The sequence below is a fragment of the Choristoneura fumiferana genome, chromosome Z, assembly GCF_025370935.1.
Source record: "Choristoneura fumiferana chromosome Z, NRCan_CFum_1, whole genome shotgun sequence".
Taxonomy (NCBI): domain Eukaryota; kingdom Metazoa; phylum Arthropoda; class Insecta; order Lepidoptera; family Tortricidae; genus Choristoneura; species Choristoneura fumiferana.
The window spans coordinates 40,345,074-40,417,162 of NC_133472.1; the positions used below are offsets into that span (position 1 = coordinate 40,345,074).

Consider the following 72,089-nt stretch of genomic DNA (forward strand, 5'->3'; position numbering starts at 1 on the left):
TTCGCTATTTGAAGGGATCGCTAATGCGGATCGCAATTATTTCCAAATATCCCTGTCCATGATATAATCATAATAACCTAACCTTAACAACAAAAAGTTGGAAACCCCCGACTTTGTCAGTTCAAAGTTTAATATCTCAAAAACGGCTGAACCGATTTTGATGAAACATGTCTAAAAAGCATTGCTAGAAAACCTGCTTTCAAATAAAAAAATCGCATTCAAATCGGTCCACCCGTTTAAGAGCTACGATGCAACAGACAGATACACAGACAGACAGGCACACATAGCGGTCAAACTTATAACACCCCTCTTTTTTTGTCGGGGGTTAATTAAAATACCACAAACGGGACTTATCACGCTAAACACACGAGTAATATTTACCTCGACATTTAGACCACATTACACCCTACACTTCAGTCTACGCGTGACCACGGACACTGTAATGTGGTCGAAACGTCGAGGTAAATATTACTTGTGTGCTTAGCGTGATAAGTCCCGTTTGTGGTATTTTTATTTATTAGATTTGCCCCCTGTGTCACCAGCCACTGATTAAATTCGTTTGACGGATAAATATGATGCTGTCTCCGTCTATTCGAACTAAACAAAAAGAGATGATTACGTCCCAGTAGTCCCATGGGACAAGTGGCACTAATATTTTTATCCCAAAAGTCCTATTACCGATATCTTATCTCACACTGTAGTTCAAAAAGTTCGATTATGTCTATGTCTCAATGTGTAGTACTCTTACAACACTTGAAAGCCTATTTCCCAAGACTGCTTCTAATTATCAATAAAATACTTATAATTTTTATAGGTCGTAGTAAAATTTTCGACTAAAGTACAGTTGGTACAAAATTTCGTGACCCGACAAAAAATTAGAATATAACTTGAAGAAGTGCCCCAATCGCGTAGCTCAAAGTTCAAAGTTTTATTTGCTCGAATTATGGTACAAATGATGTTACAAAAAATAAGTGTAGATCAACACAATTCAAAATACATTGGCATAGCTTAGTGTAGACTTTCTCTAGCTGGTAGTCGAACTTTTTGAAGTACACTGTGTGATAACGGTAATAGGACTTTTGGGTTAAAAATATTAGTGCCACTTGTCCCATGGGACTAGCGGGATAGACGGCGTTTATCTAATAGGTAGCGTAAAATGTCATTACCTCATTACGAAACGGTGGTAGCCTAGGAATCAAATCGGTTGACTGTACTCGTGAGTGGAGTAAACGATTAAGGGGCTGTTTCACCATCCATTGATTAGTCTTAACTGACGGTTAAATGTGATGCCGTCTCCGTCTATTCGAACAAAACAAATAGAGACGGCATGACATTTAACCGTCAGTTAACACTTATCAATGGATGGTGAAACAGCCCCTAAATCTCCATTAGCCGTCAAAAATCATCGCCATCCATCGGCGACCAACGACCAGGCCCTGCAGGGCTACTCCGAAACTCGAAACTCGAAGTTCGTGTCGTGCGGTCCCTCTCGCTCTCGTATCAAACAGTGTAAGTGTCAGAGGGACCGCACGACACGAACTTCGAGTTTCGAGTTTCGGAGTAGCCCAGCTGTACTAAGAAGTGCAAAATTCGAACTTCGTATCTTGCCGTCCCACTGACGCTAATTATTTAATACGAGAGTGAAAGGGACAGTACGATACAAACTTCGATTTTGGAATTTCGAAGTAGCCCCGCAGTGACTAAGCGCGTTAACCCTGGTCCATTATGCACTTTATTACTAATATTATCCATCGGACAGCCCTGTCCTCCGCTGATCTTGGCCACAGCTCTTGACCCATTAAACACGGCAGATCGTGTCGCTTACTGTATTTTTAGAATTTAGACAGTGGGTTTCTGGTTGGATTGCGGAGTTCTATCCGCTCGCTCGCGGGGAGCAGACGCGTGCCCGGCAATGACGTCTCGCGGCATACGTCGGAAGAAGTCGTCCCTGTCCGAGGTGAAAGTGGCAGTGGTGGGAGCCCCCTCCGTCGGGAAAAGCGGTACGGGATGAGTTAGCTGGCGCATTTTTTGCTTGTCCACAGGCCGCAGGTCTAACTAGAATTAAGTGTCTTTTTTTCTATAAACAAGAGCTGGAGAAGTGAGTTTTAGGGTTCTGTTGTCTGTAATTTGTTAGGGTGTTGTTAAGTACACTTTTTGCGAATTGTAAATGTTTAATTACTTCTAAGGAATTTGCCAATGCACGCCACAGTATTGAAGAAGAAAGTTTACAGGCTTAAGTTTACTTTTTAAAAAGTACTTCGTTACTAAAATATAGATAAGGAAGTGTCTTATTAACACAGATATTATATAAAAACTAATGTCCTTTAGATTGTTGTAATTATGTTTCATAATAAGTACTAGTACACTTGAGTTCATAAACTTGTGAGCAAAAATTTGATCAAAAATATCTGAACACGACTCTATTGCTCGTTTGTTCCCTACATGTAGTCACACCCTTAACTGCCACACTGTGATTCGTTGGGAATATTTTGCTAAAGCTATTTTTGCTAGAAAAACTTTATTGTATAATCTGTGTATGTACAAAGATGGTGAAAATGTTAACAGTTACCCTTCCGGGCATACAATGTTTATACTTCGTAAAGTCGAATTCACAATTTACTAAGTAGCATAAAATTCATTTAAATTATAAAAGCCTTTTCTTTTAGCCATTTTTTAGTGTCATTTAAAAGTGCTATCATCTATACTTTTTAATCATTGGGAAGATATTAAATACATGAATAGCTGATATTAAAGCACTTTTTTTAAATATTGAGTTGTTGATCTTGGGAAGTTTAAGATCATATTTATATTGAGATCGAACATTAAACTTACATGATCTCTTTGGAAAGAATTCTGGCTGATTTCTAACAAATAAACATAATTTTAGGATGTATATGCATGACAGAGTTAGGAAGTGTTTTTCCCGAAAGACGTTTCGAAGAGACTCTTCGGTACGCATGCGACATGTCACACTGTTTAGATGGGACAGTTTTTTAATGTTTGTTCCCAACGAGTCACACCCTTAACTGTCACACTGACTCGTTGGGAATATTTTTACTAAAATAAATCCCAACCAGTCACACTTAAAAAAATACCTAACATCGAAGGCTTGTCACAAAACAATAATGCCAATAAACGTGTCTGTCAACTTGAAAGTTCGACTTGATAGGAACTTGTTTAAAAATTTATCAATTAAAATGAATCAATTTGTCGGACTGTAGGTACATGCACAAAGCTTTGCCACGTGTTTTTACTGACGTCATGTAAAAAAATCAGCAGGGCTACTACGAAACTCGAAACTTGAAGTTCGTGGCCTGCGGTCCCTTTGACACTTATACTATTTAATACGAGAGCGAGAGAGACGGTACGATACGAACTTCGAGTTTCGAGTTTCGTAGTAGCCCTGCTGGATCGTCCGTATATTCGTAGGTTCGAACAGCACAGCGTTAATGTTTTGAAAGTTTATCATTTGGCATGCTTGTTTCCACGCACAATCTGCGTACATATTTCGGTTATTTTTTCAGACCATCTGTCAAACGTACTACAGCGAAATTCAAAAATTCACGATGTGAACCAGCTGTTGGTGTGCTGAATAAAACTGCTGCTTATTTTTAAATTAAAACACCCTGAAGACAGTCCGTGTCCGTTTTTGGTTTCGTAAAATGCAATCGGTATTGATGTTAGATACATTTTTTGGTCAGTTTAAGAAAATTTGATAAGTAAATAAAACATAAAAAGTTACAAAACCCGGTTCAAATCTACCCGTAAATAATTTTCGAACGTCGTGCTTATACTTTCTACGCAGCTTTATAAGATTTAGTTAGTCGTCGTATTTTACAGGAGATAAATGTGATGCCGTCTCGGTCTTTTCGAACAAAACAAACAGAGACGGCATCACATTTATCCGTCAGTTAAAACTAAACAATGGGTGGTGAAACAGTCCCTTAGTGTCAATAAATGGATTCAAAGTCTTAATTGGCTTTTTTGGTCCCAGCCTATATACGTCCCACTGCTGGGCACAGGCCTCCTCTCAGAACAAGAGGGCTTGGGCCATAGTTCCCACGCGGGCCCAGTGCGGATTGGGAACTTCTCACGCACCATTGAATTGCTTCGCAGGTTTGTACAGGTTTCCTCGCGATGTTCCCTCACGCAAAGCTCATGGTAAATTTCAAATGTAATTCCGCACATGAATTACGAAAACTCAGAGGTGCGAGCCAGGGTTTGAACCCACGACCCTCTGCTTGAGAGGCGATAGGTGAAACCACTAGGCCACCACGGCTTCCCGGAGTATCTATATAACATGAAGATAATAATCTTAACCTATAAGACTGGAACTTAGGTCATGCCATAAGGCATTGTTTTTGCAATATGTGTACAGTCGAGTGCATAATTTATGCGTTTGTTGCCTAGTATCCATCCATAGTACAAGCTTTGCTTAGTTTGGGACTAGTTTAAATGGTGTCAAGTGTCCCATGATATTTATTTTGATATTATATTTATTTAGTTTAGATCTGCAAGAAAAAATTAAGCAAGTTGCATTTAGACATTGCTAGGCCGTGAAGGGAACTTCGATTTTCCCTGAGTAGATCCCTGTTTTTTTTTCATATAGCTGGCAAACGAGCACCTGATGGTAAGCGATCACCGCCACCCATGGACACCTACAGCATTATTAGGACTGCAGGTGCGTTGCCGGCCTAAAGGGGAGGGGGATAGAAGAGTGCAGTAAAAGAGGGGAGGGCAGTTGGGCCTCCGGAATAATATATTTAGGGTGTCACTGTTTTTTAACACTCGCTTCGCTTGGTCTTGTTTATGTACCTGCATCCCGGACATCCCGATTCAGTATTAATTAAATTTTCGAAACCCAATTAAGTACGCTTCTAAGCGCCTTAAAGCGTTTAGGACACAAGGGCAATACATAAGCATTTAGACATCAATGTTTTTTTTATTAATAAAGTGAATGAAGATGTTGGGGCTTTGGATTCAAATTTAAAAGGTCTTAGAATGGTCATTTTTTCAGCTGACTTTCCAATTGCTGCTCTTTTTAGAAAAGTCGTGATGTCTTCTTGTAATGCAATGCTAATATCGTTTTGATTGTATACTAGTTTTTGTCCGCGATTTGTTTATCGATATACCGCAGAAACTACGCAATTTTCCGACATATAAAAATATCTTATGTCCTTCGTGGACAGCTTCCGGTTCGACGGACCAATGTACGGTGAACGGTTTTATGTGGATTTTGAGGCACTGGAGTCCGTGAAGCAGTTGTAAATTAATTGAAAGAACAGAGAGTGATTGCAGCCGTGTATTCTTAGTAGCACGCACCGAAAAAGGGGCGAATATTGCCAACAATAAAAAATATTAAAAAATTATCAATTTTTATCTGTGTTGCTACAGTTACATCGATAGAATCGATTTAGTACGCAACACTTTCCGAGGCTCTCAAACTACTCCATGTCAAATTGTATTTGAATCGGTTCAATGGTAGGGTGAAGAGGTAATATCAGTCAGAGAGTTACCTACTACTTTCGCAGTAGTATAGAATTTTAGTAAGAAAGAAAGTTCGGATTCCTGTTTTTCTTCAAAATTGAGTGCTTCATATCTCTGTTCTTTTACGAGTAAGACTATGGTTGCGGAAAGCGTGCAATTTCTAAGAAAAAGTAGGAAATAATAGTACATTGTGTCTTAAGGGCGGTAAATAAGGAATTACGAACGAGAGTCTATTAGAAGCCCGAAGTCGAAGACTGAGGGCTTTAATGAGTCGATGTTCGTAATTCTAGTACCGCCCGTGCGACATACAATGTTTTTCATCACATTTGCGAGTAAAATTTTATATTTCTAAAAGAAAAAATATAATTGTTCCAAATATTGGCGATACCTTAGGCTGCGCTATTGGCAGCGTCGCCCTCCCCCTCCCCCTCCCGCGCAGCATGCACCGCAACGTGCGTGTGCATGTGGTGGTCCATGTAGTCCTGCAGCAGCGCGCGCAGCGCCATCAGTACGGGCATTGACTCATTTACCGACCACGGGCTTCATGACAAGAAAATTAGTACGGGCAATGATTAATTTACCGACCACGGGCTTCATGACAAGCACATTAAGGTCGAGGGTTTTATTTGGGGGGTTGCAACCAAAGTAGCCTGCATGTTACGACACTGTTTACGAGCAAGTGTGATGAATAATATGAAACGTATTGGTACGGACAAGGGCCACCGTGAGCCACCGTGGAACCATTTCACAGTAAACGTCATAATGACATCGCATTAATTAACAAGGAAAATCGTAATGACTTTTCCTTTGAAAAGGTTCCATTGTGTCTCATGAATTTTAGTCCTTAACCGTACTATATGGCAAATTGTTTTTATTGGACAAGAGCCAGAAGGTAGGTTTGGGAGTTTAGTCTGCGCTGGCTCTAGTAGTAGAGCGAGATGTCTACACCGCTTGCGCGCTTCTCAAAAGCACCAGTTTAAAATAACAGTTAATAAACACATGACATTGTCATTTCAAAGCACAACCTCGGCTAAACCAATTTTTGTAAACGTAGCTAAGAACCACCGCAAGGCAAGCTTTCACGCAAAAAAATCTGCGAAATCGATCCATCCGTTTGAGCGCTACTATTGTGTAACTTAAAACATTCTGCATCACATGGTGTAAATGATACAAAAGCATTTTTTTTAGATAGCGTCTTTCGGCTTAGGAGGGCAAGGCAGTACTGACAGGTCTGTTCACTCACGAAGGCGCGCCCCTAATGTGCATCAATGTGCACGAGTAAACCTCGTACTTACACGTTGTCTTAGTCTCAGTGTGCGTGACTGACGGTACGCTTGCGACTGAGGACCTGTTCGAGCTACACACACATAGACTGACTTGTCGTACGGATACGTTTACAACCACAATTATAAAATGTGGAGGGGCGCGCCTTCGTGAGTGATCTGTACGATGCCACAGACAGACATTGGCGTCAAACACCCTTTGCACCCCTCTTTTTGCGTTGGGGGTTAAAAATCGCGCCTCTTGCCATCTGATGCCTAGAGCGAGCGCTCATCTTGCGAGGAAATTCGAAAATCGAAGTTCGTATCGTACCGTCCCTCTCACTCTCGTATTAAATAACATTCGCGTCAGCGGGACGGTAAGATACGAAGTTCGAATTTTGCACTCCGTAGTTTAGGGCACGGTGGATGCAGGCCGCTGCCAACCGAAGCGACTGGGGTCTATGGGGGAGGCCTATGTCCAACAGTGGACGTCTTACGGCTGAGATGATGATGATGATGAGTAGGTACAGGGCCAGTGCAGCAGGGCTACTACGAAACTCGAAACTCGAAGTTCGTATCGTACCGTCCCTCTCGCTCTCGTATTAAATAGTATAAGTGTCAGAGGGACCGCATGACATAGTTTCGTAGTAGCCCTGCTGATTTTAGATTTGAAGAAATGCACTTTTTAAGGATCGCACCTCAAGAAAGTGTTTTACATTCCTAACTCGAAGCTTTATGCTCATACGTCATCATTAGCAGTCAAACTAGCAGGAAACCATATTAGCCTCGCAGTTGTACCAGAAAGACTAAACTGTAGGCGATATTTTATTGGAGAGCAATAAAATATCTGTGTTTATTATCACACGGGCGGGATTTTAAACGATACGTCGTCTTGATTAAATTATACGACTGAAAAACAGATGTCCTTCATTTCTAATAATACTAGTGACAATGTACGAGCAGTTACACTGCGTGCTACATCGCTTTTGATATTATGAGAGAAGCCTGTATACTGCCCTCTTAAGTCAAAATGCGATATCTGAAAAGAAACACTTTTGAGTTAGTATTTATACCATGTGATGCAGAATGTCTTAAGTTACACTACTATTTAATAACTCAAAAGTTTTTTTTTTAGATAAGTTACCGCCTTTTGGCTTAGGAGGGCAGTATATGCAGTATGATTTAGCGTAGTGGTCCGTCGTTTTAAATTTAAAACATAAAGCTGTCCTAGCGGACGTAGGTAACTTGCATTTTGTCTTTGGACTCTCATGTCAAACGTATTACAGTAAGTATTCATACTAGTATCTACCAAAACAAACACGCACACAACTAAACATTTACCATGACTGACACTGGTTTTAAAAGCTCTAATTTAACTTGCCCTTTCGGGTCAAATCTTGCAAGTTCATTTTGACCAACTTCCTATGGTCGAAGTTACTTGTGGTATACTATATTTACATTATGTGAGTTGGATGCCAATGCAAGTATAGTCAACAAAAAGTACAGCCAGTAAAAAGCTTGTATTAAAAAATAGTTATTTAATTTAAACTTACCTATGTCTGTCTTTTTAATAGAAGGGAAACCGGCGCGCTTTACCATTAAAAGGGCAAATTGTATATGAGATTGTAAAGCTTATACCCACGACTTCGTCTGCGCGGATCTAGGTTATGCGGTGGCGCCCTCTACCAGAATAAAAGGTATCCTATGTTGATCCTTGGGGTTCAAAGTTCAAACTACCTATATACCAAATTTCATCAAAATCGGTTCAATGGTTTTGACGTGAAAGCATCACATACAGACAGAGTTACTTTCACATTTATAATATTAGTAGGGATTATAAATGAAGCCGTTTAAAAATTTCGTACAAGAACTGTAAGTACCTAAAGTAAAAACTAATCTAATCTCAGATAAACTCGTTACGTTAGAATGTACCTAATAACAGCTTAGAATGATTCGGAAATACCATTTTACAAGCTTCACCTACATTTTACAAATTACTCTCCTCCATTGTTTCATTTTTAAATTTATTATAAACACAGCGTGCGAAAGTTACATTTTGCTGCGAATGTTGCCGAATTATGTGCCTAGTTGAAATTGTGCCAATCGCAAATTACGTTAATTACCACTTTGTTTTTTTTAGCCGGAATTTCTTATTTGGGAGTAGCCTCGAGGACGACATTGTTTACAGGAATTCGAGAATAATACACAGGTGGGGCGTCGATTTTTGCGCGATTTGACGGATATAGCGTTCGCCCAGGGACTGTGGGATGTATTTTGGAACTACGTACAAGCTTTTCATTTTGCTCCTTGGGTACAGAAACTGAATTGGGTATTGGAATGTTTGTGATAATGAAATTTTTTGTGAAAAAAAAACCGGCCAAGAGCGTGTCGGACACGCCCGAAATAGGGTTCCGTAGCCATTACGAAAAAAATAAGTAATATTTTCTAAGGTTTTCGTATTTTGTACGGAATATTCCAAATTTAGGTACCTATATTTTATACCTTAGGGCCTAAGGCTTAGGATGCTATTTACTCTTAAACTACTTACTAATAATTCTTGAAAAAACGTAACCGTTATAGTTCTCCTTGTAAGTGTGATATACTTACTACCATTCTGAATATTTTCAAATTTTTCCACGGGGGGGGCTCGATTTTAATGAAAATTTGCACTTTAAAGTTGAATATTTTGCAAACGAATAACTGAATCGAATAATAAATCATTTTAGCAACCCCCAATGGATTTAAAATACCTATCTAACGATACCCCACACTACAAGGTTGGATGAGAATAATAAAATCACCCCCACTTTACGGCTATACCCATAGAATACACTAAGTAATAAAAATATAAGTAAAGTAAAAATTTATTTTTTATTTTTTATTGTGCCATTTTGTCGGCATAGTTTACATATATATTCGTGCAACATTACAGCAGACAGACACACACGGCGAAACTATAAGGGTTCCGTTTTTGCCATTTTGGCTACGGAACTCTAAAAATGCTTCGGCATATCTAAAAACAAAGTACCTAGCATACAAAATTATCTTATTATTATTAAGCAATCAACGACAGGCAAACACAGCAAAGTGTATCATATTCGATAACAGTATAAAAAATGACTAACTAAACTTAAATAGTAAAATGAAATAATATTAAAATAGAAGAAAATATTATTAAGTAGACCTAACTAAGAATAGTCTTGTAAAGAAGTCTAAAAACTAAGCAAAAAGAATGACTACTTATTAAACAAAAAAACTTTACATTTTAATATTTAGGTACATTTTACTCTACCTACACACCTTGCTTCGCACCTCTGAAACTTTTATTAAAAAACAAACTTGTTCAAATCCTTATTAAATAGGTCTGGGGGTTTATTTGAAATATCGTGAGAGCTTTTTACTTAGCGAAGTATTACTTCGACAACAGCAATATATTTATAACAAAACAATATATTTATTTGTCCCTTGTGTTATTTTGAGGATTCGTGGAAACTTCCTCTGTTTCGATAACACATGAGTAAACTTGCACAATTAATTAAGCTCTTAGAATATGATAAGTACCTATAGGTATTTGTTTATCACATTACAAAATAACGTATCAAAAGATGCAGAAAACATAATTCTCGTTTTGTTTGTGCTATTCACCCCTCGTGGCCGAAAATAGAGTAGCAATCATAACCGTGGAGCTGTTAACGTCCAGCTCTATCGAGGAAGTCCTATAATAAGCACATACCTTCCCCTTTACGACAGCCGCCCACTGGATGCGAGATATCGCTGTCACGGCCACGGCACAAAACATCTATACCATCCGTACCAGCGTAAAGACAACGCGTTCTTCGTCTGTCCAGAACTCATATATAAAACTGCTGTGAGTTCGTCTTAAATCGAGTTTAGCTCGACATATTCGGGCTAAATCGTAGCCCTTTTTCCCGGTGCAACGCGACTCGGCGGCTGCTGCAACACGCGCACGGCTTCGCCACCGCTGTTAGTTATTTCGAAGCTAAAGAGCATGTTCTACTTCCCACTACTCCAGAACATTGCAGTAGGTACAAAACAGACGAATAAAAAACAAACGATTAACGATTAACGTTTAAATGTGACAGTTACTAAAAGTAGCGCCCTCGTTTCATATACTCAAGGTTTAAGCCTTCACGAAAAATGTTGCAAGCTGTGCATTTCATTGCGGCGTTTTATTTAACGCTAAATCTCGTTCGCTTTATGGCCTAGCGATGTAAAGCTGCCACAAGATGCTTTTATGCGAATGTATAATCTCGATCTCCGGGGTTCGTGTAAAATGTGAGCAAAATTCATTGAGTGCTAGTGGGTTGTCCTACAATTTCTACATAAGTATTGCCATAGGTACTAACGTTATTTCAATCGATTTCGCTCGCGTTTTACGATCCCTGATGGTCTCCTGTCAATTGTAATTACCAATTTATAATTGAGTCGCTTAACTTCAAATTCAGATAAATCCACTCTAACTTTTGGGAGATTATTGAAAAAAAAAAAAAAAGTGATAATAACGTTAATTCGGTGAATTTAAACGCAGTACTTTTTTATTACAGCGATCTTTTTTCTTTACAAAAAATAAAATATTGATTGGATTTACCTTCATTTGATATAATCGATTGCAATTTATCTATTTTTGAAACAAACTCAATGTTTGTGCTCAATGTGGATTTGAATAATTTTGATTTAACAGACCTGTCAAAAAAAACTTCTTACGCTGATTGGCTTGGATGGACTTACCTACATTTAAAAAAAACTGTCATTGGGTTATTTGATTTTGATAAAATATTATGATTTTATCTTTATTTTTCTCAAAAACAAACACGGAGTCATACTTAACCGATAAAATTGTAACATAACTAATCCAATCATGTTTTACGTTTCATTATCCGAAGAATGATGTAGAAATACCAGCTGTTCAAACTTCAAAAAGTCGTTATTAGGCTAACCACTGGTGCCTTTACCCTATATAATCAGAATCTTTTTGCAGGTGTAGGACCCTGTGCAAGGTCCGCCCGGATTGCTACCACCATCTTGCTCGCTAATACTGCCGTGAAGCAGCAGTGCTTGCACTGTTGTGTTTCGGCGTGGAGAGTAAGACAGCCGGTGAAATTATTGGCATGTGAGGTATCCCATCTTAGGCCTCTAGGTTGGCAACTCGTCTGCAATACCCCTGGTGTTGCAGATGTTTATGGGCGGTGGTGATCTCTTACCATCATGAGACCCAGACACCCTACTCACCAGAAAACGCTTGGTACCGAGTTGTAGCCCGAGCGATGCTCGGTAGCCCAGGTACATATGCATTATATCAGACGCCGTTGCGGCGCCATGCTCCGATTTCAGTTGAATTCCTACAACACGTTCTGACATGTTCTAATTATTTATTTTAAATATAGATTATGTTTATCATATCGGGTAAGGGTTTTAATTTATTTGTACGTGTAGGAGTCAAGATTGGCATTGGTTATTCAATCATAAGCGGATTAGAAATTTCATTGGGTGTATTTCCTTCTAGAATCAATATCGCAACTTTTTCGTTTCTCCTGTTCCTTGGGTCAGTTTGTTGTCCGTTTTTAGGGTTCCGTAGTCAACTAGGAACCCTTATAGTTTCGCCATGTCTGTCCATCTGTCCGCGGCTAAGCTCAGAGACCGTTAGTACTAGAAAGCTGTAATGTGGTATGAATATACATATCAGCCACGCCGACAAAGTGGTAAAATAAAAAAAAAAAAAAAAAATGTTAGGGTACCTCCCATAGACGTAGTGGGGGTGATTTTTTTTCTCGACTAACCCATAGTGTGGGTAGCGCTGGATAGGTCTTTTAAAACCATTTGGGGGGTTTCCAAGACGATTTTTCGATTCAGTTAGCTGTTTGCGAAATATTCAACTTTGAAGTGCAAATTTTCATTAAAATCGAGCGCAAATCTAAACTGTTGGGTGGAAAAATTTGAAAAAATTCAGCTTGATAGTAAGTATTTATATTTTATATAATTTTTGATTCAATTTGATGTCCCATCACTTTTCAGCATAAAAAATGCCCAAATATTTTTTATTTATTTTTTGCGAAGTTACGAAATTTTTATTCAAAAATTAAATCTTTGAGTTGAGGTAAGGTAGAGCCGGCTAATAGGTATATGTCGAAAAAATAATTTAAAAATATTTATTTATGTAAGAAACTAAATAGTCCATACAAATATTCAAGTTTTTAGAGGTATTCAAGACTGATTAAACAACTTTTTTTTTTCTCCATACATAGACGCGCTACCCTAGGTACATATCTGAAATTTAAGAGGAAAACTATCACATCTTAGTAGGCTTTACAAGTTAACGAATAATATGAAGGTAGTCGCTATACTATACCTAGTCGATCAAAACATAATATTGATTATTTTCTGCATATTAGTACAGAACCCTACAGTACGCGTGACAAACGAACTTGGTCGGTTTTTGAGCAATTAACTCTTTTTATTAGAGAGGGAGTTAAACGAGTAAGCGGTTCATCTGATGGGATCACAGTGCCCATGAGTACTAACTACTCAAGGAGTCATTGGCCCGTTGCCGGCCTTTTCACACTTACACTTACTTACCTATTTACTTACTTTTTTTTTTAGCACTTACAAATTGAGTTGCGGTATAACTGGCTTCCTAGCCATATTTACTTGTGCGACATTCTGTTCCTATTAATAATAGTTCTGTGTGAGCCCACCTGTCTTCCCTCAAGGAACGAATCTGACATCGTACCAGCTGTGCCCCGGATTTCAAAATAAAACGCACTCGACTCAACACCTAATATTCGGTCGTAATCATCACCATCGTCTCGTTTTCTAACGTACAGTCACCAGCGCCAATATCTGACACAACAAGAGTGCATAAATATCTGATACTTACGGCTCTATTTCTAGGGCCGGGGACGTGTCAGATATTTTTGCAAGCTCCGCTGTGGCAGATATTAATGCTGGTGACTGTACCAGTGCAGGGCGTGTACCGCAAAATTCGAACTTCGTATCTTGCCGTCCCGCTCACCCTAATATTATTTAATGCGAGAGTGAGAGGGCTTTAATATGAGTCGATGTTCGTAATTCTAGTACCGCCCGTGCGACATACAATGTTTTTTTTCATCACACTTGCTCGTAAACAGTGTCGTAACATGCAGGCTAACTTGGTTGCAACCCCCCAAATAAAACCCTCGACCTTAATGTGCTTGTCATGAAACCCGTGGTTGGTAAATGAGTCATTGCGCGTACAAATTTTCTTGTCATGAAGCCCAAGGTCGGTAAATGAGTCAGTGCCCGTACTGATGGTGTCTTCGACTTCGGGCTTCTAATAGACTCTCGTTCGTAATTCCTTATTTACCGCCCTTAAGACACAATGTACTATAGAATCATTTTTTTTTAGTTGTAAATTCTACATAATTTTTTTCAATTTTACCGTGGGCTAGATTTTTGACGATATTCTTGATGGCAGTTTTTCTTGTTGATGTAACTTTGTCAAATTGGAGTCATCGATTTTTCATTTGCCAATCTACTTATGTCCCAACCAATCAGATTTTCCATGTCATCAATTTTGATTGAGCGGGAATAGAAATGATGTAAAGCTACGTCGGCGCGGGTTCAAACCCCGGCTCGCACCTCTTGAGTTTTTCGAAGTTCATGTGCGAAATTACATTTTTAATTTTGACGACCGTATGGCCAAGGGGTTAGAGAACCTGACTACGGAGCTTGATGTCCCGGGTTCGATTCCCGGCCGGGGCAGATATTTGTATGAATAATACGAATGTTTGTTCTCGGGTCTTGGATGTTTAATATGTATTTAAGTATGTATTTATCTATATAAGTATGTTTATCCGTTGTCTAGTTTCCATAGTACAAGCTTTGCTTAGTTTGGGACTAGGTCAATTGGTGTCAAGTTTCCCATAATATATATATTTTTTAATTTACCCACAAGCTTTGAAAACATCGTGAGGGAACCTGCACAATCTTGCGAAGTTTAATGATGTGTGTAAAGTTCCCAATCCGCACTAGGCCCCGCTTGGGAATTACGGCCCAAGCCCTCTCATACTGAGAAGAGGCCTGTGCCCAGCAGTGGGACGTATATAGCGGTGATGAAAGTACGTTTACCAGCTGCATATCACGTTGCGTCCGCTAGATGTTTACTTAATTAGTTATTAACAAGAACTGTTTTATCGATCTGGGAGCGGAGGAAGTTATGGCTTTGCCGTTTATTATTGAACCATAGGCATTCCCATTAGGAAGGTATGTGAGGCTGGGAAATGGAATACACTGAAAAGCAAAAATAACTTTTCGTACAACTTTGTTTATCCAGGCTGCGATATAAGTATAGCCCGGGTCACATTTATCTGTAGTTTTGTGTCGTGACGTGACGCATCAGCAGGGCTACTACGAAACTCGAAACTCGAAGTTCGTGTCGTGCGGTCCCTCTCGCTCTCGTATTAAATAGTGTGTGTCAGAGGGACCGCACGACACGAACTTCGAATTTCGAGTTTCGTAGTAGCCCAGCAGAACGGTACAATACAATACAATACAATAAGTCTTTATTGCACACCAACACATAGCAAGCAGTACAGAAAACAGTTATATACACAGAGACTTTCTGAGGTAAGCAATAGGCGGCCTTATCGCTTCAGAGCGATCTCTTCCAGGCAACCTTCACAATGGACAGAAGTAAGGAATTATTTTTTGCAATTTACAGTAGATTACGTGGTTACGTGTAGTAGATGGTGATGATGACCATTAAAATGACAATGACCAGCGCGTACGTGTTAATAATCCAGCGAGCCAAAACAATTTCTGGCACTGTTCTATACAAATTTTGATTATCCGTGGTTGCGTAAGTATATAAAGTGTCAAACATGATGCGCCAACTTTTCTGGTACCTACCTAATGTGCACGTGCACAATAATTTATTGTTTAATTCCTTTGGATCGGTTTCAACATTGAATGCTCATACTTAATTTTGCTATGTTATTGTTTATTTATTGTACAACTTTTTCTGTCATCATACCTACATAATAGGCTGTTGTTCGACACAGGTACCGTAAACTGCTTCAACTTTGCCCTCTGGCCCCAACATTGCCTGATTCGATTTAGAGTCGATAACTTAGCACTCTTATAGGTTTTAAACTTTTATCTACACGGGAATTATTTTTACGGGGGATAAAAGTTTTAAAACCTAGAAGGGTGCTAGTTATCGACTCTAAATCGAATCAGGCAATGTTGGGGCCAGAGGGCAAAGTTGAAGGAGTTTACGGTATTGTTTGAGAACTCAAACACTGTTTCCCAAAATACAGGTCCTTACCTAGTTTGGGGGTCGGAATGTAGATTAATCCATTGGCTGTACAGTCAAGTGCAAAAATAAGTATCTATTCGAACCACTGAAAAATATTACTACGGGCTTATTGCGTCGGAATAAGAGTCTGTGGTACTTATTTTTGTAACTTTGCGTAAGTTCATATTTTCACACATACAATAAGTTTTTTTCATTTTTTTTTCATATGTATTTGTACACAATACAAAAGATTATTTTAACCAAATAAAGTTTTGCATAATATTTAAAGTAGAGATGTGCCGATCATGACTTTGGCCGACTAGCCGACTAGCCGATTAGTCGGTTGTAAAGAAGCCGACTAATCGGCCGACTAGTCGGCCAAGCCGATCACAGCTTCGGGGATTTCCGTGACGCTTTGTTAACCAGCTGATTTGGGCGCAAGTCGCAACCGACGCCTGTAAACGTGTCGGAACTTGTTTATTTTATTTTATTCGTATTATTTTATTTCAAGTTTTTTGCTTTTGTATCTAAAAAAGCGGTGTTTTTGTGAAAAAAATATTACGTAAAAATAATGCATACTATGTTCATTAAAGTGAAAGAGCTAAAAAAAAATTAAAATTTAATCATGTCAAAAAGAACGGCATCCGAAAAGGCTATAGCACCGTAGACCACATACATGCGTTGCGGCAGGTTATACAGAAGACCGAAGAGTATAACCTCCCCCTTTGCCTTGCATTTGTAAACTACGAGAAAGCCTTCGATTCGATCGAGACTTGGGCTGTGCTGCAGGCTCTCCAGCGGTGCCAAGTTGGCTACCGGTATATCGAAATGTTGAAGTGACTGTACGAAAACGCCACTATGTCCGTCCGACTACCGGACTAGAGAACGACGCCTATTCCTCTGCAGCGGGGAGTCAGACAAGGAGATGAGATCTCTCCGAAACTGTTCACTGCTGCACTGGAGGATTGCTTTTAAGATTCTGAACTGGTAAGGACAAGGCATCAACATTAATGGCGAGTACTTTAATCACCTTAGATTCGCCGACGATATTGTAGTCATGGCTGAGAGACCATGGAGGACTTCAGTGCTATGCTCGCCGACCTCAGCAGTTTCCGACCGAGTTGGCCTGAAAATAAACATAGACAAGACGTAAGTCATGTCTAATGTCCATGTTGTGCCAACTTCCGTAATAGTCGGAGGCTCTGCGCGCGAAGTTGTTGACGACTATGTATACCTGAGACAAACGGTCCAGATAGGTAGATCCAATTTCGATAAAGAGATCACTCGTCGAATCCGACTCGGCTGGGCAGCATTCGGGAAGCTTCGCAGTGTCTTTTCTTCTAAATTATCGCAGTGTTTGAAGTCCAAAGTCTTTGACCAATGTGTGTTGCCGTGATGACTTACGGATCTGAGACGTGGTCGCTAACGATGGGCCTCATGAGGAAGCTCAAAGTCACTCAGTGGGCTATGGAGAGGGCTATGCACGGGGTTTCTCTGCGGGATAGAATCCGAAATGATGATATCCGCAGTAAAACTAAGGTTACCGACATAGCCCGAAGAATTGCGAAACTGAAGTGGCAGTGGGCAGGGCACATTGCTCGCAGAACTTATGGCCGATAGGGTCAGAAGGTTCACAAATGGCGTCCGCGGACCGGGAGACGAGGTGTCGGTAGGCCTCCAACAAGATGGTGCGACGACCCGGTTAAGATCGCGGGATCGCAGTGAATGCGGAAAGCACAAGACCGGTCTGGAGAGCCTTGGAGGACGCCTAATGTCCAGCAGTGGACGTCTTTCGGCTGACATGATGATCGTGTAAGGATTTTTTGAACAATTAGACAATGATTCCCGTAAAGTCAAGTAGGTATAACTAATTACAAAATATTATTTCTCGTGTGGGCAAGGAAAAACAGTAAATACTACAAAAATTAACAGCTTAAGGTTTTTGTATAATGTAATTCCCCCTCTGTGTACCAATACCTACATAAAAATAAATATTTTATTGAAATATACGTACAAAGTAAGAAGCCGGATAGTCGGCGCTTTTTGCCGACTATTCGCCGACTAGTCGCCGACTACGAAAGTGGCCGGATAGTCGGCTTTCCCGACTAGTCGGCACATCTCTAATTTAAAGCGATAAGGGGTTCCTAATCCTGAAAACCACTTATTTTTCGACTTCAATTTATTTCAAAGCAACTAAAAATCGAATTCTATAGTTAATAGAAAATTAATCATGTTTTCAGGACGAACGTGATAGTAGGTACCATCAGCCAAATATGTGGTCTACCACCCTAAAGTTGATACCTAATCGTTTGCATGTCATTTTATATGTGCGGTACACACTGAACAACAGTGGCGTGGCGTCAGATATTTCCGTGGTAAAGCTGAAGCAAGTCTTGTTGTTCTATTTTGCAAATATTGGGTAAACCGATGGGAATAGTTTTATGCACGCTTTGCCACTGCTGAACAAGTTAATGAGGGCTATCGCGTATGAATTCACCACTAGAGGCGCTAGTGTAGCGTGAGGTCTCCGAAATGTCAAATCTCATAGTTTTTGGGTTTATTTATAATTAGAATAATTTGTGAATATTTTGCAATATCTGAAATTAATTATGGCAAATATGCGTTCCGGGGCAATGAATGTCTGTGTTTTGAGACAGTTTTGTCTTTCGGAAACCTTTGTCCTCCCTTTTTTCCGAACAAAACGGGGACTATGCAGCAATGTGACATGCTCGATATTTTTATGGTACAGTTTTAAGTTGTATTGAATATGATTTTAATCTAAACTTTGTTTTCACGCCCGTAATAACAGACTTTGAAAGCCATACTTAAAAACCTCACGCAACAGTGCGCCATCTAGTGAGACAAAAAACGATAGCCCTCATTGCATAATACGTGTACAGCCGCCATCAGATTTTTCGGAGTATCGGAGGTGATCGAAAATATCGGAGCATGAACTCTAATGCCTTGAGAATAGAGTGCATGCTCCGATATTTTTGACTACCTTGGCCGCTCCGAAATATATGGTGGCGACTGTACGTAAAGCACAACCCTGCAAGAGCGTCGCAATATAAATTACTATATTTACAAACATATACCTACATACAGAGTGATTCGGGAAACGTAAGCACGATCAATCCTTCTGGATTCAATTAATATAATATAATATATTAGGCTATTATAAGGCTACTACTTCGTACCGTGTTAGTGAGATTAACGTTATTTTTTTAAATGTTGCAAAATACTCACTCTGCAATTAAAAGTGTGGGGGTTTTACTTAAATAAAAAACATAAATAAATGAAATATTGTAAATTTGGAAAAGTTATTTAAAATAAAAATATTTTATTTCATGATAAATCGTGGTATTATCATCATGCTTGTTATTTAATATGTCTGGTTTTCTAATAGTATACAACAAACCTTTTTTTTATAGTCTTAAGTCATAACATAACCCTAACGATATCAAGTCTTAATACTTACTATACTATGTTAAATTTGTGATTAGTAACTTCATGAACCAATAGCTTAAGTGCCGACAAACTGCTCTGTAGTTTGGTTACAACAAATGTAAATTAAAAATGTATATAACTCTTAGCAGAAATAAACTCTTCTACTTATCTATCTACATCTATCTATCTATTGTGAACGTTCCATTATCAATTGCTGAGGATATAGTAACTATGTTAGTCTTGCTCACGTCTCCGGTATAGCATAGTAATTAAAAATCCTTACTTACTAAAATTATTGAGAGTTATGATCAATAATGGCGTCGATATATCAGGAGCTCATTAACATATTAATCACGGCCTACGTCGCGAAGCAATAAAGATATAGTGAATAACGTTTGTCCATCGTGTTTTGTCGTAAAATTTCGTATTTCTCTTGCTTTCTCAACCAGCTCACTAAAGTTTACTGGAGCTGATTGAGACAGCAAGATAATAACTAACTTATCCGACATCCTTATCCCTTATCTTTATCCTGTTATCTTTTAGTTTCATGTATTTTTATGTACAATATAAACAGTTTTAGAATACAATACAATACAAAATACGATGAAAAAAACATTATTCAATAGATATGGACGTGTCTAATAAATATTTACTTATTCGGGTGCGAAATTACATTTAAAATTTACCACGAGCATTATTTGTATTGAAACAAATAACGTGAGAATATCTCCACAAACCTTGGCGTGTGGACTTCATAATCTTCACTGAGCGTTTGGGAACTAAAGCTCAATCCCACTTTTTCTGACAGCATGTGCCCAGCGTCGGGACAGTAGGTAACCCTTTTCTGGAAAAGCGTAACTTAATTATACTACCCCGACCTGCCTGCAGGGCTACTACGAAACTCGAAACTCGAAGTTCGTATCGTACCGTCCCTCTCGCTCTAGTATTAAATGGTATAAGTGTCAGTGACCGCACGACACGAACTCCGAGTTTCGAGTTTCGTAGTAGCCCTACTGTGTCTGAATATTGGCTCGGCTATTAAAAATTAATCCATTATAGGCAGGTAATAACAATGTAATAAGGTAAACGTACGAATGCTCGACACAATAATGTCCAATAGCTGACACCCAGCTGTCACCTCTATTGCTAATGCCATAAAGTTAAAAGATGGCAACTATTGGGACAGCAGGGCTACTACGAAACTCGAAGTTCGTATCGTGCGGTCCCTCTGACACTTATACTATTTAATACGAGAGCGAGAGGGACGGTACGATACGAACTTCGAGTTTCGTAGTAGCCCTGCAGCGACGAGTACTCGTACGTTTACCCTACGAGTATTATGATTCATTTTTTTGTAGTAGCATTCATTGGCAAGGCCTAGAAAAGTGTTAAAGTGGAAATGATCGTAGTAAAAACCTACTTGTTTGTGTTGTATTCCAGCAGCCGATAGACCCGGTCAACATATTCTATCGGTTTGCAATCGCACTCGATGTATATAAATAAATGCTATTTCGGTTGTTCGCCGCGCAAAAGACTCAAATCGCAGCCACCCACCGGTGTTAAATTAATACGTTATAATTACAGTTGTTTTGATGTATGTCTGTTACACGATGACGTTGTTTTGCAGGAGTATGATATATGGAATAACAACGGCTCTATTAACTGTGTTGCAATTAGCATGAAATCTTTTGCTTCGACTCTGTTGCAAGGCTGGGTAAAGTTTGTGGTGAGGTTAATAGAAATCGATTTTTTTTATAAGCTTTTAATTTATTTTCCCTGTTTGTTGTTGTTATTTTTTGGGGGCAAAACTTGAAAGTTTATTTTGGCTCACTTCCAGTGGTTGGATTGACTTGATAACTGTCCTCACAAATATGTTTAATGGGTGTATATCGGTCGACTGGTCGAAAAAACCTAACCTGAGTTCTACAGGATGACCATTTAAAAATGTAAGTATGAATAATGTAGGCACGGTTTCAGCGGGGAAAAGTTATGACTAACAATAATTATGACAAACATTAAATTATGTCTTATAAAATTATGGCAGTCAAAAGCATCCCATGTTTTATCCTATTAACATTATAAAATGCGAAAGTTGGACTGTGTGTTTGTTGTTACTAATACACGCTAAAAGCGATGGAAAGTGGATTTCTGTAATAACACATGCTACTATTTATCCCGATAATCCCGTGGGATCGATATGTACGCGAGATCAAAGATTTTTTTACGCTTCAGTAACTCGCAGTGGCGTGAAGGGAATACATTACGCTATAGGTAGAGTCATTTACGATGGCTACACATATAAAGCGGCGATTACACTAAGCCGTTCACCTAACGCGGTCTCCACTCTTGTTTCAAACTATAAACGTCTTACACTATCGTGTTCTTTACACTTTTGCGGTCGCCGCATGCGGCATGCGGCGAACGACTGTTAAATGTGATGCCGTCTCCGTCTATTCGAACAAAACAAATAGAGACGGCATCACACCTAACCGCCAGTTAACACTAATCAATGGATGGTGAAACAGCCCCTTAGTGTAATTTAATTGCCGCTTAACGCATTCACTGCCACCGACGCACGCGCGTTTCGGAACTTCCCTCAGTGCCGCTGTCATAATTGTTCATACATTTTGAACGCACATGTGCGTCGGTGGCACCAGTGGAAGTCAGGTAGCAGTGAATGCGTTAAGCGGGCCGGCATCGTTCCTCGTTCCGCTGAGCTGTTTCCACTAGAGCTGTGCTGTGCGGGGCGAGGTAAATGAAGCGTTTCTATTGGTTCATAAAAACACATTCCTAGCCACATATCCTCTCACATCTCTGGTGGAAACGCGAGTGGCTGAACTCGCTGTGGAAGGCGGAACTCGCAGTGATCGAATACAGTTTCGTTTCAGAATGTTTCGAAAACTTTTTACACCTACAAATAAAATAAAATTCGCTTGGCCTTACGAGATATTTCTACATTATGACGCATTTAACTAAATTCGATATTAAATAAAACATATGATTGTCAGCGCCCGTTCTATTCCGGTTGTTTACGCGAACTATTTTCGATGTTTCTATTGTGATTGTGCGTGTTTGATAAACAGAACCGGAGTGCTGTTCGGGAACGAATGGCGTGTGAGAGAGAAAGAGTTGCGAATGAATGAAAACAAAACTGTTTTAGGGATAGGCGTTTACTTACTATTATTTAATAGGTTGTTGTCCTAAAAAATCTATTATTATTATTATTCCCTTTAATGGCGGCCTTAAGGCTTGGGGCCAGTGTCAGTTACGATGACAGGGTTGCGGTTTATTCTGCAGAACGCCAACAGTTTGACAGGAGCAAGAAAATAATTTTGATAATAAAAATAAAAATAAGTCCTTCTCTGCCGAACGCTGTTGCAGGAGTCACGTCGCACTACGACAAAGACAAAACATTTTATTATTGGTTAGAACTATAGTCTTATGTTATTAGAGGATATAAAATCACACAGAATGACAATAAAAGGAGAATATACATAACGAAGGAGGGATATTAGTTCGTTAGTCAGAGAGCGGAATATTCATGGCATTTTTTGACCTGTCATAGTGACATTTCACTTACCGACTTCCGATATACATACATACATATATCGATATACAACAGAGATACTAATGAAGATTAAAAGTAGAGGAAAAAAATACGCGGCCTTAAGTTAAAGAGCGATCTCTTCCAATTAACTTTCGAGCAGTTGAAAATGTGAAATAGACATATGCAATGGCAATGAACAATGAATGGATAACAATTTCTGATTTATTAATTTCAGATCAGATTTTTTTTTTCAATTTCATGTTGAAAACAAAACTTGGCAAACCCCCGACATTGTCACTTCAAAGTTCAATATCTCAAAAACGGCTGAATCGATTTTGATAAAAACATGCCTAAGAACCATCGCTAGTAATCCTGCTTTCAAATAAAAGAACCGCATTCAAATCGGTTTAAGAGCTACGGTGCCACAGACAGACACACATAGCGGTGAAACTTATAACACCCCTCTATTTGCGTCGGGGGTTAAATAATAGTATGAGCAGTGCCTTTAGTGTGAGTTTTCGGTTACAAAATACGTCTCGATCGCGTTCGCCTTAAAATCTCAATTTGTATGGAAACACGAACATTGTAACCGAAAACTTACATTACGGGTACAGCGCTAACTGCGCGCGTCGCGTGCGACGAAGTTTACAAGTACCACTACCATGAGTTTACAGTGACCGTACTCGATAGCGACGGCGTAAATTATTTGTAGAGTCGCTGTACAATTCTCCATACAAACAATTTACCTGCGCCGTCGCTATCGAGTACGGTCACTCTAAACTCATGGTAATGGTACTGTACAATCCGCCCGTACCGTGCGCCGGCGCCAGCTAGCGTAGGCCCTAAAGGCTGCTTTCTGACACGGCGGGAAACGTGCGATTTTGAGCGCACCGTCCCTTTTCAGAGCATTGCTTGAGAAAGAGATGGCGTGCTAAAACCGCGCGATTCCCGCCGTATCTGAACGCAGCCTAAGTCATCAGTACCACTACCATGAGTAGTGGAAAGTGGAAGTGGAAATTATTTGTATGGAGAATTGTACAGCGCCTCTACAAATAATTTACACCGTCGCTATCGAGTACGGTCACTGTAAACTCATGGTAGTGGTACAGGCCGTATACTAGGAAGTGCAAAATTCGAATTTCGTCTCTTGCCATCCCGCTGACGCTTGTTATTCAATACGAGAGTGAGAGGGACGGTACGATACGAACTTCGATTTTCGAATTTCGTATTTCGTAGTAGCCCCCGAGTCTAACAGCAACAGTCCGACCGAGAAGACTCCCATTAAGGAAATAAGTTCCTGTCGTAGGTACTTCATCTTTTTTTTTGTCTGTTTCAGCGTTAACAGTGCGGTTTCTTACAAAAAGATACATCGGAGAGTACGATCATCAACAAGGTAAATTAATTGCAAGTAAAGGTAACTTGAGCGTTCACTTGTAATGAGCATTCTAGAAAATGATGTTACAGTACCACTACCATGAGTTTACAGTGACCGTACTCGATAGCGACGGCGTAAATTATTTGTATGGAGAGTTGTACAGCGCCTCTACAAATAATTTACGCCGTCGCTATCGAGTACGGTCACTGTATTACTGATCAAATAAGCATTCCAGCGAGCATTCGAACGAGCATTCAAGCAAAACGACGGTTTTGCTTCCAGCTTTTTGCGGAGTAACGTAAGCGTCCCAGTGCTCGACACGCCAATGCCCAATAGACGACACCCTGCTGTCATCTCTATTGCTAATGACATAAGATTAAAGATGCCAACTATTGGGACAGTGACGAGCACTCATACAGTCAAGGAATTTAATTCATGGGCCACCATGGAACCTTTTCAAAGGAAAAGTCCTAACGACTTTCCTTGTTAATTAATGCGATGTCAGTATGACGTTTACTGTGAAATGGTTCCATGGTGGCCAATGAATTAAACTCCTTGACCGTACGTTTACCTTATGCATTCGGCGTCATCGTAAATACTTTTTGACGAGCATTTACTAAAGCGTTTCCTAGAATGTTCGTCGCAATGTTTGGCTCTATGGTTGGCTCTGTTACGTTTACGTACCTATAGTACGATAGATTAAAAAAAAACCGGCCAAGAGCGTGTCGGACAAGCCCAAGATTCCGTAGCCATTAAGAAAAAATCAAGTACCTAATATTTTTGTAATGATTTCGTATTGTGTACGGAATCTTCCAAGTTTAGGTATATTTTATAACTTAGACTGCTATTTACTCTTTAACTACTAATAATTCCTTGTAAATTTGATATACTTACTACCGAATTTTTTCAAATTTTTCCACCCGAGAGTAGATTTTAGAGGGGGGGGGGCCGCTCGATTTTAATGAAAATTTGCACTTTAAAGTTGAATATTTCGCAAACAGACCACTGAATCCAAAAATCGTTTTGAAAACCCTATCCAACGATACCCCACACTATAGGGTAAGTCGAGAAAAAAAAACACCCCAACTTTACGTGTAATGGGGTACCCTAAAAAAATTTTTTTTAGTTATTTTATTTCACCACTTTGTCGGCGTGACCGATATGTATATTCATGTCAAATTACAGCTTTCTAGTACTCACGGTCTTTGAGCTTAGCCGCGGACGTACAGACAGACGGACAGACATGGCGAAACTATAAGGGTTCCTAGTTGACTACGGGTAGAATGGCTCGTTTTATGCTCTTGTTGTACAATCTACTATATTTAACAAGGTACCTAATAAGTTATTTTTTCTAATTTCAGATAGTAAATACAAGCACGAAGTTCTACTGGATGGCGAGCCGATTCTGTTTGAAATACTCGATACTTGTCCAAAGGTAATAGCTAATATAGCACAGTACAAAAAAGAGCAGTAGACCGTCTTCATATAAACGGCCGGAACGCGAGTTATACTTACGCGCCACGAATTCTCAGCATACCTCGGCAACCAACAGACGCGTGTGTTCCGCGGGCCGGTTACGTACGGACTCACGCGCATTTATTACGTACCTTAATATGTCACAACGATAATATAAATACCATTGTTCGGTGTACGGATGTTTAAATTCATCTAATATAATATAAACGTATCTATTGAAGTTATTTATCAGAATGCGAATTTTTTATAATCTTAAATTCAACAATAAAGCTTTTCACATCCCAGAAGAGGCGCAAATAATTCTCCGCAGCTAATGTGTAGGTAACAAATATACGTAGTGATGAAGCCAAATAAAACCAAGATTGGTTTTTTGGAATCTTTTTGTATATTTTATTTCAATTCCAAATTTTTACTTTTACGGCCTTTTTTTTTTTTTTTTTGACCATCAGTGGTGTAGCGGTATAGCACGCGGTACGGATTACCGAGGACCAGGGTTCGATTCCCAGCGATGGTCTTATTTTTCTGTTTTTCTGTGCATCTGTATTTCAGTTTGTATTTTCAATTTCCAAATAAAACCGTTTATAACATAATACGTTTCGTGGTTTATTAAAATAACGTAAAATGCATTTTTGTTAAACACTAATTAGTCCATCTTGAAATCTCTCCTAATCCTTTCCCTACTTTAAATTTCATGTGACATTATCATATTAAATACAAACTGAAGAGTGACAGTTAGTAGAGTAGGCCGCCCTATCGCGCGTTTGTGTGGAATACTGCTCCTTTTTTATACTGTGAATATAGACTATAGTATATGTGATCTTATCACTATCATATCAGCCGTATGACGTCCACTGTTGGACATAGGCCTCCTCCATAGGCCAGGCAGCAGTCAGTTGATTCGGTTGGAAGAGCCCTACATACACCGTGGACGCGGCTTTAGGCCTCTTACATAAAACTGTGACACGATGCCATACGACGCCGTAACGAAACTGCGATGCGAATATTTGCGATAGGATTACGTGCGGCAAAGCATTCGTTTAGGTGACCAGTACGCTTAGTGTATTTACTATTATCCCGTTCACAAAATACTTACGTCTCGATCGCGTTTGCGTTAAAATCTCAATTTGTATGGAAACACGAACAGCGCCTCTAGCGGAAAGTTTGCGCAACAACTTTTGTGAGTGTAGGTTTGCTACGTAAACTATTTCGTCTGCGTATCGTAACGAAAACGGGTGACGACGCCGCACCGTGGACATGTGGCGGCTACGTATCGACGATCGAAAGCTCGATTTACGTCTTCGAATAGTAAACGAATGTTTTGTGAAAACGCCACACTACAGGCACTCATATAATATTATAAAGCACGAATGCGTGATACGAATCAAATCAGATGTTTTTGCAATGCAATGCGAATTCGCAGTTTTGTATGGGAGCCCTTAACCAGGTCGTCCGTCAATCTTGTACAGCCACCAGCATTCATATCTGCCACAGCGGTGCGTGCAAAAATATCTGACACGTCCTTCCGCCCTTTATTAAATCAAGCATTAACTACTTTGCGGAGGTCCATATGATGGTTACGTTTTTGCAAGAAATGTGTGTTCCATGGAACCATTTCACTTTCTCCCGTCAGAGTGCAGCACTAGCACAAAACCGTAAACAGTTTTTAGAGCATCTTAAATGCCATAATATCATATTATTTCAATTAAATTTCTGGAAATATAGCTCTATCGTTACTATCGATGTAAAATATCATGTTGTATCATATAAATATATCAAGATTTCTATAGTTATTTAAACTCTTTGGTCATAATCTGTCATGGCGACAAAATATAAAGAGAACTGACGTTATCATGGGTTTGCGCTAGTGTCGCCGCCTAATATGCTCTATTGACAAGTAAAATCGTAATGAATTTTCCTTTGAAAAGGTTCCATGGTGCCTCATAAATTAAAGTCCTTGAACGTACCTCCACCTTCACACTGTAGGAAGACGCACAAGTCACACAAACCCATTTAACACCACTACCACACACTGACGCGTTTCGAACTCTACCAGAGCTCATCTTCAAAGCAACATAAGGTCGCGTATATGCAAAGTAATTATTTTGGTACATTCGTAGTATTAATGTTGCCTTTATCTTATAATTCCAGAGTGTTGACGACCTACCAGGCAACGACGTGGCGCAATGGGCGGACGGCCTCTTCCTCGTGTACTCTATCACGGACCGCGACTCGTTCAACTACGTGCGCCGCGCCAAGCAGAGCTTGCAGCCGGACATCCCGCTCACTCTCGTGGGGAACAAGGCTGACATGGTGCACTTGAGACAGGTACGACCTGCCAGGCAATGACGTCGCGCAATGGGCGGACACTCTCGTGCGGAGCAAGGCTGACATGGTGCACTTGAGACAGGTACGACCTGCCAGGCAATGATGTCGCGCAATGGGCGGACACTCTCGTGGGGAACAAGGCTGACATGGTGCACTTGAGACAGGTACGACCTGCCAGGCAATGATGTCGCGCAATGGGCGGACACTCTCGTGGGGAACAAGGCTGACATGGTGCACTTGAGACAGGTACGACCTGCCAGGCAATGATGTCGCGCAATGGGCGGACACTCTCGTGGGGAACAAGGCTGACATGGTGCACTCGAGACAGGTACAGTCACGTCTAAAAATATGTATACAAAAACAAGGTTGCATAAATATGTAGTCATACATTGTATCAAAAATATTTATCTGTTACTGACACCAAAAAATTGTATTCATTAAACTTTTTCAGTATTATGTAATCACAAAATGCTTCAGAAAGTTGCATACTTAAATAAATTCCATTTAAATATATCCACCTCGTAGGCAAAATAAGTATACATGAATGGTTCCATATACATATAACCACACCAATTTGGCAAATATTTGTATACGCCGTTTGATTCATAAATATGTAATCACGATTTGATATTTTGATTCGTTTTGAAGAATTACTGTTTTGTTAAGATTACATGTCTGTCTCTTTCGTAACCTGCATGCGGGCAGGGACATACATACTACGAATCCATACTCCATTAAAATAATATTTTAAACTGGTGACCCGTTCCGGCACAACACGGTTACGGTATACATAGACACCGTGAATCACACTATTTATTTGTGAAAACCGCATCAAAATCCGTTGCGTAGTTTGAAAGATCTAAGCGTACAGACAAAAAAGCGACTTTGTTTTATACTATGGAGTAATGAATTGAAAGTAACTCTGTCTGTTCCGGTATCACGTCGAAACCGACTGGTACATAACATAGGGTACTTAGTTTTTATCAAAAGCAACCCTTAAGGGGAGAAAATGGGGGATGAACTGACTGGAGTGAGCTGGATGAAATTTGGTATGGATATATTTAATTTTTTATACACCATCAAGATCACCAAATACTTGGAAACGTCCAGAGTGGTCATTAATATCGACTAAGCCAAAGCGATCAAGTTGTTCGGGTCATCCACTGAGGACAGATCCACTGAAGCATCTATAATTTGCAATCTTTAATCATTGTAATTTTAATTATAGAAGACAGCTTCTGAATGACGATGACAGAATGGCGATCTTGCACTTGACAGTATAAGTATATGTAAGTAATTGATTTTAAAATGAAGTTCTTCCATGAAGCCAGTGACTTTCTTTTATAATATAACCTATCTGAAGTTACAAATAGGTAGTGTTTTCTATCTTGCAAACCAAGAACTGGCTACAGTGCGGCTCTACCACTAACAATTAACAATATAATTAAATAAAAACAAAAAAATGCTTAGTGCACCTTTCTGAGAATGACCCTAAACTGAAATACTCAATATTTACAAGTCAATTCAATCTAAGGACTGTCAAGTGCGTCATAGAATAATCGTGAGATAGACGTATGCAGTGACAAGTCCGCACTGTTTTCGTGAATTGTCAAATCAGTTAAATATACAACTTACGATTCTATGCCAGTCAGACAAGGTTTGTTGTTGCAGTCTGGATACATATTTATGAATCAAACGGCGTATACAAATATTTGCCAAATTGGTATGGTTATATGTATATGGAACCCATTCATGTATACTTATTTTTGCCTACGAGGTGGATACATTTAAATGGAATTTATTTAAGTATGCAACTTTCTGAAGCATTTTGTGATTACATAATACTGAAACAGTTTAATGAATACAATTTTTTGGTGTCAGTAATAGATACATATTTATGATGAAAATGTGTGGCTACATATTTTTCAAAATTTTTTGTGTATACATACTTTTAGACGTGACTGTACGACCTGCCAGGCAATGATGTCGCGCAATGGGCGGACACTCTCGTGGGAACAAGGCTGACATGGTGCACTTGAGACAGGTACGACCTGCCAGGCAATGATTTCGCGCAATGGGCGGACACTCTCGTGGGGAACAAGGCTGACATGGTGCACTTGAGACAGGTACGACCTGCCAGGCAATGATGTCGCGCAATGGGCGGACACTCTCGTGGGGAACAAGGCTGACATGGTGCACTCGAGACAGGTACGACCTGCCAGGCAATGATGTCGCGCAATGGGTGGACACTCTCGTGGGGAACAAGGCTGACATGGTGCACTTGAGACAGGTACGACCTGCCAGGCAATGATGTCGCGCAATGGGCGGACACTCTCGTGGGGGAACAAGGCTGACATGGTGCACTTGAGACAGGTACGACCTGCCAGGCAATGATGTCGCGCAATGGGCGGACACTCTCGTGGGGGAACAAGGCTGACATGATGTACTTGAGACAGGTACGGGAAACACGGGGGAAAAATAACATTATAAAAAGTTTTCCATCAGGGTCGATTGTGGTCAAATGCAAGGGTATTTCTGTTTTTTTTACATGAAATTGACCCGTGATTGACCCCTGTCTCACCTGATGAAATCTCACTGGTTGAATAACAGCCTAGAAGAGCCCTAGGTATTAAAAACCGAGCGTTAGCTAGCATACACGGAGAAATTTCTCAATGTGTTCTCGTAACAGGCCCTATACCACGAAGTGCAAAACTCGAACTTCGTATGTTGCCGTCCCGCTGACGCTTATGTCATTTAATACGCGAGTGAAAGGGACGGTGCGATACGAACTTCGATTTTCAAGTTTTGTAGTAGCCCCTCTGTTATTTTAAACTTACTTTGCTATCGTTATTGTTGCCAAGTGACATCAAAGACAAGGTATATCATCAAAGACAACGTATATAACCAGCTTAGAAAAATTGACCGACCAAAACCCGAACTTTGGACAGCGAGGCCATAGGATAAGGCCAAGTTGCCTCCGCTAAGTCCATGGAGAGACCACGATATGATTTTTGAGAAATCTCATGGCGTTTCCTTAACTTCGGAATTTCAACAGTACATAAATTAAAATACCTACAAATGTAAAAGTTGACAATTTTTCCAGGTGAGCCTAGAGGAGGGCGAGATCCTGGCGAAAGACTTCGAATGCAACTTTGCCGAAGTAGCAGCGGCAGAGCAGGTCAACCAAGTAGGCGAGGTGTTCCACGAGCTGTGCCGAGAGGTCTTGGCGTTGCGGCGACGCGCCAAGCACAGCCTGTTGGATAGGATGCTGGGCTCGAAGACTGCATACAGGGTGTATTCGCGAGGGAAGAGTGACAGCGCGCTGCCTAAGGACTAGCTGAGGGAAGAAGAGAGAGAGAGGAGATATTGTCTGAGCTCGCTGGCACCAACAATACCAACATACAAGCTTTTATTGAAGTTTAACTGTTGGGTCTAATTTTGCAAGTTCATTTTGATCACCAGTGGTCGGATTGACTTGTTTGGTATGCATATGTTAGTTGGATGACAATGCAAGTACAGTCAACCAAATGGACAAGTAGGCAAGAAAAATATTTTTTTAATAGAAACTTACGTTAGCAATGCACTTGCGTTACGGACAGTTAAGTATGTGCTGTTATTGGTTATTAATATTATATAAATACAGGCATGTGTCCGACATCATAGTACGCTGTTTATCGGATAAAAAAAACTATGGAAGGTTAGTTACTGTATTTCTGTAATTAGAAACATGTTATCTTAATCTTAGACATTTTGATGTGTATAAATGGTCAAGTCAAACCTTATTGTCTAATACACTACTTCGATCACATATTGCAATCACAAGACGCAAATTTCAAAGTTGTCAAACTGACCTCACAATGCTAGCGCCAACTATTAACCTGCCACAAAACCCAAAATCATATTATTCTCTTGCTCACGTCATTTATCTCAAAAGAGCGAGAGGGATATATGATTGTAGAGGGTGACATCTATTTGGCATATTTTTTAATGTCTGAAACTTATTACGCATAACAGGTTTATACGTAAGTAAGTAAGTCATTTTCTGCCTAAACAATATTCGGAATTCACAAATTATGCGTAAAACCCATTCGGCCTACATCGTACGAGTATGCGTAAAAGAATTCTGCGTAGTATAATTATGTGAAAACAGTTTCAGCACAAATACTATTATGCGTAAACAGATTATGCAAAATAGAATTATGACATAAAAACATATGCGTAAACAATGGGAACCGATTGCAGATTCTACTTCCGTGCCATCTACTATAGCATGCTGTTATGCATGGTAAACAAAATGAAGGAAAGTACCTAAAAGTACTTCTATTCTAGTCTGGTCTAGTCACTGTCATAAAATTGTATAACTTAAAGTTCATATGGTGCGTGGATTAAAAAAGAAGGTAGGTATACAGGACGTCCTAAAACTATGCGATAATAAGACTAAAGAAGACTTTATTTAAAATAAAATAAAGTCTCTTGCCTTGCGAGCAAAATTACCTATCTACAATATTAAAGGCCCTTTATTTAAAACAAAATAAAGTCTCCTCCCAGTAAAATATCCTATCTTATCTTAAACACTTTATTTTAATTAAACAAAGTAAATCTCCTTCCAGCAAAATACCCTATCTAAAATATTTAAAGTACTTTGTTCAAAATAAAATGAAGTCTCCTTTCAGCTAAATATCCTATCTACAATATTTAAGGCATTTTATTTAAAACAAAATAAAGTCACTTTCCACAAAAATATTCTGTCAACAATTTTTAAGGTAAGTTTTCCTTTCATGTCGCAGTTTTGGGACGCCCTGTATATTAAAAAATGCAATAGATGTGAAAACTTTAAATTTATCCGCAACAAGTATCGAAAGATGTGTTTGCTTTAGGTAGGGGCTTGTCTCAAAACTCTATAATAAGTCCTAGATATTTTATGTGACAGATATGCGATGGCATATATCGCAGATTTATGACATAAAATATCAGGAAGTTTTAACCTCCTAACGGCCAAGTCAAATTTTTTATATATGAACATTTATGATAGTTTCGTGTTCAAATTACAATAAGTCCTTTATAAAGGACTTTGGGCGTTAGGAGAATAAGAGAGTGGTGAAGGGCCATTTCACAAATATAACTATTGAAAATAACGCACAATAGGTATTATATAGTCTAGGATGTCGGTTTTAAATGTTAAATGATTTTAGTGCATAAGGTCTTTGAATTATAAAAAGTTGGGACAACTCTATTTATTACTTTGTAAGATTTTGACGAGACCTAAGTGGGATATTGCCTTTTCAAGGCATACTTAGTGTGTTGTGTGCACCCAGCGAAGGAGAAATAGGGTGCTCAAAAATAAATCAATAAATATTATATACAGCGCTGGCTTTAGGCGAGGTCTACACCGCTTCCGAGTCTCTCAAACCGAAAATTGTAAAACTCTGAAAGTGGTCTACGAGAAAAAACAGTTTGGCAACCTCTGGTCCGGCCGTTTCGCCGTGAATGAATAACAAACACACATATACGCACTATACTCATATACTTTCGCATTTATATAAGTAGAATTTGTTAACAAATCATTTGCTGTACCTAATTTGTAGATAGATTTAAAGTGTATATTTTTGAGCACCCTGTGGCGATGTGTACTATATTTTTGAATGTGACTGTTTATTGATGATTCCACATAAAGTTGGCGCGTTAATCATTTATGATGCCACTTAATTATCTCAGACATATTATAGTCCCTTCAAGGTATTTTTGAAGGTTAAATTCTTCTCGCATTGAGCTACTTTTGTTTTGGAACATTTAAAAATAACTTAAATTTAGATAATTTATTGATCGTCACAATTTAATCGTTAAATCAATGTATTAATTAGGCATAACAGAGATACCGTTATCGCTGTCTTATGGTACTAGGTTGGTAAGGGGGCCTTTATAAAAGTCGACGGCTGATCGTAAAATCCGCCAGATCACGAAATTCCTTGGCATATCATGAAATGGCGTCAATTTTTATAAGTACTTATGCGTAGGAATTTCGTGATCTGGCGGATTTAACAATCGACCGCTGACATAAATATAATTTGACATTTGAGATCTCTTTATGGAAAACATATTATTATAGTAGTGCTGTAATTAGTACCTATTGTAATTGCATACATTGAAAATTATATTTAAACTGTACGAAAATAAATTAACACCGTTCATATTTTTATAAACTTGCAGAATAAAAGTAGCTCAGTTACGCGAGTAAAATCGAACCTTGCATGTACAGTCAGCACAGCAACAAAAATATGAATACAGCCAAATTGCAAAAAATATGTATACATAGGTATTCTTGGCACTTTAAACGTATGTATATTTTTGTTGCTGACTATACTTAAAGCCCCCTGGTCAGAGGCAACCTCTTTATCAACACAGCGCCATCTATTTGTGGTTAACTTGTACTAAAGTTTGGTTTATTTATATAAAGACAAACGTGAGGTTTACTTACTTCCATTTTGTATTTATTTAGTCATAGTAAGTTTCAGTGTGAGGTGGTTGAATGACGCGTATGAAGTTCAAATTTTAAGGTCTCTAGTCTCTATCCATCACACCGTATCATGCCATGACAGTAATAGGAACGTGTCGGGAACGGAATGTCAAACGCATACATTACATGCGACGGCGACGGTTGGTCACGAAACGTGCTAGTACTCGTAGGCATAGTCTCATAGTTTTGTATTTGTATAACTCTTTATTGTATGTACATTCTAGTGTAAAAATATGTACTTATTCAAAGTTTCAAAAATATGTGTTTCGGCGTGGAGAGTAAGACAGCCGGTGAAACTACTGGCACTTGAGGTATCCCATCTTAGACCTCTAGGTTGGCAACGCATCTGCAATACCCCTGGTGTTGCAGATGTTCATCAGGAGACCCACTTGCTCGTTTGCCATCCAGTCTAATAAAAAAAACCACAGACTTATTCCGACGCCACAAGGCCGTAGTAACATATTTTTGAGTGGTTTGAATAGATACTTAATTTTGCACTTGACTGTACATACAACATGTGAAAATTACAGTTAACAAGAGAAAGAACATATCCCTTTAAGGGATATCTTCCAGATAACCTTTGTTAACTAGTTAAACTTTTCGATACCAAGAATATTATAAACTATATTTTTTCCTAACTCGTTGCTAAATTTATTACGGTGTCATGGTATGATACTGAATGGTACAGTGTAGGTATCTAATGGGTAGAGACCTTTATTCGAGTTCAAAAAAGCATTACTCATGAGAATCATACCTGTATACAGAGATCTTAATGAACGTGGCAAAAAACGGAGTCATCTTGCAAAATTTTACTTTTTACAGCCGTGAATTTAGCTATTTGTATATTTTTATTTTTATTTTTAGTTTTAGCTTTAGCTAGAAGTAATAATGTTATGCTATAAATAAAATAATCCGCCCTTGTGCAAACGTTACCCACGTAACTTTTCATTAATTCTGCCTAAAGGTTGCCTGGAAGAGATCGCTCTGAAGCGATAAGGCCCCCTATTGAATACCTTGGAAATCTATATACCTCTGTTTTCTGTACTGCTTACTATGTGTTGGTGTTCAATAAAGAGTCATTGTATTGTATTGTATTGTATTGTAACCCACGTTCATTAAGAACTTTGTCGTTGTCGCACTATACATATTTACATGCAGTTAAGGCCATGGAATGATAGGTACTATCAGCCAAATATGTGGTCTACCACCATAAAGTTGATAATCGTTTGCATGTCATAAAACAATAATGCCAATAGACGTGCTGTCAACTTGAAAGTTCGACTTTAGCAACATATTAATTTGATAGAAACTTGTTTAAAAATTTAAAGACCACTTATTTGGCTGATGGTACTATTAAGATAAGAATAGGTAATTGAGAGATGTGTATTTAATAAAAAAATCGTTCTTATAGTTTGTTTGTTTTTTACAATTAAGTATTCTCCGGTTTCTACCCGACAAATGCAAAGCCAAAGAGAAGATTTATGGTTTTAGCAGTTTTTATGTGTAGGTAGGTACATACATATATAAAAAAAAATATCACGGGACAATTCACACCAAATGACCTAGTCCCAAAGTAAGCTTAGCAAAGCTTGTGTTATGGGTACTAAGTAACGGACAAATATAATTATATAGATAGATACATATCTACTTAAATACATATTAAACACCCAAGACCCGAGAACAAACATTCGTACTTTTCATACAAATATCTGCCCCGCCACGGGAATCGAACCCGGGACCTCAAGCTTCTTAGTCAGGTTCTCTAACCACTAGGCCATCTGGTCGTCAATCCAATAGTATTAACTATGTATACCTACCTATATTGAAAGAGGTAGGTGTTAGCAGCGAAAAAATCAAAAACCGATTAACGAACTACGATTTATGTATCTGATTTTTTTTTATATTGTTTCAGAAATTCCTGGCCAAGTCCCGAACCCGGGACCTTAAGCTTCGTAGTCAGGTTCTCTAACCACTAGGCCATCTGGTCGTCTAAATATGTCGTCTATTATGTCTTTACGTCTAGAAACTTTTTGATATTTGCTTCTGCGGAAACGGAACAGTATTTAATTTTATGTATATATAGACCACCAAACTCGAGTATTCCTTTGTTTATAAATACTATGGAAGATGTTCTAAGGAAATCAGTAAAACGTAATAAAGCGCTGGTGGTCTGCGGGGACTTTAATATCGATATTTTATCACAATCCGTTGAAAAAGACCAGTTTATTTCTGTTCTAAAATCTTTTAATTTAAATTTCTTATTTAATGAACCCACCAGAGTCACAACCACTTCGGCCACATGTATTGACAACATTTGGTTAACTTGTAAGTATTTAGAAAAAGCTGTTATCAGTGGAGTACGATCGGATCACAAAGCTCAAACAGTGAAGTTACCTCGGGCTAGAGGCGGTGTTAATCAAACCATAGAAATTAGGCCGTTGAACAAACAAAGACTTGACCGTCTCAAAACAAACATCGCGCAAAAAGTAAACAATTTAAAAGTAAATACTAAAAATCCAAACGAAAATTTCAAGATATTGTTAAATACTGTATGCGAGGAATACGATAAAACGTGTAGTAAAAAACGTATTAAAATAGGAAACAAACTATCATTCAATGAATGGGCTACACCCGGAATACGTAGGAGTAGGGACGTCTTATATGATCTTTATGATAAGAAATCGTGTACCACTGATGAACGTTTCCACCAGTATGTCAGGGATTATTCAAAATTATTCAAAATTATATGTAATAAAGCAAAAGCAGCCCATGTAACTAATAAAATTAAGTCCTCTGATGATAAAATTAAAACAGTTTGGAAAATTATAAATACTGAAACCGGTCGACGTAAGAACGCGGAGTCCTCTATATCATTAAAGATTAACAACGTTTTAGAAACGGACGCGGTTAAAGTAGCTAACGAGTTTAATACCTACTTCTCTAAAATCCCCATCGAAACGACAAAATGTCTCGCGTCTTCCTCAAAGTTAGCTGAATCGCTCTTAAAACAAAATGTATCTATTCCAAACTTAAGTAATTTTAAATTCACGCATGTCTCTCCCTGTGACATCATTAAGACTTTTAGATTATTGAAAGTAAAAAAAACGGAAGACTTGTGGGGCGTCTCAGTTAAGGTTCTACATTCCATTTTAGATGTCGTTGCTCCAACTTTAGCATTTATATTTAATAGCTGTATAGATGAAGGCGTATTTCCAGATTTGATGAAATATAGTAAAGTAGTTCCTATTTTTAAATCAGGTGATAAAGATAATCCCTCTGATTATCGTCCTGTGTCCATCCTATCAGCGTTTAGCAAAATATTCGAAAAAATAATGCTGACGCAAATGATCTCGCATTTTAATACCCATAAAATCATGCATCCACAGCAGTTCGGATTCACAAAAGGCAGGTCTACTACAGACGCGGGTCATAGTTTAGTTAAATTCATATTGCAAGCTTGGGAGGAATCACATGACGCTATAGGTGTATTCTGCGACCTTTCGAAAGCTTTTGATTGTGTGGATCATGATACTTTAATTTGTAAGTTAAATTTTTATGGCATTCGTGGCCTCGCTTTAGAACTCATTAAATCTTACCTCACACAAAGAAAGCAAAAGGTAGCGATTAACGGAACGGTATCGGAGGGATCTGTGGTCGAAATGGGAGTGCCTCAAGGATCCATTCTTGCCCCATTCCTGTATCTTATTTATGTAAATGACCTTACTTATATGGTAAGCCAAAAGTCGGGTATAGTTATGTTTGCTGACGACACGTCTTTACTGTTCAAGGTTAGTAGAAAAGATACCGACTTCATTGAGCCCAATGAAACCCTGTCCGTGATATCCGCATGGTTTGCTGCCAATAATTTGTTACTAAATCCTAAGAAACTAAATGTATTAAATTCTCGTTGATAAATTCATCTAGCTCGAATTCAGTTTCTAATATAAAGTTAAATGGTCAAACTATTGAATTTGTAAAATCAACAGTATTTTTAGGAATAACGCTCGATTCTAAACTACAGTGGGGACCTCACGTCACAGCAATCGCGGGTAGATTGAGCTCTGCTGCTTTTGCAGTTTGGAAAATACGGCAGCTAACCGATGTGGCGACGGCACGGTTGGTGTATTTTGCTTACTTTAATAGCATTATTTCGTACGGCCTTATTTTATGGGGATCTGCTGCAGACATTGAGTCAATTTTTATCTTACAAAAGAGAGCAATTAGAGCAATTTATAATTTGAAGACGCGTGAATCTTTAAGATCTTTTTTAAGGAAACAGATATCCTAACCCTGCCGTCGCTTTATGTTTTTGAAATAATCATGTATGTTAGGAAGAACATATGTGATTTCCCACTAACGTCGATAAGCCAAAGGCTACTAGAAACACAGGGAAGCTTAAAGTTCCATCTTACAGACTGGCTAAAACCAAAAAGTCTTTTCTGGGAAATTGCATACGTTTTTATAATAAAATTCCAAAAAATATTACAAATGAAACGGATACAAAATTCAGATCTATTGTAAGAAGACATTAATATCAAAGGCGTATTATAAAGTTAATGATTATATCATGGACAGGGATATTTGGAAATAATTCCGATCCGCATTAGCGATCCCTTCAAATAGCGAACCTACTGTGTTAAAAATAAAGTTGTGTTAAATACTTGTGATGTATACATATCATTTAATAATATTGTAAATCTGTTTTAAAAAAAAATATATACCTCGTTGAGTTTCTTGCCGGATTCTTCTCAGCAGAGGTTTTTCCGAACCGGTGGTGGATTTTTTTTGACATTCATAAGTGCTTGTTATGGCCTAAATTGAATAAAGATATTTTGACTTTGACTTTGACTTGATAAAATCTTACATAATAAAGATTATAAATGAAGTACCTTTACTCTTGTAATGAACAGATCATTTTTTAAAAGCCGTATTCGCATCGCACGTCAATATTGTTTAGTAAAATCAATCCCTGAGAAAGGCGGGATGTTACCATGCATTTTTCCTGTAAAGATCGTAGAAAAGAATTTCGGACAAGAATATTTTCCTGTTTCATTTCCAGAGCGCGCAATCTTCCGCTTCCGGGTAATTAACTTATTTTTTATTTGATTAGATTGGAACTATACGTACTTTTTAAACGCAAAATCACCCCTGCTCTAAATTCAAATATCAGAGCGAGACACCGAACAATGACAACAGCACGATTGTGTGACCTGCCAGTCATAAAGGCAACCCCAAGTCAGGATGACAAAAGGTAATCAGTGCCATTCTGAAATGGCCATAAATTAAAAAGTAAAAGCGCCTCCCCTCGCATGTCACTCGGCAACCAATCGGCGCGCTCCGTGACAGTGACGTCACGGCTAGGAACAGATTCAAAGATGGCACCGTTTGTTATTATTATCCGGTATAGTTTCCCCCTCTGGATTTTTATAACAATGGGATGTTTGGTATGATAGCTTGATCGTTGAAGTCGAATTGTCTGTTGATGATGGGTCTGATGAATATTAATAATAGATATGGTAAAATTAGAGTGCAAAATGTGGATCATTTTATAATAATACCGCCTGCAATTTTAATTGGGATTTACTTTTTTTTTAAACCAAAAAGTCTGGTTTTCGTCGTTAGTTTGTCTTTAGATCAAATCAATCATCTTAAATCGATATCTAAACATCGCAAGCATACTTAGATTATAATCAGCCTTAACATTTACCTAAACCAGTGAAAAAGAGATTTAAAAACACAAACACAACCTAATTTAAAACAGTGTAATCGATTCTACTCTCGATTCTTGCAGACTACTTTCTGGTTTTAGTTACATATTTAATTAACACTTGGTAACATCCCTCTTTTTGCCTCGGGAGGGGGTTAAAAATATATCTGAAAGACGTTATAAATAGAGCCAACATTTGGCTAGATTTTACGCAAATACCTACCCTTGTAGTTAATGAAAAACCGCAGCAGCGTTGCCCGCAAAAGCATTACTGAAATGAGCTTATCACCAGCCCTTAGAGATGCCCCCTCCCTTTTTCATCCCTGCGCGGTGCGCGCGCGTCACTCTAACAACCGCCTTTGACGTAAACAGTTTTATTGACAATTATTTTCGAACTCTTCCAAATTCGAAATTAGTACATCGAATCCCGATTTTTAATGGCCAGTGTTTTTAGCGCCATATTTCTTTTTTATTGATTTTTAAAGTGTTCGAATTCGTCTTTTAGTGTATGTGTATATAGTGATGTGCTAATGGTCAAATGTAAGTATATTTTTTTTGATATAGGTACTATTTTGACTATAGCGATCTCTTGTTCTCTTGAATTGCATTGCGAACTAAATATTGCTTTAATTTTTGCGATGATTCTGCCATATGTCCATATATTTTAATATTCTTTCACTTTACTAAAAACCAAGAAATAATAATTTTTGTCGGTGTTTCTATTGAAATTATACCTACATACTTAGATAGTTTTTTTACGCTTATTAAGATACAAATTATTGAGATGAATTTAGATATTTTTAACCTCCGACGCAAACAGACGGGTGTTACAAATTTTACGCCAATATCTGTCTGTCTGTATGTCTGTGGCATCGTAGCACTCAAACCGATGGACCTATATATTTCAATGTGTTTTTTTTCAAGAATTTCTTTGCGTGGTTTTAGCTCAGTTTAATTAAAATCGGTTCGTCTTTTTTGAAATATTGAACTTTGTTATGACAATGGGGGACGACTTTTCTAACTTTTCTTGGCTTATTAACTTACTAGCTTTTGCCCGCGGCTTCGCTGGTCCCTTGGAAATTGTGCATTTTTCCGGGATACAAAGTAGCTTATGTCACTCTCTGGCCCATAAACTATCTCTATAACAAAAATCACGTCGATCCGTCGCTCCGTTTCGACGTAAAAGACGGACACACGTACAAACATACAAACACTTTCACATTATTATATCAAATACGGATAATCGTATAAATTTTTAATTTTAATTTACAAGGAAAGCTCTATTACCAATATCTCTTTACTCTGAGAGATGGCGTTATGTTTGTTGAATAAGTACTTAAGCAATTACTTACATTTATAGGTAGACAACATGTGTATATCTGTATTATTCACGGATATATTTAAACGACTCTCATAATTTTCGCAAGTCATAATGTAATATTTGTCATAACTTTTGTTATTCATTGTTTTCCCGTCGAAAAAATATTTTTTTTGCAATTATTAAATAAGTATCTTGTAGAATAATAGTTCAGGTTAGGTTTTTTTATAACAATTTTGAACAATTATACATTCAGAGAAAAAAAAATGACAAACATAACATTAAGAATTGCGACAATTATGAGTCGATATGGACCCATTTATTAGACATTCTATTATTCACACGCTCAAGTATCTCTACGTAACGTCGTAGCATCGCGTAGGCGACTACGAGACGTGTAGAGGCTTTTGCAAGGTCTTAAGTCAAAGGATCTATGCATCGTTACTAGTGTCAAGTCTCATATACATATAGATAATATTATACGAATGTTAATTTTACGAATATTAATAATTTATTAATAATACGAATATTATTTATTAAGTTACGAGTACATACCCGTGCGGTGTCGGGTTAATTACACCTCACATTTTTTCCGTGGATGTCGTAAGAGGCGACTGAGGATATAGGTTAAGGTATACTGTAGGCGACAGGCTAGCCACCTGTCACTATTGTACCGTTTTTGTCAAACGTAAAACCTAAAATTGCTAAAAGTGGCTCCGAAGCGGTAACGTTTCGTGTGCTCTGCCTAGACTGCCTACGCCATTTGGGAATACAGGCGTGATGTTTGTGTGTGGTTTCGAACGCTGAATTTTATTCAGATAGTGTAGGAATCTATAATATATATGTCGGCAGCCGATCGTAAAATCCGCCAGATCAGGAAATTCTTAGGCAATATCATAAAATGACGCCATTTCATGGTATGCCTAAAAGTTGGCCAGGCATATCACGATGTGCCTGAGAAACAATACGGCAGATCGATTAGAGCAACGCATTCGTCGATATTCCTAGCTTTATACCGGGCGCATCGTGATATGCCGAAAAAACATTTAGGTACGATGAGCGAAGCGAGCGTGGTTAGTATGATTTGTGACTTTTGTGACCACAAGTCACAACGCACGAGCCGAGCGACATGGTGGCGTTTCATGATATGCCTAGGAATTTCATGATCTGCCTAAACGTCACCAGGCGAATCGTTATATACCTACATATGTCGGATGTCCCTTAGCCGACGATATACCTAGGAATTTCGTGATTTGGTGGATTTTACGATCGGCCGCCGACATAATACAAAAACTACTAATAATTTAATAACGCCAATGCGTTATTACTAAAATATTAGTAGCATTATCGTATTCGTGTAGTATTTATTGCTAAAGCATAGCTGTGCGATGAAATCGAACCTTTCGGCCCCAACGGCCATTATGTTAAAGCTAAACTAATTCTAAAATTACCTCGGATAAGTAGTCAGCAAAAAAAAAACTAAAAAGTTCAAAACAAAGTCTAATGGTGATTTTCCACCGGCGAGACGAGACGAGACGAGGCGAGACTAGACGAGGCGAGACGAGAATTGAAATTTGTATGCAATCTCGCGCGCCCGCCGCGAACAGCGTTCGGGCCGTCGCCATACAAATTTCAATTCTCGTCTCGTCTCGCCTCGTCGTTAGAAAACCAACTTAATAGTCGAGAACTCTGTTAACTAACTTAAAGTTCAACAGTCGGGACCCATTAAAAATGTGACCAGCTCTAAAATTCAAAGTACTTAACACTGGCAGACGGGTAAAAAAAACGTATATTTTTTAAGAAAATCTTATTCTAAATTTGACTTGAATTTTACTCTAGTTTAGACCTCCTCATCGTCTGCGTGGTGGTCCCAACCGGCGACGTCAACTGCCTTCACTGGAGTATGCGGGCGAGAACCCTTGAGCTATAGAGATATAGTTCCATGTAATACGACACCTACCAAAGCGAGGAGCTAAAAAACTTTGAAACAAAAGATGTTTAAAAATAATTCGAAATATTTAGAGAGAGTGAAACGACATCGTATAGTATAAATTGGGCCCTACTCAGCATAGTGTGGCAAGACGCAAGGCTGGTTTTCAGTGGGACCAATTTTAAAACTAAACACAACAAAAAGTTGGAGTACCCCCGACTTTGTCACTTCAAAGTTCAATATCTCTAAAACGGCTGAACCGATTTTGATGAAAGATGTCTAAGAACCATTGCTGGAAAACCTGCTTTAAAATAAAAAACCGAATCGGTCTACCCGTTTAAGAGCTACGGTGCCATAGACAGACACATAGACAGATAGACAAAGGGACACACATAGCGGTCAAACTTATAACAGCCCACTTTTTGCGTCGGGGGTTAAAAAACACAACTGTCGCGACACGAACGCCGGTGGAAAGCCAAGTAAATAGTTAAACACGGGCCTAAAGAATCCAACTCGGAAAAATAGAAATAGAATTCATTTATTCGTGACAAAGTAGCGTAGCATAACAAAAAGATATTAAAAATTGAAGAATGCTTTACCTATGTCACGAAATTGTCCCAAATCAGCAAAAATTGCCGGTCTTGCGAAAGGCGCTGTTCTTCCTTTGCTTGTTCTCGGATTGGTACTGTTTGGAAAACTTAGTGATGTCTTTTCGTCCAATATTGCTCAGTTATTCAGACTACGGCTTTCAACCAGTGTGGGTTGCCGATGCCTATGGCTTTGACAGATGAGACTGTGGGCCTCTTGGAGAGGCTCAGGGTGCTACCACGAAATTTGAAAATCGAATTTCGTATTGTACCGTCCCCCTCACACTCGTATTAAATAATATTAGCGTCAGCGGAACGGCAAGACACGAAGTTCGAGTTTTGCACTTCGTAGTGGTAACCATCATTTGGATAAAAATGTTTCAACAAACAATTCAACTCTTTATTTGACAAACCATCATTATAACAAATCATTATGTACTTGGCAAACTATTCATTTATTATTTTCGTCACTTGGCAAAACCGTTTATCAAATCAACGTTGGGCCAAAAACCATTTAATAAAATGCATCATTTGGTAACACTTTATTTCATAATAACAATAGGTAAGTAGTGGTGCATGTAGCTCAGGTTAACTTGTTTTTGAAATAGGTTAGCTTACACTTTAGGTTAGAACTGAGACCCGAAGAAAAACTATTTAACTTCTGCACGGTACAGTTGGTTAGGTTAGGTTAGAACTACGATCCTAAGAAAAAACGGACTGCTGCACCGCATGGGTCGCAGTTATAATCTAACCTACGTACCTACTGACAGTCGGTTAGCTTAAGTTAGAACATGTTATTCTAAAATAACTGTCGGAAATAAAATAAAACAGTTTTATGTAGATAAACTTAAACTTATATGTATAGCTCCTTGGCCGATTTTGTAAAATTAATTCAACACGGCGAAGTCGCGGACGGAAAGCTAGTAATGTAGGTATACCTATACTTGTATATATGCATGCAAAATTACAGCTTCCTAGCGGTACAGTCTCTAAACTAAGGCACGGACAGACGGACGGACATAGCGAAACTATAAGTACCTATTCCTTGTAAGTAGTGTTTCGGGAAACTAAAAGTCATTTTGGAAAAAAAAAAACTCTTCAAACGTACTTACATCAAACTGCAATTACAACTCCCGTTCGGTAGCTAGCGTTAAATTAATTCCATATTGAAAACGATAAACATTCGTTAATGTTAAAATTAATTTTCACTTACTTGTGAAGCCGTTAAAGTTGTTTATTAATGTGTTTCGGACACGGGTACTGGAAGTTAATCTATGTCGCGAGTTGCCGGGGAAAATACGCAGTGAAAACTGACTGACTTTTCCGGTAGGTAGCCCAAATTTTTATTGATTACTTGAGTTCACCCGCGGCTTCGCACGCGTAAACTATTCGATCTGGTACAATTGAAATTCCGGGATTTTACAAAATTCCACTGGGAATTCCCAAAATTTATATCGTGGTCTTAATTAAGGCTGTGTTAAGAACACTGTCAAGACTCTAAGCCCCGCGGTTGAAATTAAAATATTTTATACCTATCCCGTGGGAATATCTGGATAAAAAGTAGCCTATGTGTTATTCCAGAGGTTTAGCTACATACATACCAAACTTCATGACTCTAAGCCCAGCGATTGTATCCATTTTCCGTAGGAATATTGGGATAAAAAGTATCCTATGTTTTAATCCAGGCTATAAACTAACTTTTGCCAAATTTCACACAAATCCGTAGAGCCGTTTTAGCATGTCTTCACAACAGTAACAAACATACATAGAGTTTAAAGACAGACGACGTAGATATTTTTTGGGAGTTTCTAAATAAGGATAGTAAACTAGTAGTGAACAAGCCATTTTTTTACTGAAATTGAGAGGTAAAGTTGGTTGATATCAATCATCATCATTTTAAACTGGAGAACATCAAGAACTTGAATTAGGTATGCGTGAAAAATGCTGAAAATTTGCATGAAAACTGTTAAAACGTCAAATTTAAAACTTTTCTGTTTTTTTTATTTTTACACACACACACACACACACACACACACACACACACACACACACACACACACACACACACACATCACGCCTGTATTCCCAAATGGGGTAGGCAGAGCACACGAAACGTTACCGCTTCGGAGCCATATAATTAGCAATTGACAAAAACGGTACAGTGGATATGTTATTCTAACCCGACACCACACTGGTGTTTTATTTTTAAATCGACAGAAAATAATAATAAGGTATATATTTAAAAATAGTCCACGTCAACAATGGTAGGTATTACTAAATATTCATTACTAAAATCGTGCCTTTCATGAATCTAAATATTTTTACATACTTATCTAATCGGAAAAAGACCTTTTTTTACATCCACTGAGGTAACTGGACAGTAGATATTTAAATTTAGATGCTATATACTAGCTGTTGCACGCGACTCTGTCCGAGCAGAAATCGTTTATTCGGAAATTCCGGAACAAAGCTATCCTATTATGTCCTTTCCTATCTTAAACTAACTATACTTAACGGATACCAAAAAAACACGATGTATACCTAGGACCGAATTTCATCTAAATCGGTTCAGCGGTTTAGACGCGAAAAGGCAACAAACAAATAGACTTACAAAAAAATATAACAAAAAAACTAATTTTTATTAGTGGGATTGTTTTGGTAATGAGTTATTCTACCCAGAAATATTGCTAATGTTATATTACGCAAATATACAGATAATCCGGTGTCTAGTTAGTTATCATCCTACTTCTGGGCACAGGCTTCTTCTCAGATAGAGTTAACAATCGTGAAAATTTAATAATTAATTGAGGTCAAATATTCACCAATAAACTCATAACAGCTGCGGAATATCGCCACAATGCAAAGAATGCGAGCATCCCAAACATCCCGTCACAAACTGTTTTTTGCCCGTCGATGCTTTTGCTTTGCGATGTTATTATCTAAAGGGCACCGGGCCCCCAGGGCCACAAAAGAGGCCCAGATTATCCCCACATAATTACCTGTTTTACAAAGTCCTACCGAAATGTTTTTGCTAAACATCTGACCGGCTACTGGTTGACGCAAACTCCTCTGTTCATGTTCCCGGAATATTGCTGCCTTAGTGACGCTTTAACTTTGAAGTTAATCCACCGCTTCTTAACGATGTTTTGTTTGAGTGTTTACTTAGTCACTTTTACTTTGTCAGTTTTTGTCTGAATGGTTCGTCTTGGCCTGCTGCCAAATATGCCGAGAATTTCAAGTGTCACAATTTATAATACTTTCAAATTACTAAATAATGCTTATGCCGTACGTAAAGGTCGGCACAGACCAATTACTCTCCTTGAGCCGTTGACACTCATGGACGGTCATGATCATAGCTGGTCATCTGATATAGGATGTATTATATCGTATCATCTGATACCCAGCGGCCAGCATGCTCTCTCGCCTCCCTCTAATATTAAAAAAAATGACAGTAAAATTCTGACAGCAGCACAGGAATCATTATCATCAGCCGTTGAACAACGGTTTTCCCCTGAGAACGCCATAATGAATGACAACTCGCCACTTGCACCGGTTGCCAGCAACTCCCGCGTATGGTCAGTCCACCTAGTGGGCGGCCTGCCAACGCTTCTTCTTCCGGTTTGTGGTCGCCACTTGTCGGTGACTTACGTTTTTCGGCGAATTTCCACGAAGACTATCCGTATCATGTGACATAACATGTGATCGCTTTTACATGTGGCTTCTTTCGCATTTGAATTGAAATTTCGGGTCTTCGCTAAAATTCTGCGCTTAATGTGACCTTGAATATGTACATACCTACATATTTCAACGATTAATCTATTGCACGGTCATATTAGTGCTTATTTAATTAAGAACAACTTCTGAAGCAGTGCCTGTGCCTTGTTCCAAATATAATCAAAATAAATTTTTCAATTAATCTTTTTTAACAAAAGCATAAAGCAGAGCTAAAAGACGTTAATTGTTGTACAACGAAACATTGCGCTCACACGCAGCAAGTGCTAGAGTTAGGGTCAGAAGCACACTCGAAGCAATGGCCTACCGCAGGAACAATACACGCACGAGCACCACTTACCTTTGTAATTTAAAGATGTCAAAGGCAACAATAGCATTATTTCTAAGGAATTACAGTTGTTGCGAATCTTTATTGATTATTTTTCTCAAGTAGACTTGCGGTTTCTTCGTTCAGTTCGTGTGAACCGACTTTATGCGAGTTTTTTAAAGTTTTTGTTTTTTTTTTCAGTTTACTGGCCAGTATGGAAATGCAATCGTTGCCGACTTCTTCGAGTAAGTATTTTAATTTTGTATTTGAAATAAATGAAATGATCATAAACTTAAAAAATATTTTTTGCATATTTAAAAGCACCAGAATATTCAAAGACCAAATTAGTTACTTAAGTTAATCACCAATTAAATAGTCACTACATCTCAGCAAGCAAATTAATTCTCGATAGTTTAGGAGGAACAAACTTAAAACTTTGGATACGAGGGATAATAGTCGGTTAAAAATATCTCGCATTAGGTATTCGGTATTTTGGGTGGTACATTGTGAGTATTTTTTGGCAACTATTTAAATAATTACAAGCTTTTAATTACTTACCCTGTTTGTTGTTGTCAAAGTCAAAGTCAAAATATCCGTATTCAATTTAGACTTGTGATGTATAGATATCATTTAATAATATTGTAAATCTGTTTAAAAAATATATACCTCGTGCGGAGTTTCTTGTCGGATTCTTCTCAAGAGAGGTTTTTCCGAACCGGTGGTAGATTTTTTTTGACATTAATAAGTGCTCGTTATAGCCTAAATTGAATAAAGTTTTTTTGACTTTGACTTTGACTTTATGAATGTCAAAATAAAATCTACCGCCGGTTGTTGTTGTTGGGTAAAATTTTGACCTACTTCCAGTGGTCGTATTGAATTACGAGTAAGTATGTAAGTTGAATACCTACTTATATTAAATATTTATAATTATTATTATAATATATTAGGTATAATATAATATAATTTTTATACTTATGCATATATTATAGTTTGTATTAAAATGATTTTTAACAGAAACTTATTTTATAATATTTGATTATGCTACACATATTACACGAGTATGAGAATTGCCCGTTTGAGCGATAGCGCAGAAAACCTAACTAAATCTAGATACACATTTTGTAACAGATATACACATTTCCGTGGGAATTTATAGAAATTCCGAAATTTCAATGCAAAATCTCGATCTTATGTTCCACATGAGCGGGTAAAAGTATGTACAGATCTATGTACTTATTGCGTTATGTTTTTCCATCATATTTTGTCGCTGTCTCAATTAGCTGCAGTACTTTACGATGGCAAAACATTATTCACTAAGCTAGCCGTTGCCCGCGAATCCGTCCACGTTGAATTCGTTTATCGCTATGCCGCGGGAACTGTGCAATTTTCCGGGATAAAATCTTATCCTATGTCCTTCCCCGGGACTCAAACTACCTGTATAGTGAATTTTATCTAATGGGTTCAAATTACAAAGAATCAAACAGACTTAAAAACTTTTGCATTTATAGTAACATTGGGATATCCGTAATTTAACAGATGACACGAGTGCATAAAACTCCACGTGACCTTCGTTATGGGGGTGGCGGTATAAAACTATAGGTTCGTGTTGGCGCTAGTGAAAGCCGTGGGAACTCGCGACAAATTAGCCATGTCTCGTTATCCTTCCCACCTTTAGAACTACCGACAATAACAGTTAATAGGGAGGACTCTAATTAGAAGGATCAGTGCACGAATATGCCTATGTATACACTGAAAAAAAAAAGGATAGCTGAACTAGTTTGGCTACTTGACGTTTACCCTAAATTTACTAATAAGGAACCAAAATTATGCTAATATTGCAAAACTGGTTTTGTAATCATCACCTAACTTTTAGCTACTAGTAGGCCTTAGTTTTGTAGTCACTCTAGTTATGTTACAAGCAACATTTTTTTTTGTTACTGTTAGAAAATCTTCTTTTTTTTTCAGTGACACGCGACTTCACACGCGTAAAACAGAAGCAGCAGTTTCTTTCCCAGAAATTAAATTGTGATTTATATTGAAGCTGCGTTAAAAAACAATCATGCCGAATTTCATGACCCTAAACTGAGCGATTGAGATTCCGAGATTTTATTTCGATTCCTTTAGGAATATCGGGACAAAAGGTAGCCTATGTGCTATTTAGACTCATAAAGTATAGAAATTTCATGGTTAAACCACGGTTAAGTAATGAAAAATATATTTATCATTATACCTACCCTTTTACCAAGGATGCGTAGCGATGTTTCGTGTCCATGATACGCTGCGTCATTTATTTAGCCATGAACATTACAAATTATTAATCATCACATCGATACGAGGGAATTCTCTCACAGCCATACAGCCAATCAGTCACTCATCTAACACGCAACGGCAATGATGCTCCCGCGCAGTTCCCACATCTAAAAGATCACGCGGAATATTTAAAATAAATTAATACTAGTCGAATTACAAACTTATTAATGCACCCCGAAGTGGCGCTTTTTAGTAACACCCCTTTGGAGTCAGTGTGGGGTTGGGGAGTTTTAATTTTTGTCCGGTGTATAGTTTGGAATGGTCGACGCGCACGCAACGTTTGGACACAGGTGACCGGTCACACGGCGGTGATGAGATACCATCGACAAGGATGATTAGGGTTTGTTTATGGGCTAATAATGAGCTTTTTGAATTTGGAACGATTTTTAATGGCTGGGGGAGTTTGTAACGGTTTAAATATAGGTTTAACCTTACACCTATAATACTGCCGCGCTCAGGAACTGCCATTCTTATAACTGAAATTACCTTGATAATGATTCAGATAAAATACACACGGTCACTTGCTGAATTTAGTTAAAAATACATAACTGTCAAGATTAAGCCAGGTTTAACGATTAAATCTTTTTTTCTGCAGGACTGTCTTGGTACTTATGTAGTCTTAGTGTGCTTTGATACTACAAAACATTACATAAAATACATATTTATCTCTGGCCTGACAATATTTCTAAAGGATATTTACTTTAGGGCCACTTGTATCTCAGGGTTATAAAATGTATTCACAACCCCAAATTAAGGTTGATAGTTCCATGCCTTTGTACTTTGGACACTACTTAACCCAGGTTAGTAGTTAATTACCTCTGTATTAGAATAGGTACCTAGTAAGGTAGTAGATTTGTTCCACAAAAAACGCTAGCGTTATTTCACTTTAAAATCATTACCCGCTACAATAAAATTAAACTCAAATATAAACGAAAAAAACTTGAATAGATATGTGGGTAATAACAACAACACATTGACAAACTACTCTTCCAAAACAAACATCAAAATCCATCCCATCCCTACGACAACCGACAGCTGATTCACAACACATAACTTCATCAAAAATCAATTCCATAACTCTATTCAACACTCCTTATTTAGTACCTACTCAAGTATGTAAGGAACTGTCATTATCCTCGAATTTCGAATCCGACTTACCTTTTGAGTATTGTCTATGGACAGTTTACTTTTTCTTTTTGAACCAGACACCGCGCTTCCTGCCAGCAAGTGCGTATTATTCGTCTCATTCAATGGCAGTGCCTTTGTGCCTTTTCGACTAAAAGACTTAGTATGAATAAAGACGTATATTATATTGTGCTAAACGGTGCCGTGGGATAGAATGGAGATAAAAAGTTCACTGGATGTTTTTGCTTGCCGAAGTTAGTTTTTTTTTAAGATATCGTATAGTTCGGTTTCGTATTTGAGTTAGTCTTATTGCTGAGTTTATTAAACTGTTCGTTTTTAAATAACTTTTTTATGTTTTTTTTGTCACGGACTTGTAAACAATAAACGCACTAGTCGAAGAAGCACAAACTCACTCTATGCAAAGTTGCAAAAGTGTCCGTTGAAAAATATGAGTAGCAAAGGATAAATTTAAGATAAACACAGTAAAAAGACTGAATAATGTTTTTAACAGATCACGAAAAAGAATCACCGTTCATTCATATTTTCTGCCATCAGTTACTTTATGGCAAAAATCTATGGTAAAACTCTTAATTTCGTTCGTTGCTGTTTCGTTTCGTTTAATTCTTCAGCGACGAAGCACAAGTTGTATGTAACGCTGTGTTGAAACCGCATCGCAGCGTTAAGAAGATCATGACATGATCAAGAGATCCTAGCTTTAACCAGCATTTATTCTTCAACTCATAAGTACCAAACCCTCTTGACAAAGAACTAACTAAAAGAGCATTACTAATTACCCAGGGGCTGTTCATTCGACGTTTATCGACGCTTCATACCAAGAGGGTCGTTTGCCGACGAACAGACGAGCGATTCTCTGTTCACTGCGCGGTCGACACTCTTACCTTAGAGAGAATAGCTAGCAATACACGCAATGTATTAGCAAAATATTCGTCGCGTCGTTTGCCCACATAGTAAGAGCTGGGTGGAGTTATAGGGCGGAGTCTTACCCCCTGTGATTGTGTTCATATAATTGTGACACTTTGGGACGGTTTGATTTATGACTGGCCATTGAGAACGTTATGTGGCATTTGAGGGTTATTAGTTAATTGCTGTCGACAATAGACGATTGAGTAGGTATAGGAAAATCGGCCAAGTGAGAGTGGATCAGGCATTAAAAAGGGTTCCATAGTCGAAATGAAATTAAAATGTAGATACTTATAGCCTCCTGTCCTGCCCCCAGTGTCCTATTTATAAGGCCTTATCGTTTATTGTAAATTGACATCGAACTCTTTCATAAGTGACATAAAGTTTCATGTTCATGAAACAAAAAAATATGGCCTGGGCAGCAGGAGGATAGGTACGTCCCAAAACGATCGCTTAGCGTCATATCTCAGTATCTAAGTAACTGTAGATAAACATAAGGGATCTATATTGAATCCAAAGCAGGCTCGTCGGATTTTTCGTTGCAAAACATTTATGACATAAATAAATATAGGGTCACATCTTAGACGCGTTTTCCCGCTAGAAACTTAGCATCGTGCATATTTTTTTCCAAAAAGATCTGCTGAGCTTGATTATTTTTCTCATTTCGAAGCTGTCTACCAAATCTGACTAAGCCAGCGTGAGATGTCTCATCCAATGGCGTAGCGTGGGTATCAGCTGCTGAAAATTTTGCTGCCCTCTTATTTAGATTTAAAAAAAAGTATAGTACTTATACAAGATTTCATTCTTGTACCATTCATTTATAGAAATGGGATTCCCCGATTTCCTCACAGAAAATTTCGTTTATCTCTAATCGTTCTATCGGTCCGAATCGTAGGTGCGACAAAACTGTGAAATATAATATGTATTATTTATTATCTAGATATTATTATGCGATAAAGCCTTTATTTATAACAATATACAATAAAACACAAACATTAAACATTAAATATGACTATTTACAAAAAATATCTAACCTAGCCTAACCTATAAGTAAAAAATCCTTCCTAGCTCACCGTCGCTGTTCATTGTGCCCAGAAGGCTGGCTGCATTCCCGCGTTGTATTGCAAGGCTAATCCTTTGTCCGAAATAGCTGCCAGCCCTCTGGTCACCTGAAACATCAATGAGGCGCGCGGATATCTCTTTCGCAATATCGCGTGTGCCTGGCCCCCACGGCCCTAGGGTCTCAACACCATACGGCGCAAAAATATAGCCCTCCCCAAAGGGCTGCATATTTGCACCGTTTGAGCTGTTCCGCTGTTGCTGCTGCGTCGCCGGCCATGGAGGACGTCGCTGGGATGTGTGAAGGAGCTAGCGTGTCCACGCAGGTGGCGTCCCATACAAGTGTCCTACCTATATTATTCAGTATTATTTATTATGGAATTTTGTCGGCCCCCTCAAAATTGCCACGCTATGCCACTAGCCCCAACATCTTTCTTCTTCTTCCGCCAGGCCGTATTCTCTACGACGTGCCTTGCGCTGTGTGCCGCGACCACTCCTCCGGGAAGCACTACGGCGTGTTCGCCTGCGACGGCTGCGCGGGATTCTTCAAGCGGTCGGTGCGGCGCGACCGCCGGTATGCGTGTAAAGCGCGGAGCCCTGGTGCATGCGTGGTGGACAAGGCGCACAGGAACCAGTGCCGCGCCTGCAGGCTGGCTAAGTGCTTTGATGCTGGGATGAACAAGGATGGTTAGTAGCCACAAGCCTAGGCTTGACTTGGAATCACACTTGCTTCGCATACTTATTTCTGTCTGACACACACAGGGTATAGGATGAGGGTAGAATCAGACGGTCATTTGCGACGGCACAATAACTAATAATAGAAATATCTATTATTGTATGTATTTCTCTTCTGATCGACCTTTCGTCTTTTTGCTATTAATGCGCGTGTATATTTTGTGTTTTTATAAGTTTGAGCAAGTTTTCGTAAACCACAAGAGTGAGATATAACCTAATCATTTTTAAACCATGCCTTTTTCACTCACATCTCTTTAATTTTTGAGCAATTTTAGGTAATGGCTATTGCAATAATGATATCATTAAATCTGTCAATACAAAACCCAATGTTCATTTGATGCCTTTAATAATAAATTGCAATTATTCTTTGTTCTCCAACAGCGGTCCAACACGAACGGGGTCCTCGCAATTCAACCATCAGGCGGCAAATGGCACTTTTCCTCAAAGACCCGTCGATGCCGCCTTCGGATATCACAATGACACCACCAATTCTAGATCTCGCTCTACCAAAACACAGCATGATACCTCCAGCTCCCATGACGTTGTTCCATCCATACCCGTATAACAGACTGAACATGTTGCCTTTAAGCCACTGCCCGTCAAAACCACCTTCACCACCGCCTATAACAGCAACTTTGCTGTCCCCTTCTAACCCTGAGGCTATATGCGAGGCAGCAGCAAGACTCCTCTTTATGAACGTAAAATGGGCCAAAAACGTTCCAGCCTTTACCACCCTATCTCTATCCGACCGTCTCCTCCTATTAGAAGAATCATGGCGTGACCTCTTTGTTATAGGCTCAGCGCAATTCCTATACCCTTTAGACTTGAAGGTCTTGGAGAACTCTAGAACCAATTTGAAGGATGTTGAATTATTTGAAAAAGCGTTAGAGGAATTGGCAAGGATCCGACCGGATAGCAATGAGTTTGCGTGCTTGAGAGCCATCGTGCTGTTTAAGACGGTTAGCGAGAAGTCTGAAGGTGCGAATGAGTTGAGGAGGCTACAGGATCTGCCGGCGGTGGCTGCGTTGCAGGACCATTCACAAGCCGTGCTGAATGAGGTAAGAAAGTGTACGAGCCATCAATTATAGAGAAGATATCAATATTTTAACCAATTTACTAATGTCAATTCTGATATATGTACCTTTAAAAGAACCACTATGCCACTTTGAATGATTGGCTACAGACAATTCACAGCCAAGCGCTAGAGCTTCAGACTAGAAATTTAGCAGATATAGTTCTGGATCGTGGTGGCCTAGTGGTTTACGCTATGGCCTTTCACGGAGAGGATCGTGTTTCGACTTTTCGAAAGCCATGTGCGAAATTAGGTACAGCTTTTGCTTTACGGTAGCTTTGTCTCTATGGGACTGAGGAAAACAATTTTGAGTTTGACCACGAGGAATCGCATTTCCACATGGCCAAACCAGTTTGGCAAATCAGTTTAACCACGAGGAAAAAGGGTGACGGCATGAGCCAAAGAAATTCTGAACTCTACCTAATGCTTGCTAAGTAATCTCATAGCTTGCTCGACATTTTCACGTTTATTTGAGCAACTCTGAACATGTAGAACAATAAAAGATTTATTTCGGTAGCGTTTAAAGATAGACCTTTAGTTGCCAGAGATTTACCGGTGTCTTCTCTTCCAGTACACTTCGAGAAGTTTCCCTCTCGACCCTTCTCGCTGCAGTCAGCTTCTGCAGCTGCTGCCAGTCATGAAGAGCGTGCCCAGCGACACCATAGTAGAGCTTTTCTTCAGGGCCACCATAGGGGACATACCCATAGAAAGGATTATAAGCGACATGTATAGAACCGGCAAGGATACCGTGTAGTACTAACGTCTCTTAGGTCTTAGTGCACCATTAAATGTGATGCGGATAATAACTGTTGGAACTATTGCCTTCATAAGGCAAAAGGCGGTAGTTGAAATAAAAATTAGTTAACAGATTTTAAATTTACATTCCATTATTAAATATCAGTTATTTCTAATTAGTATAATACTATTATATTACCCCCTTATTTATGAATAATTGTAAGAAAGGCGCCCATCATTTTACTTGCGGGATAAAGAGTTTGATCATTGATCATTTTTTACAGATGAATAGAAATAGAAAAGTTAAGCTTCGCTTGCATCTAACGAAGACAAAATATTAAAATGTAAAATAACAGATTAATGGAGTAAATAGGTACATTATTATTTATTTTATATTTAAGTCTACTTATAAATATCTTGTGGAGTAGTCTAAGGAGTAGGTAGTTTTAAGGCAAAATGAATCCCGGCTCTACTAAATGATGATGATGATGTTTATTTGTTTATTATTAAATAACGCCAAAATAAGGCCATAGTTAGAATTTATCGGTTTACTATAGTAACGGGGAATAGGTACGTCTAGTCAAAAGTTATTTAATTGTCTACCAGATAACTTTTTTGTATTCCTAGTAGGCCGCCATCAGATGTTTCGGAGCGCCCAAGGTGTTCTCTATTATTTAGGATTTTTCATGTTTCGATATTTTTGATCTGATCACCTTGGTTGCTCCGAAACATCTGATGGCGACTGTACTGTTTAAAGGGATTAAAGATAAAAATGTATTTTCGACAATAATAAATATACTTATGTAATTTGTAGTAGAATCAGCTGTACTTAGAAAACCCTTAAGAGAGTGCCTTAATAAGTAGGTACCTTTGTACAGTCAACGTTAAATAGTTTGTGACACCAAAGTGGCCGAAAAGGAAAACCACCTTGTTCGGACTGTTCCAAAGAAAAGTTGCGAATGATTTATTTGGTAATAAACTATTTAATACTGTCTGTAATATCAGTAAGTACATATCGTATAATGTAAGTAAGACACAGCTTTTGTTTAGAATCTGTGTTTCCTGAATTACTTAGTTATAAAAGAATTATATATGTGGTCTGACCTAAGTATGTAAGTACGGCTAGAGTAACATTCCTTTTTGATCTAATATAATAATTATTTTATCACTAAGCTTATGGTGTAAAATATTAGCAAACTAATAAGTTAAGTAAAATAATTACATAAACAAACTATCTTTTTTTTACTTTCTAATACCTGTAACAATACAAGTTAATACTTAACTTGGGTGTGATATAGTGATTGTAAAAAAAAATGTGCGAGTTTTCTTGCTGACTGTACCTACGTGTATTGTCATTTAAATCACATACCTACGTACCTACATCATCATGTTGGCCTATATTACGTCTTACTGTACTGTAGGGCATAGGCCTCCTCACAGAATGAGAGTGGTAGAGCAAGTTCCCACGTGGGCCCAGTGCGGAATGAGAACTAACACACCATTGAATTCCTTTGCAGATGTGTCTAGGTTTTCTCACGATGATTCTTTCAGCATAGAATTCATTAAGTTTTAACAAAAAAGTAAAACCGACGACGAAAGATAGAAAAATATTTTCAAGGGTTTTGTAGTCGGTTCCATTTTTTGTTATTTTTTTGTTGTTTTTTTGGAGTCGGTTTTACTTTTTTGCTAAAAATTTTCTTTATTTCTCACTTTTTAGTGATTCTTAGCCAAAGTACATCTTACAACGTTTCCATTTAGCCCAAACACGACTTATAGTTACGTTGTTTTATAACAGAGTTCCGTTGCCTACCTTCTGGCTTCAGCATCAGATCAGGTCGAAAGAATCATTAACTTAAAGCTTCCTCTTAGTCGCTTATCTAGGTATATTAATCATGATCGTTTATAGACGAGCGAGCATTACTAGCTTTAATGAGTTCCATTGGTCATCTACGGTCTTCTTCATCAGGTCCAGTTTACCAAATGATACTTTCTGAATGTAAATGCTCATCTTAATGCTTAAAATGCCAAAATCGACATGCCGGTGTGCCTATAAAATTTGAGGTTTGCCCTCGATTTCCCTAGGATCCCATCATCAGATCTTGACTTGGTGACAATGGGATTACCTCAGAAAAATACTCTGTCGAATAAAAAAAGAATTTTGAAAATCGGTCCACAATTGACTGACTAATCGGTGAACATACATAAAAAAAATATACAAACATTGGAACATAGAACCTCCTCCTTTTTTGAAGTCGTTAAAAAATTCCAGATGTAATTTCGCACGTAAATTCCGAAGAACTCAGAGATGCGAGGCCGGGGCTGAAACCCACGACCCTCAGCTTTGAAAAGCCATAACTCAAACCATTAGGCTTCCACATGTTTACACGTATATTCAGACCAATTTTATGTCAATTTGATTGCTGGAAGTGGAAAAATCTTATGAAATAAACTGCCTTCTTATACATATTCGCGCGAATTGCAGAAGCCACCGTGGCGAGGGCTCCTGCAGGAAGGTCTACGAATTAGTCCGAAACACGTCGAGCTAAGCTCGGTTAAAGACGTTTCCGTTTTATTTCACTATAAAGGTATCTCTATCCACTATATCGTATCATACCATGACCGTAATAGGAATGTATGAGGCACGGAACGTTAAGAAACGTGTTAGTGGGTATAGTCTCATACTTTTCAATACATATAATATATACAAGGTTTTAATTAAGTAACTGAAAACCAGAAAGTAGTTTGCTCAGAATCGAGAGTAGAATCGATTACACTATGTTTTAAATTAGGTTGTGTTTATGTTTTTGTATCCCTTTTTTATTGTGCCCGGTCTAAGGGGCTGTTTCATCATCCATTGATTAGTCTTAACTGACGGTTAACCGTCAGTTAAGACTAATGGAAGAGCGCAGTCAGCGGTATCGGCAATTTTTGAAAAAAAAAATAGTTTTTCTTTTACAAATATACAATTTTACACGCAAATGTGATGAAAAACATTGTATGTCGCACGGGCGGCACTAGAATTACGGACATCGACTCATTAAAGCCCTCAGTCTTCGACTTCGGGCTTCTAATAGACTCTCGTTCGTAATTCCTTATTTACCGCCCTTAAGACACAATGTACTATTAGCGAGGTTGCATACTATTTCGATAATTTAATACTGGCCGTTTCAATATGTAAGTAATTTTCTTCTAAAAACGTCAAAGCGGAACTGACAAAAGGGCATATTTCTCTATCTACCGTTGTACCCCGAGTTTATCTCTCCGATTTCAACTAAATCTGGTAGAAAATTATTAAGAAAAATTCGTAACAAAACGGACACATCCGTACAATATTTTGGAGACACATCTGGAGACTGAGTCTACCTACCAAATTTAGTTGAAATCGGAGAGATAAACTCAGGTTATAACGATAGATAGAAATGCCCAAATACAAATTATGAGTGTAGAGTTAGAAATGAAGTAGAATTACTGAATTAGCAAAACACACGAATATCTGATAAAATAATGAAAGTATTGAAAAATAAATTAAAGTGAAAAAATATTTTTGGCATGTCTGAGGTTTTCAGTTATTTAATGAACACCTTGTATTTTTTCCTGACACGTCCTTAGACCTTAATAAGGTGTCTCACAGTAGTTTCATGTCCAAAGTGCCTTCTTAATACTTCTCATACACGATACTGGCGGAAATAATTACACAAAAAAAAACAAATCGGTTACAAGGTATTTGGGGTCGCATTATCTCATACAAAGTCACATTCACGGCCGTCACGAGTCCTGCGACATCTGAATAAAGGGGCACCCTATTATACTTCATTAAATTCACTCAATAATCGCGCCATATTTCGCTAAGTAGCCTTTTATCTCCCTCGAACTCCGATCTCACTCTAACCCAGTGCGTCGGACAGGGAGAGCGTATTTGTTAAACTGTCATCGGGTTTCATCCAATCCGTGGGGATGGCATCTATTATGTCAAAATGACAATACACAAATTGACGCGACCGAAGCTATAAAATCAAAAGTTAATACCATTCAATTTTAATCACTGCAATACCAACCTTAGCGCTTGTCCATAAGTATCCATAAGCGAGAAAACGCTTCTATGATACAATTGAGACAGGATCACGGCAATTGCTATTTTATGTCGCGGCAGAATGGTTGAGTTTGGTTCAAGTCTACGTAAGTTTTTGTTCGAAAAAAAAAGGTTTGAAAGGGGGTATGCACACAAAAGCTAGTAAAAGTTGGAGATTAATCGGGATTTGGACACAATATAGGGCGCACATGTCTGTCGGTATTGTGTCTCTACAAACAACGGGGGCTTGGGCTATCTAGCGGTGATGACTTGATTTTGTGTTGATTTATATTTGTTAAATTGACGGAGATCGCCGTTTTATTACGATGAGCTTTTTTTTAGCTTTACTTTTGTTAATTAAACAACGTGTCTATACCTACTCTCCCGGCAATGACTGAAATCCCAAGTACCTACTTAGAGTTCCTTCTCAGGCGTCGGCGTATCTAGGGTTATTTTTCTGGGGGCCTGCAGGGCGACTACGAAACTCGAAACTTGAATTTCGTGTCGTGCGGTCCCTCTCGCTCTCGTATTAAATAGTGTAAGTGTCGGAGGGACCGCACGACACGAACTTCGAGTTTCGTAGTAGCCCTGCTGGCCTGGATTTTTGTGTGAAGATATATCAGTATTAGGTATAGAATTTTGAATCGGTAGCCCAACATCCTTCCGTGGGCCCTAGACCATACTGGGGTGGGCACGCACGGCCTGCCCGGCCCCCCTCTACGCCTATGTTATCAGGAATGTTTTAATAAGTTATTGTAAATTATGTAATCAAAAAAAATAAGGTATCTTCCGAAGTATTCAATAGTTAGATCAGAAATTTCTTCGTCATAACTGTGGTGTTTAGTATGAGGCTTTGTAAATTAGTCAGAATTATGCTAAATATAATAATATAGAAGGTGGACAGATACGCGTTGTACTTATGATAATTTGATAAATAATTTAATCATAGTATTTTTTACCATAACTGATATATTTTTATTTATTTCATTTTTAGGATTCCGTAGTCCTACAAGGAGCCCTTAAAATTTATCTATGTTCATCCACCCGTCTGATTAGTACATCCGATTACTTACTAGAAATTTAAGCTGTAATTATACTGATTCACGTCAGTCACTTCGTGTTTGAATTTTGAATTCCTGAACCTACCTAGAAAAAGTCAATTTGATTGTGAAAGATGCTCGGAACCCTCAGTGCGCGGGTCCAACTCGCACTTGGTAGGGTTTTGTTTTCATTGCCACTTGTATTCTTTCTTCCAAAATTGTGAAAAAAAAACTCCCAAAATAAAGTTGTTATTAACTCGTATCGTATCTTTAATAATCGTGACGGGAATAATCGAGTAAATGAAAGTACACATTATTTTCATTTGATTGAAACTACACTGTAATTTTACTAGCGCACATTTTTACAATGCAAATTGTCCTAGTTCTAGAACTAGCACGTATGCTATTGTAAGTATTTAATGTTACACATCACCGTTAGATGGCGCAAACATTGTTCTCTTGACACACGACATGATGATGTCAAAAAGCATTCATAGATGGCGTACGTAAACTTTTTGATTATTGCATTATTCAATCTATTAGGAAATTTCGAGTAAAACAAGCTAAAAATAACAGATTGACTTCTATTTATGAAACTGCAGCACAAGTTGAGAAAAATCAATAACTTACTTTCTCTATTACAGAGCAAATGCACAACAGATGGCGCAATTTTTCAGTGAATGACCTAGAAATACCCACACTAATACATAATGTCTAGTGTGAGTGTCGCCACAAGGATAACTTTGTTGTGTGCGTGGGTGCGCAGTGCAGTCCTTCCTCTTAGCTGTCAACGGTTCGCTGTTCTCGGAAGCGAGTGCGAAACTTCCAAAAATGATTTATAATTTATTAATTTCTAGTTAGGCTAAAGTTATGTATGACTATAACAATACCTATGAAGATATTACACTATCTTGTTGCTTAACAAGTACTTACGCTGACGATAGACACCATGGTGCAGTGTCATCCACCGTTGGAATTAGAGGAATTACCAAAAGAAGACGAAGAAAGGCTAGAAAAAGTGTTTGCTAAGTTAGACAACGATGGAAACGGGAAGATCGACATCCACGACCTGTCAGTCGCCCTCAAGGAACTGGCTCCACACATTAATCGGAGCTATGCAGAGGTTAGAACATTTTTTTCTCAATTCGCTGTACGGCATAAATAACGGAGGTTTCACCTTAATTTCTCGTCCGATCCAAGCGCACGTGTGGACTCGCCTTTTGTTATTCACTTTGACTGTTTAATTCATTCATATTTCGAACAGCAAATTCACAATTTTGTTTTTTTTTTTTAATTTGCTACAGCCAGCCAGACACAAAGCATACTTTAGTTTGAAAATATAACTAAAAAAATAACCAATTTACAACGAAATATTTATTGGCTTACCATGTTTATAAAGTTCTTACTTGGTTTTTTTTTAATTATTCTGGTTAGGCATGTCAGAACTGTATTATCTACCCACAAAGATCAATGTTCAAAAACCAAAGCAGTGCTTGTTATTTTATGCTGTTTCCTTTTTTTTTCCTTCTTTTTTATCCTAAGCCTATGTGGCATAATGCCATTTAATTTCAGACCTCTCTAATATTAGAAATCAGGTGATAGGACTGGCTAAAGCAAAGTCATCTTCTTGATAAAATGATAGATCTTCCTCTGTCAAGATTTGCCCCAAAACAATCTCACTTAGCTAATCTATAATGATAAATATTTATTATCAACTGTGTTTTGTTATGTAAAGTAGGAGGTTGTTAGGCCGAGACTGAAAAACTAATAAAATAAATGCCTTATCTGTTTATATTCTGACTAGCTTTAGCCTTTGGCTTTGCTCGCGTAAACTATTAAATTTGAAAGTAGAATTTAAATCCCAGCTATATTTCAGAATTTATTTCCTTTAGGATTCGCAAAAAATTTTTTTTATTTTTTTTGTTGAGGCTTTGAACACTCCAAGGTGATCATGTCAGCCTCATGGGTGCTCGCTCGTTTCCTTACACGAGTGACATGTCAAAGAAGTGGTATATGCAAATGGCTTTGGCAGATGTTGGCTATGAGAGCCAACAATTGACCTGGCCGTTGTACATGAGACATCCAAAAACTCTTCTTCTCATCTCTTCTTCACACACACCATTGAATACCTTTGCAGGTTTGTGCAGGTTTCCTCATGATGTTTTCCTTCACCATAAAACTCGTGGTAAATTTGAAATATACTAGTTTTGCACATGAATTTCGAAAAACTCAGAGGTGCGAGCCGGGGTTTGGTTGAACCCACAATCCTCTGCTTGAGAGACCATAAGTCAAACCACTAGGCCGCCACGCTCCCTGTAGAACTATGCATGTTCTAAAGTCAGGACCTACGAGGCTAATGGTAAATGCTGATGACGTAGTTATATTATAATAGGAACCTCTACCGAATTTCTAACTTTCTACTTCCAAAGAAGTAATTTCTATGAAATGAAAGAGAGAGCATTGTTTGTCACCAATAATTGTGCATCCAGTGTGACGTTGAATGATTGCTTTCTGCATGAGTGGCTTCCTAAGACAAGCTTCCATGTTTAGCTTGTTAAATAATATATTTTTTTAAATGATAATATTCCGTATAGTAGTGCCACGAGAGTTGAGGTCTTGCACACAAGAATATGTCATGTAATGACAGCACGATTTTGACATTCACTCATTCCTTTTTTTTATGCAATCAGTTCTTTGTGTAGTTGTGTGTGTAATCATTCATTTCAACTCTCGTGGCACTACCTGTAACAGAAGCAAAAATTGTAACCACAGCTTCCACTCTTCATCTTGAGCTAATTTAGTTCTACAACTTTAGAAAATAACTTTTATTATGATTTTTATATAGTTTAAAGTTTAATTGGACAAGCAATGTATTGTAAAATCCGTCATTTAGTTGCGTGACAGGCGATGTCATTTAGGCTATTGGATGCTGTACATTGAAAACACCATTTAATTTGTTTGGAATACCTAATCATAATGACAAAATTACTTAATGTTTAAAAGTTGCAGTACTAAAGTAGTTCCCTTTGAGTGGCACAAGCTGTTTTAATTTTTTGCTCCTGTTACAGGGCCCACCCCGTATATTATTTCTTTGAAAATCTTTTTGATCAGTTACTAGCATTAAACACCACAGTTATTAAGCTATTTAGTAGGTATTTGTGAAATTATTAGCCTAATTTATACATTGTAATTTATTTTTCATCACTAATGGACTATGGGAGTGAGGATATATTTGGCTTATGACTCATACATACATTGTTGAATGGTAGACCTTGGGCCTCAGTTAACTGCCTTTACATATAATAGGTACTTTGAAATTTGAGTTAAAAGCATTACTGAGAAACCACAATGTATATTATCCATCTACTACTCGTATTCCAATAATAAATAAATGAATAATAAATATCACGGAACAATTCACACCAATTGACCTAGTCCCAAAGTAAGCTTAGCAAAGCTTGTGTTATGGGTACTAAGCAACGGATAAATATAATTATATAGATAGATACATACTTAAATACATATTAAACACCCAAGACCCGAGAACAAACATTCATATTTTTCATACAAATATCTGCTCCGACACGGGAATCGAACCCGGGACCTCAAGCTTCTTAGTCAGGTTCTCTAACCACTACGCCATCTGGTCGTCAATCCAATGGTATTAACTATGTATACCTATATTGAAAGAGGTAGGTGTTAGCAGCGAAAAAATCAAAAACCGATTAACGAACTACGGTTTATGTATCTGATTTTTTTTATATTGTTTCAGAAATTCCTGGCCAAGTCTGGGGGGAAGGCCGGCGACATCACGCTCTCTGAGTTCATCCATTACGTGAGGGAACATGAGAAGAACCTCCGCCTCCAGTTCTCGCATCTAGACAAAAACAAAGATGGTACGAGACTAACTGCTTGGACTTGGACCTGCTAGAAAATATCGTTTAAGTTGCTACAGGGTCTAGGCTAGCTGACGCGGTTAGCACGGAGCGGGTGGCCGCCTGTTGAACAATAGTGTGAGCAGCGCTAACCGCGCGCGTCGCGTGCATAGGATTGTACCAGCCGGGCTACTACGAAACTAGAAACTCGAAGCTCGTGTCGTGCGGTCCCTCTCGCTCTCGTATTAAATAGTATAAGTGTCAGAGGGACCGCACGACACGAACTGCGAGTTTCGAGTTTCGTAGTAACCCTGCTGGGCTACTACGAAACTCGAAACTCGAAGTTTGTATCGTACCGTCCCTCTCGCTCTCGTGTTAAATAGTATAAGTGTCAGAGGGACCGCACGACACGAACTTCGAGTTTCGAGTTTCGTTGTAACCCTGCTGGGCTACTACGAAACTCGAAGTTTGTATCGTACCGTCCCTCTCGCTCTCGTGTTAAATAGTATAAGTGTCAGAGGGACCGCACGACACGAACTTCGAGTTTCGAGTTTCGTTGTAACCCTGCTGGGCTACTACGAAACTCGAAGTTTGTATCGTACCGTCCCTCTCGCTCTCGTATTAAATAGTATAAGTGTCAGAGGGACCGCACGACACGAACTTCGAGTTTCGAGTTTCGTTGTAACCCTGCTGCACCCGCGCCAGCTAGCGTGAGACATTAGCCATTCCTTACATTGCGAGGCCGTAAAGCTAACGAGTTTGTGGTGGTCAACCGAGCGCCCCAACGTAATGCAACTTGCTCAATTTTTCCTGCTGGTCTTAAAGCTTGTTTGAGAGAGGCAATGCGGATTTTTTTTAGTTAATTGCTCTCGTAGCAATATTTAATCAGCGTAAAACTAATCGTGATTTATTCAACGGCAATTGCATTAATATACCAAATTTTCGAAACAAAACATCTCGAATAAAAGTATGAAAGACGCAATTAATAAAAGAGATAATTTGATATTTAATTATTTGGAGAGCTTGAAAAAAATCTATAATGAATATCTAGTGTTAGCAAAACCCTGCTCCTAAGCAAAATGGACGCAGTGTGAGATCATTTTAGATTACTGTCATGACAGATAGAAATAAATAGTAGATTGTGCAACAAGAGCATAAAACGAGTAATTTTCCCGAGACGTTCATATAGCATATGGATAGAAAAGTCGAGGGGGAAATGGATTTAATGCTCGAGTTTTACACTCTGCTTTTCACTTCGATGGCGAAGAAATGAAATAGCAACAGTGGAAACAATTGTTCACTTACTATGTGTAATTTTTAGTTTTATTGGTCTGTTTTGATTGATTTGATTGATTTTTAGTTTTATAGAAACTAATAATTATTAAAACATATGTAGAATCTTCTTTGTTTGTGGCTGTTTACACCTGTTTTCCTTGGTCTTGACGAAGATTTTACTTTATGCCTTAGAGCATTAAAAGTAATTTTATGTCGCCTAGATCCAGCATAAACACGAACTTTATGAGTATGAGAAGTGAAAAATTGTTTATATATATAGTAGGTAAAACAATTACAAAGAATAGGATGACTATTGTTTTCACCACAGGTTTCCACACTAGGCTTAAGGCGCGGACAAACCCGACGCTACGCCACGCTTGCACACGCCACCCAACGCGTGTCACTACCATGCAGATAGAAACATGCGTCGGACAACGTGGCGTCGCGTCGCGTTTTAGTAGTTTCCGCGTAAAGTCAAACAAGGAAAGCCGCGTACCGAAACTCAGTCCATTCCCAAATCAGAAATAGAATTAGAACCACTGTTCAGCAAAGATATAAATCAATTGCCTTTAGAATTTGTGTAGGTTTTTACTTGTTATCAATATTTAACCATTGACGCAGACACCGCATTATGTATCTAGTTTAACTAAAGCCATGTTTAATTCATGGAACTTACTCTTACTGTCACAATAGCTTATTATTCATCTACTGAGATGTCAATATGAAAGTTAACGAGACGATCTTTTGTCCCGCAACTTGCATCATCATCATCATCCCAGCCTATACACGTCCCACTGCTGGGCACAGCCCTCTCAGATTGAGAGGGCTTGGGCCGTAGTTCCCACGCGGGCCCAGTGCGGATTGGCAAATTCACACACACCATTCAATCGCTGCGCAGATTTGTGCAGGTTTCCTCACGATGTTTCCCTTCACCGTAAAGTAGTAGTAATTTCAAATGTTATTTCGCACATGAATCTCGAAAAACTCAGAGGTGCGAGCCGGGGTTCGAAGCCACGATCCTCTGCTTGAGAGGCGATAGGTCACACTAGTTTCATGGCACGACTTGACTTGTATTTAATCATCAATGGGGGTTCCTGTGCTAGGCTATTTAGTTGGTGCTAAGTACCGTGAGGTACGTTTGACAACTTTACAATGAAATAAAAAACACTGTGAGAACACACACACAAACATAACAAGACTTTCAGATCGATAGCGTAACGTTTAAATCGACAAATAATGATTGCCTCTTTTAGCACTAGGTACATGCAAAAGTATCGGTAGTTTGCGTAACGGTAGGAGGGACTCCAGTTACGTCAATTTGGCATCAGAAAAAATAGAATATAAGCAAAGCAATCCACGCATGTGCCACTGCAACTACACCCCCCCTAATAAATAGTTTTGATTTTATTCATGAAAGAAGACGAAAGTTACCATTCCCCCCTGATCTCCGAAACTACTGCGCCTAAAATTTTGAAAAAATACGAAATATAGCTAATTGCTTGTGAATTACAGGAAAACCTATAAGAATTCTATCAATTGAAAATAAAGTGGTAAACATATACATAACACGTTCACTTACGGAAAATAGTTCACTAAAACACCACTAGATAGCGCTAGTAGATGTTAACTCGCGTTTTATTGTGAGGATTTCAAACGTGATATTTTGTACTAATTTAAAAAGCACCGTAAAAATATTTATAAAAAAAGAGGAAAACATTTGACTGGCATTGTACGGAACCCTCTTCACGGGAGTCCAATTCGCACTTGGCCGGTTTTTGTTGGTTGTTGGTTGTACTATACTATACTATACTATAATGCTCTTGTTGATTACAGGAAAAGTGGATCTTGAGGAACTCATATCGGCCTTTGCAGACCTAGGAATCGCTATCAAGAGGAACGAAGCCGTGAACCTGTTAAAAAGGTGAGCCTTTAGTTTGTATCGCTAAGCGAAGTACTCCGATATGTCCGAACGTTTCAACCGCTATCAGTCTTCCGTCGCTGAGGACTTGGTCCACATCATACATATACAGCAACGACAATTCCCCCCCCAACTACACTTCAAATTGAAAATACTTCTAAAACGGGAAAAAACACTTTTAAAAGTGTTGCTACTCAAAATTAGCATTCATCACAAAGATAGGTGCACCAGAATGCTGTGAACAGACTTTATTGTATTATTATTTTATTAGTGACGCGACCCTCCCCAAATTTCCTGTATGCCGCTAACCATACTGTGGTGTTTACATGTATGTATTTGGCGCATAAATTATACACCAATTTATGCCTTCGACTGAACAGCAGGTTCAGTCAAGTGCAAAAATATGTACATATATATCTATTCGTACCATTCAAAAATATGTTACTGCAACCATAGTACGTCGGAATAAAAGTCTGTTAGGTAGGTACATATTTTTGAAAAGTTAGATAAGCCTATAATATTTGCCATAGAGAATATTTTCTAAATTTTCTAGATCTATCATTTTACTTTCCATCCAGTTTCGTGATGTACAGTTTGCCGCAGTGAAAAGGTACCCCTTTGTAACTGCTGTAACTACACCAGCGGGTACTTTTCTCTGCACCTGACCGTATCTAGTTGCATGCTTAATGGTTAATTAGTTAATTTAATTACACATGTCTAAAATTTTCGTGCATGTTATTCAACATGAGATTTTATTTATAAATAAACAATATTAAAATACAAATTAAACGAATACAACCATTGTTAAGATTTCATATTTCTAAGACTATAATTTTATTCGTTCTCTGTATTCTGGTTGGAAAGAGAAAGACGCTGATATTTTTACGCTTATTCTAAAAAGGCATAACTCCAAAACTACCACACAATAGATCCATTACTTTTGTCTAGTCTCTATTAAAAAAAAAGATCACGTAAATCTGACGTAGAAGTTGTCAAAATTATGAGAGCTCCTTTTTCTGGTGAAAAAGGCAAAGGAATCATATCATTCTGTGGTAGTGTTGGCAAATTCAGATATTTCTTTTATTAAATATGGGTATTTTTTTAAATATGGAGAAATAAATTATAATAAATATTTTCCCATGTTCAGGAGGCAAAACTCTTTCGACTCCTGTAGTAATTTACAGGTGTTCAAAAAATGAAATCTTGTCAATTAAGTATATAAAAAAAATCTAAATCCAGTATTTCTCCTACCCGGGGCAGCGTGCCTAGCATGCTAAGCATTCCCTCGGTGCACGGCTATGCTCAGCCTCTGGGCGAAAAAAGACCCGGCCCTGGAATCGCCAGAGACGCCAACTATACTTGGTTTAAATAGGTATTTAACTAAATGTACCTAAATAATCTAATCAACAAAAATTTGGATAACCCCCGACTTTGTCACTTCAAAGTTCAATATCTCAAAAACGGCTAAACCGATTTTGATAAAACATGTCTAAGCACCATCGCTAGAAAACCTGCTTTCAATTAAAAAAGCTGCATTCAAATCGGTCCACCCGTTTAAGAGCTACGGTGCCACAGACAGACACACACACACACACATAGCGGTCAAACTTATAACACCCCTCTTTTTGCATCGGGGTTAACAAAACAACGTCAATTGGTGTTAATTACCTATCCAAACGAAGTAGGTATAGTTTATCCGACATCTCGCAAACAAATTTTTTGGTGTGCATGTTATGTTATATTGTTTACCTAATATTTTATGCATTCGAATGTTTGTTTATGTAATTTTATGAAGCTGAAATAATTGTTTTCGACATCTAAATTATGCTAGTACGATTAAGTAGGTACAGTCGAGTTCATAAACTTGTGAGCAAAAATTTGATCATAAATATCTGAACACGACTCTATTGTTAACGGCGTAGAAGCGTGTTCAGATGTTGTGGATCAAATTTTTGCTCACAATTAAGATTGGTTTTTTGGAGTATTTTTGGTTCGATGAGAGCTAAAACATAGATGTCGTTAGTGTCGCTGCTTAAGTGGCTAAGAAAGAAAAAAAGCAAGCTGAAATGTGTGGTGCATTGGAGAAATTTGTGTCTAGACTCCTATCCAGTGGTGGAGCACGCAGCACGGAATGCTGAAGACCTGGGTTCGATTCCCAGCGCCGGTCTCTTTTTCTGGTTTTTTTTCTGTGCATTTTCGTTTTGCTCACAAGTTTATGAACTTGACTGTACCTACGAAAGGGATGACATTAGTCCGCAAAAACCAATAAGCATAACAAAACTTTTTTTAATTGGGGAGAGTATTACAGTGAGTTGTGGTACATTGCCAAGAATCAAAGGCATTGCACATTTTAGGATACGACTTTATTTTATACTGTGGAGTCTGTAGAAAGTCATTTTAATTATTCAGTTTAATTGGATGCATCCCGCACCACGTTCATAACGTTCCAGGCCAATTATAGCTGGATAGATTCAAGTAAATATTCCCTCCGGGTTCCCTACAATGAGGGTTTTCACGGAGGCGAAATATCGCTAGATGGCGTTAGTATCGTGAGATCCGTTTGACGTTTGACGTTTGCTTGCAATGAGGGCTATCGTTTTTTGTCTCACTAGATGGCGCACTGTTGCGTGAGGTTTTTAAGTATGGCTTTCAAAGTCTGTTATTACGGGCGTGAAAACAAAGTTTAGATTAAAATCATATTTAATACACCTTAAAACCGTACCATAAAAATATCGAGCATGCCACAGTGTTGCATAGTCCCCGTTTTGTTCGGAAAAAAGGGAGGACAAAGGTTGCCGAAAGACAAAACTGTCTCAAAACACAGACATTCATTGCCCCGGAACGCATATTTGCCATAATTAATTTCAGATATTGCAAAATATTCACAAAATTATTCTAATTTAAATAAACCCGCGTAGCTCACCCAAAAACTATGAGATTTGACATTTCGGAGACCTCACGCTACACTAGCGCCTCTAGTGGCGAATTCATACGCGATAGCCCTCATTGGCTCATTTAGTTTTTTAACCAATCACGAGCAAACGTCAAACGTCAAATGGACCTCACGATACTAACGCCATCTAGCGATATTTCGCCTCTGTGAAAAAACCCTCATTATTACTTTTACTTGGTTCAGTGATGACAAGTGCATCAAAGCTTGTGTACACTAATAGCGAGGTCTTGCATCTGCAGACACGCCTGACTCGTGCTTTCCCCCTGCAAGGGCGACGCCAAGAGCAGGGGGGGGGGCTTTGTTTTCCCACTATTCTTATATCGACACCTGTTAGGAATATCATCGTAACTCACTTTTTGTCAATTTTGAGTTACAATCATGATTTTGCAAGAAATAAAGTTACCTTGTTTTAGCTCTTACTTGTATCTCAACTCCTTTGCGTTTAAAAGTTAAGCATGGGAAAACATTGTGAGTAAGGGTGCACTGGGGTGAATGAAATACAAACTTAAGTACGGCATAGTTCTTTCAAACTACTTTTGTCGCAATGGCATGAAAAAAATTGTATTACTATTTAAATTTTTATTCCTCGACACAACTTATTATACTAACATTGAATAATTACGAAAAGAATTGTATGTCTGAGTTACAACACAATTTTCCAAACATAATGTTCTAATGTTGTAGAATATCATCGTA

The 72,089-nt window shown here is 38.4% G+C and overlaps 3 protein-coding genes across 4 annotated transcripts in view; all 3 read left to right on the forward strand.

Annotated features, from left to right (window-relative positions):
- Nucleotides 1–1,883: 1,883 nt before the first annotated feature.
- LOC141436953 (ras-related and estrogen-regulated growth inhibitor) lies at nt 1,884–35,338 on the forward strand. The gene is made up of 5 exons (XM_074100103.1): nt 1,884–2,000; nt 24,372–24,428; nt 25,772–25,845; nt 28,035–28,211; nt 31,315–35,338. The coding sequence occupies exons 1-5, from the start codon at nt 1,913–1,915 to the stop codon at nt 31,546–31,548; spliced, it is 630 nt and encodes a 209-aa protein (XP_073956204.1). The 5' UTR covers nt 1,884–1,912; the 3' UTR covers nt 31,549–35,338.
- A 5,475-nt stretch (nt 35,339–40,813) lies between these two features.
- On the forward strand, nt 40,814–57,378 carry tll (nuclear receptor subfamily 2 group E member tailless). Of its 2 annotated transcripts, none has more exons than XM_074100066.1 (5): nt 40,814–40,972; nt 48,508–48,551; nt 54,172–54,408; nt 54,838–55,514; nt 56,100–57,378. In XM_074100066.1, exons 2-5 carry the CDS (start codon nt 48,521–48,523, stop codon nt 56,280–56,282), a joined length of 1,128 nt encoding a protein of 375 aa, XP_073956167.1. In that variant the 5' UTR covers nt 40,814–40,972; nt 48,508–48,520; the 3' UTR covers nt 56,283–57,378. The 2 variants fall into 2 exon arrangements, with proteins under 2 accessions (XP_073956167.1, XP_073956161.1); XM_074100060.1 differs by lacking the exon at nt 40,814–40,972 and adding an exon at nt 45,522–45,593.
- Nucleotides 57,379–62,118: 4,740 nt separating this feature from the next.
- The window catches only part of SCaMC (Short Calcium-binding Mitochondrial Carrier), a 75,832-nt gene continuing 65,861 nt past the window's right edge, over nt 62,119–72,089 (forward strand). The window contains 3 exon segments of the mRNA XM_074100123.1: nt 62,119–62,495; nt 65,145–65,268; nt 68,356–68,443. Of these exon segments, the coding sequence (XP_073956224.1) occupies nt 62,322–62,495; nt 65,145–65,268; nt 68,356–68,443 (386 nt within the window). The 5' untranslated portion in view covers nt 62,119–62,321.

Excerpts from the sequence above, each read along its gene's own strand:
- LOC141436953 (XM_074100103.1), top strand. The coding sequence starts at position 1,913 with ATGACGTCTCGCGGCATACGTCGGAAGAAGTCGTCCCTGTCCGAGGTG. Across the intron at positions 25,846-28,034 it reads TACTCGATACTTGTCCAAAG|AGTGTTGACGACCTACCAGG; the intron begins GTAATAGCTAAT and ends TTATAATTCCAG. Across the intron at positions 28,212-31,314 it reads ACATGGTGCACTTGAGACAG|GTGAGCCTAGAGGAGGGCGA; the intron begins GTACGACCTGCC and ends CAATTTTTCCAG.
- tll (XM_074100066.1), top strand. The coding sequence starts at position 48,521 with ATGGAAATGCAATCGTTGCCGACTTCTTCGA. Across the intron at positions 54,409-54,837 it reads TGCTGGGATGAACAAGGATG|CGGTCCAACACGAACGGGGT; the intron begins GTTAGTAGCCAC and ends GTTCTCCAACAG. Across the intron at positions 55,515-56,099 it reads CACAAGCCGTGCTGAATGAG|TACACTTCGAGAAGTTTCCC; the intron begins GTAAGAAAGTGT and ends CTTCTCTTCCAG.